This window comes from Chiloscyllium plagiosum, unplaced genomic scaffold (genome assembly GCF_037043375.1).
Source record: "Chiloscyllium plagiosum isolate Xiang-an unplaced genomic scaffold, Cpla_swu_hap1 HiC_scaffold_27, whole genome shotgun sequence".
In the NCBI taxonomy this organism is placed as follows: domain Eukaryota; kingdom Metazoa; phylum Chordata; class Chondrichthyes; order Orectolobiformes; family Hemiscylliidae; genus Chiloscyllium; species Chiloscyllium plagiosum.
The window spans coordinates 76554595-76626683 of NW_028270165.1; positions in this window are offsets into that span (position 1 = coordinate 76554595).

Below are 72089 nucleotides of genomic sequence, written 5' to 3' on the forward strand. Positions count from 1 at the left end.
CAATGAAACAAACTCCATCTGTTAATTCAATGAGTAGAGCTTCTCTCATTAAATCCATGTCTCCAAATTAACGCTTTCATTCAATAAAATAAACTGCATTTATTCATTATGGAATCAAACTGAATTCATGCATTCAACACGTCAGACGTGTTACATTGATGCAATGAAACTAAAAGTAACTCATACATTTTAGGAAGAAACCAGCACTCATTAATTTAGTGATTGAAGCTCTATTCATCCATTCAGTGAATCAAACAGCGCTCTTTCTCTGAAGGAATGAAACTGCACGTATGAATTCAATGAGTAGAGCGTACTACATTAAGTCAATGTCTCTAGCTTAACGCAAGCATTCACTGAGACACGCTGCAGGCATTCATTCCTTGAATTACATTTCAACGATGCATTCAATGAAACAAACGTTTTCCATTGATTCATTGAATTATGCTTAATTCATGCATTTCATGCATCCAAATTCATTCAAAGATCTACTAAAACAAATTGCATTCTTTTATCAACTAATCTACACTCATTCATTCAATGAAACAAATTGCAAGTGTTAATTCAATGAGAACAACTCTCATTCTATCAATGTCTGAAGCTTAACTCATTCGATCAATGAAACAAATTGCATACATTAATTCAATCTAACTTCAAAACGTTTTTCAATGATTCAATCGTTTTTCATTGATTCATTTAAACAAACGTAATTCATATAATCAATGAATCCAAAAACACTCATTTATCTACTGAAACAAACTGCATTCTTTTATTCATTCAATGAATCAAACTGCACTCGTTCATGCAATGAAACAAACTCCATCTCTTAATTCAATGAGTACAGCTTCTCTCATTCTTTCAATGTATCAAGCTGAACTCATTCGTTCAATAAAACAAAATGCATACATTAATTGAATCTAACTTCAAAACTTCTTTCAATGATTCAAACGTATTTCATTGATTCGTTTAAAGAAACGTAATTCATATATTCAATGAATCGAAATTTATTTATTTATCTACTGAAACAAACTGCATGCTTTCATTCATTCAAAAAGTCAAACTGCACTCGTTCATGCAAAGAAACAAACTCCTCATGTTAATTCAATGAGTAGAGCATACTACATAAAGTCAATGTCTTTAGCTTAACGCAAGCATTCAATGAGACAAATTGCAGGCATTCATTCATTGAATTACATTTCAACGAAGCATTCAACGAAACAAACGTATTTCATTGATACATTAAAATAAGCTTAAATCATGCATTTCATGAATCCAAATTCATTCAAATATCTACTGAAATAAATTGCATTCTTTCATCAATTAATCTGCACTCATTCATTCAATTAAACACATTGCAAGTGTTAATTCAATGAGTTCAGCTTCTCTCATTCTTTCAACGTCTCAAGCTTAACTCATTCGTTCAATGAAACAAATTGCATATATTAATTGAATCTAACTTCAAAACTTTTCAATGATCCAAACGTTTTTCATTGATTCATTTAAACAACAGTAATTCGTGCAATCAATGAATCCAAATTCACTTATTTATCTACTGAAACAAACTGCATTCTTTCGTTCATTCAATGAATCAAACTGTTAATTCAATGAGTAGAGCTTCTCTCATTAAATCCATGTCTCCAAATTAACACTTTCATTGAATAAAATAAACTGCATTTATTCATTATGGAATCAAACTGAATTCATGCATTCAATACGTCAGAAGTGTTACATTGATGCAATGAAACTAAAAGTAACTCATACATTTTAGGAAGAAACCAGCACTCATTAATTTAGTGATTGAAGCTCTATTCATCCATTCAGTGAATCAAACAGCGCTCTTTCTCTGAAGGAATGAAACTGCACGTATGAATTCAATGAGTAGAGCGTACTACATTAAGTCAATGTCTCTAGCTTAACGCAAGCATTCAATGAGACACACTGCAGGCATTCATTCCTTGAATTACATTTCAACGATGCATTCAATGAAACAAACGTTTTCCATTGATTCATTGAAAGAAGCTTAATTCATGCATTTCATGCATCCAAATTCATTCAAATATCTACTGAAATAATTTGAATTCTTTCATCAATTAAACTGCACTCATTCATTCAATTAAACAAATTGCAAGTGTTAATTCAATGAGTACAGCTTCTCTCATTTTTTCAACGTCTCAAGCTTAACTCATTCGTTCAATGAAACAAATTGCATATATTAATTGAATCTAACTTCAAAACTTTTCAATGATCCAAACGTTTTTCATTGATTCATTTAAACAATAGTAATTCATACATTCAATGAATCCAAATTCACTTATTTATCTACTGAAACAAACTGCATTCTTTCATTTATTCAATGCAATGAAACAAACTCCATCTGTTACTTCAATGAGTAGAGCTTCTCTCATTAAATCCATGTCTCCAAATTAACGCTTTCATTCAATAAAATAAACTGCATTTACTCATTATGGAATCAAACTGAATTCATGCATTCAATACGTCAGAAGTGTTACATTGATGCAATGAAACTAAAAGTAACTCATACGTTTTATGAAGAAACCAGCACTCATTAATTTAGTGATTGAAGCTCTATTCATCCATTCAGTGAATCAAACAGCGCTCTTTCTCTGAAGGAATGAAACTGCACGTATGAATTCAATGAGTAGAGCGTACTACATTAAGTCAATGTCTCTAGCTTAACGCAAGCATTCACTGAGACACACTGCAGGCATTGATTCCTTGAATTACATTTCAACGATGCATTCAATGAAACAAACGTTTTCCATTGATTCATTGAATTATGCTTAATTCATGCATTTCATGCATCCAAATTCATTCAAAGATCTACTAAAACAAATTGCATTCTTTATCAACTAATCTACACTCATTCATTCAATTAAACAAATTGCAAGTGTTAATTCAATGAGAACAACTCTCATTCTATCAATGTCTGAAGCTTAACTCATTCGATCAATGAAACAAATTGCATACATTAATTCAATCTAACTTCAAAACTTTTTTCAATGATTCAATCGATTTTCATTGATTCATTTAAACAAACGTAATTCATATAATCAATGTATCCAAATTCACTCATTTATCTACTGAAACAAACTGCAATCTTTCATCAATTAAACTGCACTCATTCATTCAATTAAACAAATTGCAAGTGTTAACTCAATGAGAACAACTCTCATTCTATCAATGTCTGAAGCTTAACTCATTCGATCAATGAAACAAATTGCATACATTAATTCAATCTAATTTCAGAACTTTTTTCAACGATTCAAACGTATTTCATTGATTCGTTTAAAGAAACGTAATTCATATATTCAATGAATCGAAATTTACTTATTTATCTACTGAAACAAACTGCATTCTTTCATTCATTCAAAAAATCAAACTGCATTCGTTCATGCAAAGAAACAAACTCCTCCTGTTAATTCAATGAGTAGAGCATACTACATAAAGTCAATGTCTTTAGCTTAACGCAAGCATTCAATGAGACAAATTGCAGGCATTCATTCATTGAATTACATTTCAACGAAGCATTCAACGAAACAAACGTATTTCATTGATACATTAAAATAAGCTTAAATCATGCATTTCATGAATCCAAATTCATTCAAATATCTACTGAACTAAATTGCATTCTTTCATCAATTAATCTGCACTCATTCATTCAATTAAACACATTGCAAGTGTTAATTCAATGAGTTCAGCTTCTCTCATTCTTTCAACGTCTCAAGCTTAACTCATTCGTTCAATGAAACACATTGTATATATTAATTGAATGTAACTTCAAAACTTTTCAATGATCCAAACGTTTTTCATTGATTCATTTAAACAATAGTAATTCATACAATCTATGAATTCAAATTCACTTATTTATCTACTGAAACAAACTGCATTCTTTCATTCATTCAATGAATCAAACTGTTGATTCAATGAGTAGAGCTTCTCTCATTAAATCCATGTCTCCAAATTAACGCTTTCATTCAATAAAATAAACTGCATTTACTCATGATGGAATCAAACTGAATTCATGCATTCAATACGTCACAAGTGTTACATTGATGCAATGAAACTAAAAGTAACTCATACGTTTTATGAAGAAACCAGCACTCATTAATTTAGTGATTGAAGCTCTATTCATCCATTCAGTGAATCAAACAGCGCTCTTTCTCTGAAGGAATGAAACTGCACGTATGAATTCAATGAGTAGAGCGTACTACATTAAGTCAATGTCTCTAGCTTAACGCAAGCATTCACTGAGACACACTGCAGGCATTGATTCCTTGAATTACATTTCAACGATGCATTCAATGAAACAAACGTTTTCCATTGATTCATTGAATTATGCTTAATTCATGCATTTCATGCATCCAAATTCATTCAAAGATCTACTAAAACAAATTGCATTCTTTATCAACTAATCTACACTCATTCATTCAATTAAACAAATTGCAAGTGTTAATTCAATGAGAACAACTCTCATTCTATCAATGTCTGAAGCTTAACTCATTCGATCAATGAAACAAATTGCATACATTAATTCAATCTAACTTCAAAACTTTTTTCAATGATTCAATCGTTTTTCATTGATTCATTTAAACAAACGTAATATATATATAATCAATAAATCCAAATTCACTCATTTATCTACTGAAACAAACTGCATTCTTTTATTCATTCAATGAATCAAACTGCACTCGTTCATGCAATGAAACAAACTCCATCTCTTATTTCAATGAGTACAGCTTCTCTCATTCTTTCAATGTATCAAGCTTAACTCATTCGTTCAATAAAACAAAATGCATACATTTATTGAATCTAACTTCAAAACTTCTTTCAATGATTCAAACGTATTTCATTGATTCGTTTAAAGAAACGTAATTCATATATTCAATGAATCGAAATTTATTTATTTATCTACTGAAACAAACTGCATTCTTTCATTCATTCAAAAAATCAAACTGCACTCATTCATGCAAAGAAACAAACTCCTCCTGCTAATTCAATGAGTAGAGCATACTACATAAAGTCAATGTCTTTAGCTTAACGCAAGCATTCAATGAGACAAATTGCAGGCATTCATTCATTGAATTACATTTCAACGAAGCATTCAACGAAACAAACGTATTTCATTGATACATTAAAATAAGCTTAAATCATGCATTTCATGAATCCAAATTCATTCAAATATCTACTGAAATAAATTGCATTCTTTCATCAATTAATCTGCACTCATTCATTCAATTAAACACATTGCAAGTGTTAATTCAATGAGTTCAGCTTCTCTCATTCTTTCAACGTCTCAAGCTTAACTCATTCGTTCAATGAAACAAATTGCATATATTAATTGAATCTGACTTCAAAACTTTTCAATGATCCAAACGTTTTTCATTGATTCATTTAAACAATAGTAATTCATACAATCAATGAATCCAAATTCACTTATTTATCTACTGAAACAAACTGCATTCTTTCATTCATTCAATGAATCAAACTGTTAATTCAATGAGTAGAGCTTCTCTCATTAAATCCATGTCTCCAAATTAACGCTTTCATTCAATAAAATAAACTGCATTTACTCATGATGGAATCAAACTGAATTCATGCATTCAATACGTCAGAAGTGTTACATTGATGCAATGAAACTAAAAGTAACTCATACATTTTAGGAAGAAACCAGCACTCATTAATTTAGTGATTGAAGCTCTATTCATCCATTCAGTGAATCAAACAGCGCTCTTTCTCTGAAGGAATGAAACTGCACGTATTAATTCAATGAGTAGAGCGTAATACATTAAGTCAATGTCTCTAGCTTAACGCAAGCATTCACTGAGACACACTGCTGGCATTCATTCCTTCAATTACATTTCAACGATGCATTCAATGAAACAAACGTTTTCCATTGATTCATTGAAATAAGCTTAATTCATGCATTTCATGCATCCAAATTCATTCAAATATCTACTGAAATAATTTGCATTCTTTCATCAATTAAACAAATTGCAAGTGTTAATTCAATGAGTACAGCTTCTCTCATTTTTTCAATGTCTCAAGCTTAACTCATTCGTTCAATGAAACAAATTGCATATATTAATTGAATCTAACTTCAAAACTTTTCAATGATCCAAACGTTTTTCATTGATTCATTTAAACAATAGTAATTCATACATTCAATGAATCCAAATTCACTTATTTATCTACTGAAACAAACTGCATTCTTTCATTCATTCAATGCAATGAAACAAACTCCATCTGTTAATTCATTGAGTAGAGCTTCTCTCATTAAATCCATGTCTCCAAATTAACGGTTTCATTAAATAAAATAAACTGCATTTATTCATTATGGAATCAAACTGAATTCATGCTTTCAATACTTCAGACGTGTTACATTGATGCAATGAAACTAAAAGTAACTCATACATTTTAGGAAGAAGCCAGCACTCATTAATTTAGTGATTGAAGCTCTATTCATCCATTCAGTGAATCAAACAGCGCTCTTTCTCTGAAGGAATGAAACTGCACGTATGAATTCAATGAGTAGAGCGTACTACATTAAGTCAATGTCTCTAGCTTAACGCAAGCATTCACTGAGACACACTGCAGGCATTCATTCCTTGAATTACATTTCAACGATGCATTCAATGAAACAAACGTTTTCCATTGATTCATTGAAATATGCTTAAATCATGCATTTCATGCATCCAAATTCATTCAAATATCTACTGAAATAATTTGCATTCTTTCATCAATTAAACTCATTCAATTAAACAAATTGCAAGTGTTAATTCAATGAGTACAGCTTCTCTCATTTTTTCAATGTCTCAAGCTTAACTCATTCGTTCAATGAAACAAATTGCATCTCTTAATTGAATCTAACTTCAAAACTTTTCAATGATCCAAACGTTTTTCATTGATTCATTTAAACAATAGTAATTCATACATTCAATGAATCCAAATACACTTATTTATCTACTGAAACAAATTGACATAGAACATAGAACATAGAAGAATACAGCGCAGTACAGGCCCTTTGGCCCTCGATGTTGCGCCGATCCAAGCCCAACTAATCTATACTAACCCACTATCCTCCATATACCTATCCAATGCCCGCTTAAATGCCCATAAAGAGGGAGAGTCCACCACTGCTGCTGGCAGGGCATTCCATGAACTTACGACTTGCTGAGTGAAGAACCTACCCCTAACTTCAGTCCTCTATCTACCCCCCTTAATTCAAAGCTATGCCCCCTTGTAATACCCGACTCCATACGCGGGAAAAGGTTCACACTGTCAACCCTATCTAACCCCCTAATCTTGTACACCTCAATCAAGTCACCCCTAAACCTTCTTTTCTCTAACGAAAACAGACCCAAGTGTCTCAGTCTTTCCTCATACGATCTTCCTTCCATACCAGGCAACATCCTGGTAAACCTCCTCTGCACCCGTTCCAGTGCCTCCACATCCTTCCTATAGTATGGCGACCAAAACTGCACACAATATTCCAGATGCGGCCGCACCAGAGTCTTATTGCATTCTTTCATTCATTCAATGCAATGAAACAAACTCCATCTGTTAATTCAATGAGTAGAGCTTCTCTCATTAAATCCATGTCTCCAAATTAACGCTTTCATTCAATAAAATAAACTGCATTTATTCATTATGGAATCAAACTGAATTCATGCATTCAATACGTCAGACGTGTTACATTGATGCAATGAAACTAAAAGTAACTCATACATTTTAGGAAGAAACCAGCACTCATTAATTTAGTGATTGAAGCTCTATTCATCCATTCAGTGAATCAAACAGCGCTCTTTCTCTGAAGGAATGAAACTGCACGTATGAATTCAATGAGTAGAGCGTACTACATTAAGTCAATGTATCTAGCTTAACGCAAGCATTCACTGAGACACACTGCAGGCATTCATGACTTGAATTACATTTCAATGATGCATTCAATGAAACAAACGTTTTCCATTGATTCATTGAAATAAGCTTAATTCATGCATTTCATGCATCCAAATTCATTCAAAGATCTACTAAAACAAATTGCATTCTTTTATCAACTAATCTACACTCATTCATTCAATTAAACAAATTGCAAGTGTTAATTCAATGAGAACAACTCTCATTCTATCAATGTCTGAAGCTTAACTCATTCGATCAATGAAACAAATTGCATACATTAATTCAATCTAACTTCAAAACATTTTTCAATGATTCAATCGTTTTTCATTGATTCATTTAAACAAACGTAATTCATATAATCAATGAATCCAAAAACACTCATTTATCTACTGAAACAAACTGCATTCTTTGATTCATTCAATGAATCAAACTGCACTCGTTCATGCAATGAAACAAACTCCATCTCTGAATTCAATGAGTACAGCTTCTCTCATTCTTTCAATGTATCAAGCTTAACTCATTCGTTCAATAAAACAAAATGCATACATTAGTTGAATCTAACTTCAAAACTTCTTTTAATGATGCAAACGTATTTCATTGATTCGTTTAAAGAAACGTAATTCATATATTCAATGCATCGAAATTTATTTATTTATCTACTGAAACAAACTGCATTCTTTCATTCATTCAAAAAATCAAACTGCACTCGTTCATGCAAAGAAACAAACTCCTCCTGTGAATTCAATGAGTAGAGCATACTACATAAAGTCAATATCTTTAGCTTAACGCAAGCATTCAATGAGACAAATTGCAGGCATTCATTCATTGAATTACATTTCAACGAAGCATTCAAAGAAACAAACGTATTTCATTGATACATTAAAATAAGCTGAAATCATGCATTTCATGAATCCAAATTCATTCAAATATCTGCTGAAATAAATTGCATTCTTTCATCAATTAATCTGCACTCATTCATTCAATTAAACACATTGCAAGTGTTAATTCAATGAGTTCAGCTTCTCTCATTCTTTCAACGTCCCAAGCTAAACTCATTCGTTCAATGAAACAAATTGCATATATTAATTGAATGTAACTTCAAAACTGTTCAATGATCCAAACGTTTTTCATTGATTCATTTAAACAATAGTAATTCATACAATCTATGAATCCAAATTCACTTATTTATCTACTGAAACAAACTGCATTCTTTCATTCATGCAATGAATCAAACTGTTAATTCAATGAGTAGAGCTTCTCTCATTAAATCCATGTCTCCAAATTAACGCTTTCATTCAATAAAATAAACTGCATTTACTCATTATGGAATCAAACTGAATTCATGCATTCAATACGTCAGAAGTGTTACATTGATGCAATGAAACGAAAAGTAACTCATACATTTTAGGAAGAAACCAGCACTCATTAATTTAGTGATTGAAGCTCTATTCATCCATTCAGTGAATCAAACAGCGCTCTTTCTCTGAAGGAAAAAAACTGCACGTATGAATTCAATGAGTAGAGCGTACTACATTAAGTCAATGTCTCTAGCTTAACGCAAGCATTCACTGAGACACACTGCAGGCATTCATTCTTTGAATTACATTTCAACGATGCATTCAATGAAACAAACGTTTTCCATTGATTCATTGAAATAAGCTTAATTCATGCATTTCATGCATCCAAATTCATTCAAATATCTACTGAAATAATTTGCATTCTTTCATCAATTAAACTGCACTCATTTATTCAATTAAACACATTGCAAGTGTTAATTCAATGAGTTCAGCTTCTCTCATTCTTTCAACGTCTCAAGCTAAACTCATTCGTTCAATAAAACAAATTGCATATATTAATTGAATCTAACTTCAAAACTTTTCAATGATCCAAACGTTTTCCATTGATTCATTTCAACAATAGTAATTCATACAATCTATGAATCCAAATTCACTTATTTATCTACTGAAACAAATTGCATTATTTCATTAATTCAATGCAATGAAACAAACTCCATCTGTTAATTCAATGAGTAGAGCTTCTCTCATTAAATCCATGTCTCCAAATTAACGCTTTCATTCAATAAAATAAACTGCATTTATTCATTATGGAATCAAACTGAATTCATGCATTCAATACGTCAGATGTGTTACATTGATGCAATGAAACTAAAAGTAACTCATACATTTTAGGAAGAAACCAGCACTCATTAATTTAGTGATTGAAGCTCTATTCATCCATTCAGTGAATCAAACAGCGCTCTTTCACTGAAGGAATGAAACTGCACGTATGAATTCAATGAGATGGGCGTACTACATTAAGTCAACGTCTCTAGCTTAACGCAAGCATTCACTGAGACACACTGCAGGCATTCATTCCTTGAATTACATTTCAACGATGCATTCAATGAAACAAACGTTTTCCATTGATTCATTGAAATAAGCTTAATTCATGCATTTCATGCATCCAAATTCATTCAAAGATCTACTAAAACAAATTGCATTCTTTTATCAACTAATCTACACTCATTCATTCAATTAAACAAATTGCAAGTGTTAATTCAATGAGAACAACTCTCATTCTATCAATGTCTGAAGCTTAACTCATTCGATCAATGAAACAAATTGCATATATTAATTCAATCTAACTTCAAAACTTTTTTCAATGATTCAATCGTATTTCATGGATTCGTTTAAAGAAACGTAATTCATATATTCAATGAATCGAAATTTACTTATTTAGCTACTGAAACAAACTGCATTCTTTCATTCATTCAAAAAATCAAACTGCACTCGTTCATGCAAAGAAACAGACTCCTCCTGTTAATTCAATGAGTAGAGCATACTACATAAAGTCAATGTCTTTCGCTTAACGCAAGCATTCAATGAGACAAATTGCAGGCATTCATTCATTGAATTACATTTCAACGAAGCATTCAACGAAACAAACGTATTTCATTGATACATTAAAATAAGCTTAAATCATGCATTTCATGAATCCAAATTCATTCAAACATCTACTGAAATAAATTGCATTCTTTCATCAATTAATCTGCACTCATTCATTCAATTAAACACATTGCAAGTGTTAATTCAATTAGTTCAGCTTCTCTCATTCTTTCAACGTCTCAAGCTTAACTCATTCGTTCAATGAAACAAATTGCATATATTAATTGAATCTAACTTCAAAACTTTTCAATGATCCAAACGTTTTTCATTGATTCATTTAAACAATAGTAATTCATACATTCAATGAATCCAAATTCACTTATTTATCTACTGAAACAAACTGCATTCTTTCATTCATTCAATGCAATGAAACAAACTCCATCTGTTAATTCAATGAGTAGAGCTTCTCTCATTAAATCCATGTCTCCAAATTAACGCCTTCATTGAATAAAATAAACTGCATTTATTCATTATGGAATCAAACTGAATTCATGCATTCAATACGTCAGACGTGTTACATTGATGCAATGAAACGAAAAGTAGCGAAAATTTTAGGAACAAACCAGCACTCATTAATTTAGTGATTGAAGCTCTATTCATCCATTCAGTGAATCAAACAGCGCTCTTTCTCTGAAGGAATGAAACTGCACGTATGAATTCAAAGAGTAGAGCGTACTACATTAAGTCAATGTCTCTAGCTTAACGCAAGCATTCACTGAGACACACTGCAGGCATTCATTCCTTGAATTACATTTCAACGATGCATTCAATGAAACAAACGTTTTCCATTGATTCATTGAAATAAGCTTAATTCATGCATTCCATGCATCCAAATTCATTCAAAGATCTACTAAAACAAATTGCATTCTTTTATCAACTAATCTACACTCATTCATTCAATTAAACAAATTGCAAGTGTTAATTCAATGAGAACAACTCTCATTCTATCAATGTCTGAAGCTTAACTCATTCGATCAATGAAACAAATTGCATACATTAATTCAATCTAACTTCAAAACTTTTTTCAATGATTCAATCGTTTTTCATTGATTCATTTAATCAAACGTAATTCATATAATCAATGAATCCAAATTCACTCATTTATCTACTGAAACAAACTGCATTCTTTTATTCATTCAATGAATCAAACTGCACTCGTTCATGCAATGAAACAAACTCCATCTCTTAATTCAATGAGTACAGCTTCTCTCATTCTTTCAATGTATCAAGCTTAACTCATTCGTTCAATAAAACAAAATGCATACATTAATTGAATCTAACTTCAAAACTTCTTTCAATGATTCAAACGTATTTCATTGATTCGTTTAAAGAAACGTAATTCATATATTCAATGAATCGAAATTTATTTATTTATCTACTGAAACAAACTGCATTCTTTCATTCATTCAAAAAATCAAACTGCACTCGTTCATGCAAAGAAACAAAGTCCTCCTGTTAATTCAATGAGTAGAGCATACTACATAAAGTCAATGTCTTTAGCTTAACGCAAGCATTCAATGAGACAAATTGCAGGCATTCATTCATTGAATTACATTTCAACGAAGCATTCAACGAAAAAAACGTATTTCATTGATACATTAAAATAAACTTAAATCATGCATTTCATGAATCCAAATTCATTCAAATATCTACTGAAATAAATTGCATTCTTTCATCAATTAATCTGCACTCATTCATTCAATTAAACACATTGCAAGTGTTAATTCAATGAGTTCAGCTTCTCTCATTCTTTCAACGTCTCAAGCTTAACTCATTCGTTCAATGAAACAAATTGCATATATTAATTGAATCTGACTCCAAAACTTTTCAATGATCCAAACGTTTTTCATTGATTCATTTAAACAATAGTAATTCATATATTCAATGAATCCAAATTCACTTATTTATCTACTGAAACAAACTGCATTCTTTCATTCATTCAATGCAATGAAACAAACTCCATCTGTTAATTCAATGAGTAGAGCTTCTCTCATTAAATCCATGTCTCCAAATTAACGCTTTCATTCAATAAAATAAACTGCATTTATTCATTATGGAATCAAACTGAATTCATGCATTCAATACGTCAGACGTGTTACATTGATGCAATGAAACTAAAAGTAACTCATACATTTTAGGAAGAAACCAGCACTCATTAATTTAGTGATTGAAGCTCTATTCATCCATTCAGTGAATCAAACAGCGCTCTTTCTCTGAAGGAATGAAACTGCACGTATGAATTCAATGAGTAGAGCGTACTACATTAAGTCAATGTCTCTAGCTTAACGCAAGCATTCACTGAGACACACTGCAGGCATTGATTCCTTGAATTACATTTCAACGATGCATTCAATGAAACAAACGTTTTCCATTGATTCATTGAAATAAGCTTAATTCATGCATTTCATGCATCCAAATTCATTCAAATATCTACTGAAATAATTTGCATTCTTTCATCAATTAATCTGCACTCATTCATTCAATTAAACAAATTGCAAGTGTTAATTCAATGAGTACAGCTTCTCTCATTTTTTCAATGTCTCAAGCTTAACTCATTCGTTCAATGAAACAAATTGCATATATTAATTGAATCTAACTTCAAAACTTTTCTATGATCCAAACGTTTTTCATTGATTCATTTAAACAATAGTAATTCATACATTCAATGAATCCAAATTCACTTATTTTCTACTGAAACAAACTGCATTCTTTCATTCATTCAATGCAATGAAACAAACTCCATCTGTTAATTCAATGAGTATAGCTTCTCTCATTAAATCCATGTCTCCAAGTTAACGCTTTCATTCAATAAAATAAACTGCATTTATTCATTATGGAATCAAACTGAATTCATGCATTCAATACGTCAGATGTGTTACATTGATGCAATGAAACTAAAAGTAACTCATACATTTTAGGAAGAAACCAGCACTCATTAATTTAGTGATTGAAGCTCTATTCATCCATTCAGTGAATCAAACAGCGCTCTTTCTCTGAAGGAATGAAACTGCACGTATGAATTCAATGAGTAGAGCGTACTACATTAAGTCAATGTCTCTAGCTTAACGCAAGCATTCACTGAGACACACTGCAGGCATTGATTCCTTGAATTACATTTCAACGATGCATTCAATGAAACAAACGTTTTCCATTGATTCATTGAAATAAGCTTAATTCATGCATTTCATGCATGCAAATTCATTCAAATATCTACTGAAATAATTTGCATTCTTTCATCAATTAAACTGCACTCATTCATTCAATTAAACAAATTGCAAGTGTTAATTCAATGAGTACAGCTTCTCACATTTTTTCAATGTCTCAAGCCTAAGTTCAATGAAACAAATTGCATATATTAATTGAATCTAACTTCAAAACTTTTCAATGATCCAAACGTTTTTCATTGATTCATTTAAACAATAGTAATTCATACATTCAGTGAATCCAAATTCACTTATTTATCTACTGAAACAAACTGCATTCTTTCATTCATTCAGTGCAATGAAACAAACTCCATCTGTTAATTCAATGAGTACAGCTTCTCTCATTAAATCCATGTCTCCAAATTAACGCTTTCATTTAATAAAATAACTGCATTTACTCATTATGGAATCAATCTGAATTCATGCATTCAATACGTCAGACGTGTTACATTGATGCAATGAAACTAAAAGTAACTTATACATTTTAGGAAGAAACCAGCACTCATTAATTTAGTGATTTAAGCTCTATTCATCCATTCAGTGAATCAAACAGCGCTCTTTCTCTGAAGGAATGAAACTGCACGTATGAAGTCAATGAGTAGAGCGTACGACATTAAGTCAATGTCTCTAGCTTAACCCAGGCATTCACTGAGACACACTGCATGCATTCATTCCTTGAATTACATTTCAACGATGCATTCAATGAAACAAACGTTTTCCATTGATTCATTGAAATAAGCTTAATTCATGCATTTCATGCATCCAAATTCATTCAAATATCTACTGAAATAATTTGCATTCTTTCATCAATTAAACTGCACTCATTCATTCAATTAAACAAATTGCAAGTGTGAATTCAATGAGTACAGCTTCTCTCATTTTTTCAATGTCTCAAGCTTAACTCATTCGTTCAATGAAACAAATTGCATATATTAATTGAATCTAACTTCAAAACTTTTCAATGATCCAAACGTTTTTCATTGATTCATTTAAACAATAGTAATTCATACATTCAATGAATCCAAATTCACTTATTTATCTACTGAAACAAACTGCATTCTTTCATTCATTCAATGCAATGAAACAAACTCCATCTGTTAATTCAATGAGTACAGCTTCTCTCATTAAATCCATGTCTCCAAATTAACGCTTTCATTCAATAAAATAAACTGCATTTATTCATTATGGAATCAAACTGAATTCATGCATTCAATACGTCATACGTGTTACATTGATGCAATGAAACTAAAAGTAAATCATACATTGTAGGAAGAAACCAGCACTCATTAATTTAGTGATTGAAGCTCTATTCATCCATTCAGTGAATCAAACAGCGCTCTTTCTCTGAAGGAATGAAACTGCACGTATGAATTCAATGAGTAGAGCGTACTACATTAAGTCAATGTCTCCAACTTAACGCAAGCATTCACTGAGACACACTGCAGGCATTCATTCCTTGAATTACATTTCAACGATGCATTCAATGAAACAAACGTTTTCCATTGATTCATTGAAATAAGCCTAATTCATGCATTTCATGCATCCAAATTCATTCAAATATCTACTGAAATAATTTGCATTCTTTCATCAATTAATCTGCACTCATTCATTCAATTAAACAAATTGCAAGTGTTAATTCAATGAGTACAGCTTCTCTCATTTTTTCAATGTCTCAAGCTTAACTCATTCGTTCAATGAAACAAATTGCATATATTAATTGAATCTAACTTCAAAACTTTTCAATGATCCAAACGTTTTTCATTGATTCATTTAAACAATAGTAATTCATACATTCAATGAATCCAAATTCACTTATTTATCTACTGAAACAAACTGCATTCTTTCATTCATTCAATGCAATGAAACAAACTCCATCTGTTAATTCAATGAGTAGAGCTTCTCTCATTAAATCCATGTCTCCAAATTAACGCTTTCATTCAATAAAATAAACTGCATTTATTCATTATGGAATCAAACTGAATTCATGCATTCAATACGTCAGACGTGTTACATTGATGCAATGAAACTAAAAGTAACTCATACATTTTAGGAAGAAACCAGCACTCATTAATTTAGTGATTGAAGCTCTATTCATCCATTCAGTGAATCAAACAGCGCTCTTTCTCTGAAGGAATGAAACTGCACGTATGAATTCAATGAGTAGAGCGTACTACATTAAGTCAATGTCTCTCGCTTAACGCAAGCATTCACTGAGACACACTGCAGGCATTCATTCCTTGAATTACATTTCAACGATGCATTCAATGAAACAAACGTTTTCCATTGATTCATTGAAATAAGCTTAATTCATGCATTTCATGCATCCAAATTCATTCAAATATCTACTGAAATAATTTGCATTCTTTCATCAATTAATCTGCACTCATTCATTCAATTAAACAAATTGCAAGTGTTAATTCAATGAGTACAGCTTCTCTCATTTTTTCAATGTCTCAAGCTTAACTCATTCGTTCAATGAAACAAATTGCATATATTAATTGAATCTAACTTCAAAACTTTTCAATGATCCAAACGTTTTTCATTGATTCATTTAAACAATAGTAATTCATACATTCAATGAATCCAAATTCACTTATTTTCGACTGAAACAAACTGCATTCTTTCATTCATTCAATGCAATGAAACAAACTCCATCTGTTAATTCAATGAGTATAGCTTCTCTCATTAAATCCATGTCTCCAAGTTAACGCTTTCATTCAATAAAATAAACTGCATTTATTCATTATGGAATCAAACTGAATTCATGCATTCAATACGTCAGATGTGTTACATTGATGCAATGAAACTAAAAGTAACTCATACATTTTAGGAAGAAACCAGCACTCATTAATTTAGTGATTGGAGCTCTATTCATCCATTCAGTGAATCAAACAGCGCTCTTTCTCTGAAGGAATGAAACTGCACGTATGAATTCAATGAGTAGAGCGTACTACATTAAGTCAATGTCTCTAGCTTAACGCAAGCATTCACTGAGACACACTGCAGGCATTGATTCCTTGAATTACATTTCAACGATGCATTCAATGAAACAAACGTTTTCCATTGATTCATTGAAATAAGCTTAATTCATGCATTTCATGCATGCAAATTCATTCAAATATCTACTGAAATAATTTGCATTCTTTCATCAATTAAACTGCACTCATTCATTCAATTAAACAAATTGCAAGTGTTAATTCAATGAGTACAGCTTCTCTCATTTTTTCAATGTCTCAAGCTTAACTCATTCGTTCAATGAAACAAATTGCATATATTAATTGAATCTAACTTCAAAACTTTTCAATGATCCAAACGTTTTTCATTGATTCATTTAAACAATAGTAATTCATACATTCAATGAATCCAAATTCACTTATTTATCTACTGAAACAAACTGCATTCTTTCATTCATTCAATGCAATGAAACAAACTCCATCTGTTAATTCAATGAGTACAGCTTCTCTCATTAAATCCATGTCTCCAAATTAACGCTTTCATTCAATAAAATAAACTGCATTTATTCATTATGGAATCAACCTGAATTCATGCATTCAATACGTCAGACGTGTTACATTGATGCAATGAAACTAAAAGTAACTCATACATTTTAGGAAGAAACCAGCACTCATTAATTTAGTGATTGAAGCTCTATTCATCCATTCAGTGAATCAAACAGCGCTCTTTCTCTGAAGGAATGAAACTGCACGTATGAATTCAATGAGTAGAGCGTACTACATTAAGTCAATGTCTCCAACTTAACGCAAGCATTCACTGAGACACACTGCAGGCATTCATTCCTTGAATTACATTTCAACGATGCATTCAATGAAACAAACGTTTTCCATTGATTCATTGAAATAAGCCTAATTCATGCATTTCATGCAACCAAATTCATTCAAATATCTACTGAAATAATTTGCATTCTTTCATCAATTAATCTGCACTCATTCATTCAATTAAACAAATTGCAAGTGTTAATTCAATGAGTACAGCTTCTCTCATTTTTTGAATATCTCAAGCTTAACTCATTCGTTCAATGAAACAAATTGCATATATTAATTGAATCTAACTTCAAAACTTTTCAATGATCCAAACATTTTTCATTGATTCATTTAAACAATAGTAATTCATACATTCAATGAATCCAAATTCACTTATTTTCGAATGAAACAAACTGCATTCTTTCATTCATTCAATGCAATGAAACAAACTCCATCTGTTAATTCAATGAGTATAGCTTCTCTCATTAAATCCATGTCTCCAAGTTAACGCTTTCATTCAATAAAATAAACTGCATTTATTCATTATGGAATCAAACTGAATTCATGCATTCAATACGTCAGATGTGTTACATTGATGCAATGAAACTAAAAGTAACTCATACATTTTAGGAAGAAACCAGCACTCATTAATTTAGTGATTGAAGCTCTATTCATCCATTCAGTGAATCAAACAGCGCTCTTTCTCTGAAGGAATGAAACTGCACGTATGAATTCAATGAGTAGAGCGTACTACATTAAGTCAATGTCTCTAGCTTAACGCAAGCATTCACTGAGACACACTGCAGGCATTGATTCCTTGAATTACATTTCAACGATGCATTCAATGAAACAAACGTTTTCCATTGATTCATTGAAATAAGCTTAATTCATGCATTTCATGCATGCAAATTCATTCAAATATCTACTGAAATAATTTGCATTCTTTCATCAATTAAACTGCACTCATTCATTCAATTAAACAAATTACAAGTGTTAATTCAATGAGTACAGCTTCTCACATTTTTTCAATGTCTCAAGCCTAAGTTCAATGAAACAAATTGCATATATTAATTGAATCTAACTTCAAAACTTTTCAATGATCCAAACGTTTTTCATTGATTCATTTAAACAATAGTAATTCATACATTCAATGAATCCAAATTCACTTATTTATCTACTGAAACAAACTGCATTCTTTCATTCATTCAATGCAATGAAACGAACTCCATCTGTTAATTCAATGAGTACAGCTTCTCTCATTAAATCCATGTCTCCAAATTAACGCTTTCATTTAATAAAATAACTGCATTTACTCATTATGGAATCAATCTGAATTCATGCATTCAATACGTCAGACGTGTTACATTGATGCAATGAAACTAAAAGTAACTCATACATTTTAGGAAGAAACCAGCACTCATTAATTTAGTGATTTAAGCTCTATTCATCCATTCAGTGAATCAAACAGCGCTCTTTCTCTGAAGGAATGAAACTGCACGTATGAAGTCAATGAGTAGAGCGTACGACATTAAGTCAATGTCTCTAGCTTAACCCAGGCATTCACTGAGACACACTGCATGCATTCATTCCTTGAATTACATTTCAACGATGCATTCAATGAAACAAACGTTTTCCATTGATTCATTGAAATAAGCTTAATTCATGCATTTCATGCATCCAAATTCATTCAAATATCTACTGAAATAATTTGCATTCTTTCATCAATTAAACTGCACTCATTCATTCAATTAAACAAATTGCAAGTGTTAATTCAATGAGTACAGCTTCTCTCATTTTTTCAATGTCTCAAGCTTAACTCATTCGTTCAATGAAACAAATTGCATATATTAATTGAATCTAACTTCAAAACTTTTCAATGATCCAAACGTTTTTCATTGATTCATTTAAACAATAGTAATTCATACATTCAATGAATCCAAATTCACTTATTTATCTACTGAAACAAACTGCATTCTTTCATTCATTCAATGCAATGAAACAAACTCCATCTGTTAATTCAATGAGTACAGCTTCTCTCATTAAATCCATGTCTCCAAATTAACGCTTTCATTCAATAAAATAAACTGCATTTATTCATTATGGAATCAAACTGAATTCATGCATTCAATACGTCAGACGTGTTACATTGATGCAATGAAACTAAAAGTAACTCATACATTTTAGGAAGAAACCAGCACTCATTAATTTAGTGATTGAAGCTCTATTCATCCATTCAGTGAATCAAACAGCGCTCTTTCTCTGAAGGAATGAAACTGCACGTATGAATTCAATGAGTAGAGCGTACTACATTAAGTCAATGTCTCCAACTTAACGCAAGCATTCACTGAGACACACTGCAGGCATTCATTCCTTGAATTACATTTCAACGATGCATTCAATGAAACAAACGTTTTCCATTGATTCATTGAAATAAGCCTAATTCATGCATTTCATGCAACCAAATTCATTCAAATATCTACTGAAATAATTTGCATTCTTTCATCAATTAATCTGCACTCATTCATTCAATTAAACAAATTGCAAGTGTTAATTCAATGAGTACAGCTTCTCTCATTTTTTGAATATCTCAAGCTTAACTCATTCGTTCAATGAAACAAATTGCATATATTAATTGAATCTAACTTCAAAACTTTTCAATGATCCAAACATTTTTCATTGATTCATTTAAACAATAGTAATTCATACATTCAATGAATCCAAATTCACTTATTTATCTACTGAAACAAACTGCATTCTTTCATTCATTCAATGCAATGAAACAAACTCCATCTGTTAATTCAATGAGTAGAGCTTCTCTCATTAAATCCATGTCTCCAAATTAACGCTTTCATTCAATAAAATAAACTGCATTTACTCATTATGGAATCAACTGAATTCATGCATTCAATACGTCAGACGTGTTACATTGATGCAATGAAACTAAAAGTAACTCATACATTTTAGGAAGAAACCAGCACTCATTAATTTAGTGATTGAAGCTCTATTCATCCATTCAGTGAATCAAACAGCGCTCTTTCTCTGAAGGAATGAAACTGCACGTATGAATTCAATGAGTAGAGCGTACTACATTAAGTCAATGTCTCTCGCTTAACGCAAGCATTCACTGAGACACACTGCAGGCATTGATTCCTTGAATTACATTTCAACGATGCATTCAATGAAACAAACGTTTTCCATTGATTCATTGAAATAAGCTTAATTCATGCATTTCATGCATCCAAATTCATTCAAATATCTACTGAAATAATTTGCATTCTTTCATCAATTAATCTGCACTCATTCATTCAATTAAACAAATTGCAAGTGTTAATTCAATGAGTACAGCTTCTCTCATTTTTTCAATGTCTCAAGCTTAACTCATTCGTTCAATGAAACAAATTGCATATATTAATTGAATCTAACTTCAAAACTTTTCAATGATCCAAACGTTTTTCATTGATTCATTTAAACAATAGTAATTCATACATTCAATGAATCCAAATTCACTTATTTTCTACTGAAACAAACTGCATTCTTTCATTCATTCAATGCAATGAAACAAACTCCATCTGTTAATTCAATGAGTATAGCTTCTCTCATTAAATCCATGTCTCCAAGTTAACGCTTTCATTCAATAAAATAAACTGCATTTATTCATTATGGAATCAAACTGAATTCATGCATTCAATACGTCAGATGTGTTACATTGATGCAATGAAACTAAAAGTAACTCATACATTTTAGGAAGAAACCAGCACTCATTAATTTAGTGATTGGAGCTCTATTCATCCATTCAGTGAATCAAACAGCGCTCTTTCTCTGAAGGAATGAAACTGCACGTATGAATTCAATGAGTAGAGCGTACTACATTAAGTCAATGTCTCTAGCTTAACGCAAGCATTCACTGAGACACACTGCAGGCATTGATTCCTTGAATTACATTTCAACGATGCATTCAATGAAACAAACGTTTTCCATTGATTCATTGAAATAAGCTTAATTCATGCATTTCATGCATGCAAATTCATTCAAATATCTACTGAAATAATTTGCATTCTTTCATCAATTAAACTGCACTCATTCATTCAATTAAACAAATTGCAAGTGTTAATTCAATGAGTACAGCTTCTCTCATTTTTTCAATGTCTCAAGCTTAACTCATTCGTTCAATGAAACAAATTGCATATATTAATTGAATCTAACTTCAAAACTTTTCAATGATCCAAACGTTTTTCATTGATTCATTTAAACAATAGTAATTCATACATTCAATGAATCCAAATTCACTTATTTATCTACTGAAACAAACTGCATTCTTTCATTCATTCAATGCAATGAAACAAACTCCATCTGTTAATTCAATGAGTACAGCTTCTCTCATTAAATCCATGTCTCCAAATTAACGCTTTCATTCAATAAAATAAACTGCATTTATTCATTATGGAATCAAACTGAATTCATGCATTCAATACGTCAGACGTGTTACATTGATGCAATGAAACTAAAAGTAACTCATACATTTTAGGAAGAAACCAGCACTCATTAATTTAGTGATTGAAGCTCTATTCATCCATTCAGTGAATCAAACAGCGCTCTTTCTCTGAAGGAATGAAACTGCACGTATGAATTCAATGAGTAGAGCGTACTACATTAAGTCAATGTCTCCAACTTAACGCAAGCATTCACTGAGACACACTGCAGGCATTCATTCCTTGAATTACATTTCAACGATGCATTCAATGAAACAAACGTTTTCCATTGATTCATTGAAATAAGCCTAATTCATGCATTTCATGCAACCAAATTCATTCAAATATCTACTGAAATAATTTGCATTCTTTCATCAATTAATCTGCACTCATTCATTCAATTAAACAAATTGCAAGTGTTAATTCAATGAGTACAGCTTCTCTCATTTTTTGAATATCTCAAGCTTAACTCATTCGTTCAATGAAACAAATTGCATATATTAATTGAATCTAACTTCAAAACTTTTCAATGATCCAAACATTTTTCATTGATTCATTTAAACAATAGTAATTCATACATTCAATGAATCCAAATTCACTTATTTTCGAATGAAACAAACTGCATTCTTTCATTCATTCAATGCAATGAAACAAACTCCATCTGTTAATTCAATGAGTATAGCTTCTCTCATTAAATCCATGTCTCCAAGTTAACGCTTTCATTCAATAAAATAAACTGCATTTATTCATTATGGAATCAAACTGAATTCATGCATTCAATACGTCAGATGTGTTACATTGATGCAATGAAACTAAAAGTAACTCATACATTTTAGGAAGAAACCAGCACTCATTAATTTAGTGATTGAAGCTCTATTCATCCATTCAGTGAATCAAACAGCGCTCTTTCTCTGAAGGAATGAAACTGCACGTATGAATTCAATGAGTAGAGCGTACTACATTAAGTCAATGTCTCTAGCTTAACGCAAGCATTCACTGAGACACACTGCAGGCATTGATTCCTTGAATTACATTTCAACGATGCATTCAATGAAACAAACGTTTTCCATTGATTCATTGAAATAAGCTTAATTCATGCATTTCATGCATGCAAATTCATTCAAATATCTACTGAAATAATTTGCATTCTTTCATCAATTAAACTGCACTCATTCATTCAATTAAACAAATTGCAAGTGTTAATTCAATGAGTACAGCTTCTCTCATTTTTTCAATGTCTCAAGCTTAACTCATTCGTTCAATGAAACAAATTGCATATATTAATTGAATCTAACTTCAAAACTTTTCAATGATCCAAACGTTTTTCATTGATTCATTTAAACAATAGTAATTCATACATTCAATGAATCCAAATTCACTTATTTATCTACTGAAACAAACTGCATTCTTTCATTCATTCAATGCAATGAAACAAACTCCATCTGTTAATTCAATGAGTACAGCTTCTCTCATTAAATCCATGTCTCCAAATTAACGCTTTCATTCAATAAAATAAACTGCATTTATTCATTATGGAATCAAACTGAATTCATGCATTCAATACGTCAGACGTGTTACATTGATGCAATGAAACTAAAAGTAACTCATACATTTTAGGAAGAAACCAGCACTCATTAATTTAGTGATTGAAGCTCTATTCATCCATTCAGTGAATCAAACAGCGCTCTTTCTCTGAAGGAATGAAACTGCACGTATGAATTCAATGAGTAGAGCGTACTACATTAAGTCAATGTCTCCAACTTAACGCAAGCATTCACTGAGACACACTGCAGGCATTCATTCCTTGAATTACATTTCAACGATGCATTCAATGAAACAAACGTTTTCCATTGATTCATTGAAATAAGCCTAATTCATGCATTTCATGCATCCAAATTCATTCAAAGATCTACTAAAACAAATTGCATTCTTTTATCAACTAATCTACTCTCATTCATTCAATTAAACAAATTGCAAGTGTTAATTCAATGAGAACAACTCTCATTCTATCAATGTCTGAAGCTTAACTCATTCGATCAATGAAACAAATTGCATACATTAATTCAATCTAACTTCAAAACTTTTTTCAATGATTCAATCGTTTTTCATTGATTCATTGAAACAAACGTAATTCATATAATCAATGAATTCAAATTCACTCATTTATCTACTGAAACAAACTGCATTCTTTCATTCATTCAATGAATCAAACAGCACTCGTTCATGCAATGAAACAAACTCCATCTCTTAATTCAATGAGTACAGCTTCTCTCATTCTTTCAATGTATCAAGCTTAACTCATTCGTTCAATAAAACAAAATGCATACATTAATTGAATCTAACTTCAAAACTTCTTTCAATGATTCAAACGTATTTCATTGATTCGTTTAAAGAAACGTAATTCATATATTCAATGAATCGAAATTTATTTATTTATCTACTGAAACAAACTGCATTCTTTCATTCATTCAAAAAATCAAACTGCACTCGTTCATGCAAAGAAACAAACTCCTCCTGTTAATTCAATGAGTAGAGCATACTACATAAAGTCAATGTCTTTAGCTTAACGCAAGCATTCAATGAGACAAATTGCAGGCATTCATTCATTGAATTACATTTCAACGAAGCATTCAACGAAACAAACGTATTTCATTGATACATTAAAATAAGCTTAAATCATGCATTTCATGAATCCAAATTCATTCAAATATCTACTGAAATAAATTGCATTCTTTCATCAATTAAGCTGCACTCATTCATTCAATTAAACACATTGCAACTGTTAATTCAATGAGTTCAGATTCTCTCATTCTTTCAACGTCTCAAGCTTAACTCATTCGTTCAATGAAACAAATTGCATATATTAATTGAATCTAACTTCAAAACTTTTCAATGATCCAAACGTTTTTCATTGATTCATTTAAACAATAGTAATTCATACAATCAATGAATCCAAATTCACTTATTTATCTACTGAAACAAACTGCATTCTTTCATTCATTCAATGAATCAAACTGTTAATTCAATGAGCAGAGCTTCTCTCATTAAATCCATGTCTCCAAATTAACGCTTTCATTCAATAAAATAAACTGCATTTATTCATCATGGAATCAAACTGAATTCATGCATTCAATACGTCAGAAGTGTTACATTGATGCAATGAAACTAAAAGCAACTCATACATTTTAGGAAGAAACCAGCACTCATTAATTTAGTGATTGAAGCTCTATTCATCTATTCAGTGAATCAAACAGCGCTCTTTCTCTGAAGGAATGAAACTGCACGTATTAATTCAATGAGTAGAGCGTACTACATTAAGTCAATGTCCCTAGCTTAACGCAAGCATTCACTGAGACTCACTGCAGGCATTCATTCCTTGAATTACATTTCAACGATGCATTCAATGAAACAAACGTTTTCCATTGATTCATTGAAATAAGCTTAATTCATGCATTTCATGCATTCAAATTCATTCAATTATCTACTGAAATAATTTGCATTCTTTCATCAATTAAACTGCACTCATTCATTCAATTAAACAAATTGCAAGTGTTAATTCAATGAGTACAGCTTCTCTCATTTTTTCAATGTCTCAAGCTTAACTCATTCGTTCAATGAAACAAATTGCATATATTAATTGAATCTAACTTCAAAACTTTTCAATGATCCAAACGTTTTTCATTGATTCATTTAAACAATAGTAATTCATACATTCAATGAATCCAAATTCACTTATTTATCTACTGAAACAAACTGCATTCTTTCATTCATTCAATGCAATGAAACAAACTCCATCTGTTAATTCAATGAGTAGAGCTTCTCTCATTCAATCCATGTCTCCAAATGAACGCTTTCATTCAATAAAATAAACTGCATTTATTCATTATGGAATCAAACTGAATTCATGCATTCAATACGTCAGACGTTTTACATTGATGCAATGAAACTAAAAGTAACTCATACATTTTAGGAAGAAACCAGCACTCATTAATTTAGTGATTGAAGCTCTATTCATCCATTCAGTGAATCAAACAGCGCTCTTTCTCTGAAGGAATGAAACTGCACGTATGAATTCAATGAGTAGAGCGTACTACATTAAGTCAATGTCTCTAGCTTAACGCAAGCATTCACTGAGACACACTGCAGGCATTGATTCCTTGAATTACATTTCAACGATGCATTCAATGAAACAAACGTTTTCCATTGATTCATTGAAATAAGCTTAATTCATGCATTTCATGCATCCAAATTCATTCAAAGATCTACTGAAACAAATTGCATTCTTTTATCAACTAATCTACACTCATTCATTCAATTAAACAAATTGCAAGTGTTAATTCAATGAGAACAACTCTCATTCTATCAATGTCTGAAGCTTAACTCATTCGATCAATGAAACAAATTGCATACATTAATTCAATCTAACTTCAAAACTTTTTTCAATGATTCAATCGTTTTTCATTGATTCATTTAAACAAACGTAATTCATATAATCAATGAATCCAAATTCACTCGTTTATCTACTGAAACAAACTGCATTCTTTTATTCATTCAATGAATCAAACTGCACTCGTTCATGCAATGAAACAAACTCCATCTCTTAATTCAATGAGTGCAGCTTCTCTCATTCTTTCAATGTATCAAGCTTAACTCATTCGTTCAATAAAACAAAATGCATACATTAATTGAATCTAACTTCAAAACTTCTTTCAATGATTCAAACGTATTTCATTGATTCGTTTAAAGAAACGTAATTCATATATTCAATGAATCGAAATTTATTTATTTATCTACTGAAACAAACTGCATTCTTTCATTCATTCAAAAAATCAAACTGCACTCGTTCATGCAAAGAAACAAACTCCTCCTGTTAATTCAATGAGTAGAGCATACTACATAAAGTCAATGTCTTTAGCTTAACGCAAGCATTCAATGAGACAAATTGCAGGCATTCATTCATTGAATTACATTTCAACGAAGCATTCAACGAAACAAACGTATTTCATTGATACATTAAAATAAGCTTAAATCATGCATTTCATGAATCCAAATTCATTCGGATATCTACTGAAATAATTTGCATCCTTTCATCAATTAATCTGCACTCATTCATTCAATTAAACACATTGCAAGGGTTAATTCAATGAGTTCAGATTCTCTCATTCTTTCAATGTCTCAAGCTTAACTCATTCGTTCAATGAAACAAATTGCATATATTAATTGAATCTAACTTCAAAACTTTTCAATGATCCAAACGTTTTTCATTGATTCATTTAAACAATAGTAATTCATACATTCAATGAATCCAAATTCACTTATTTATCTACTGAATCAAACTGCATTCTTTCATTCATTCAATGCAATGAAACAAACTCCACCTGTTAATTCAATGAGTAGAGCTTCTCTCATTAAATCCATGTATCCAAATTAACGCTTTCATTCAATAAAATAAACTGCATTTATTCATTATGGAATCAAACTGAATTCATGCATTCAATACGTCAGAAGTGTTACATTGATGCAATGAAACTAAAAGTAACTCATACATTTTAGGAAGAAACCAGCACTCATTAATTTAGTGATTGAAGCTCTATTCATCCATTCAGTGAATCAAACAGCGCTCTTTCTCTGAAGGAATGAAACTGCACGTCTGAATTCAATGAGTAGAGTGTAATACATTAAGTCAATGTCTCTAGCTTAACGCAAGCATTCACTGAGACACACTGCAGGCATTCATTCCTTGAATTACATTTCAACGATGCATTTAATGAAACAAACGTTTTCCATTGATTCATTGAAATAAGCTTAATTCATGCATTTCATGCATCCAAATTCATTCAAATATCTACTGAAATAATTTGCATTCTTTCATCAATTAAACTGCACTCATTCATTCAATTAAACAAATTGCAAGTGTTAATTCAATGAGTACAGCTTCTCTCATTTTTTCAACGTCTCAAGCTTAACTCATACGTTCAATGAAACAAATTGCATATATTAATTGAATCTAACTTCAAATCTTTTCAATGATCCAAACGTTTTTCATTGATTCATTTAAACAATAGTAATTCATACATTCAATGAATCCAAATTCACTTATTTATCGACTGAAACAAACTGCATTCTTTCATTCATTCAATGCAATGAAACAAACTCCATCTGTTAATTCAATGAGTAGAGCTTCTCTCATTAAATCCATGTCTCCAATTTAACGCTTTCATTCAATAAAATAAACTGCATTTACTCATTATGGAATCAAACTGAATTCATGCATTCAGTACGTCAGAAGTGTTACATTGATGCAATGAAACTAAAAGTAACTCATACATTTTAGGAAGAAACCAGCACTCATTAATTTAGTGATTGAAGCTCTATTCATCCATTCAGTGAATCAAACAGCGCTCTTTCTCTGAAGGAATGAAACTGCACGTATGAATTCAATGAGTAGAGCGTACTACATTAAGTCAATGTCTCTAGCTTAACGCAAGCATTCACTGAGACACACTGCAGGCATTCATTCCTTGAATTACATTTCAACGATGCATTCAATGAAACAAACGTTTTCCATTGATTCATTGAAATAAGCTTAATTCATGCATTTCATGCATCCAAATTCATTCAAATATCTACTGAAACAAATTGCTTTCTTTCATCAATTAAACTGCACTCATTCATTCAATTAAGCAAATTGCAAGTGTTAATTCAATGAGTACAGCTTCTCTCATTTTTTCAATGTCTCAAGCTTAACTCATTCGTTCAGTGAAACAAATTGCATATATTAATTGAATCTAACTTCAAAACTTTTTTCAATGATCCAAACGTTTTTCATTGATTCATTTAAACAATAGTAATTCATACATTCAATGAATCCAAATTCACTTATTTATCTACTGAAACAAACTGCATTCTTTCATTCATTCAATGAATCAAACTGCACTCGTTCATGCAATGAAACAAACTCCATCTCTTAAATCAATGAGTACAGCTTTCAATGTATCAAGAATGTACAGCTTTCATTCTTTCAATGTATCAAGCTTAACTCATTCGTTCAATAAAACAAAATGCATACATTAATTGAATCTAACTTCAAAACTTCTTTCAATGATTCAAACGTATTTCATTGATTCGTTTAAAGAAACGTAATTCATATATTCAATGAATCGAAATTTATTTATTTATCTACTGAAACAAACTGCATTCTTTCATTCATTCAAAAAATCAAACTGCACTCGTTCATGCAAAGAAACAAACTCCTCCTGTTAATTCAATGAGTAGAGCATACTACATAAAGTCAATGTCTTTAGCTTAACGCAAGCATTCAATGAGACAAATTGCAGGCATTCATTCATTGAATTACATTTCAACGAAGCATTCAATGAAACAAACGTATTTCATTGATACATTAAAATAAGCTTAAATCATGCATTTCATGAATCCAAATTCATTCAAATATCTACTGAAATAAATTGCATTCTTTCATCAATTACTCTGCACTCATTCATTCAATTAAACAAATTGCAAGTGTTAATTCAATGAGATCAGCTTCTCTCATTCTTTCAATGTCTCAAGCTTAACTCATTCGTTCAATGAAACAAATTGCAAATATTAATTGAACCTACCTTCAAAACTTTTCAATGATCCAAACGTTTTTCATTGATTCATTTAAACAATAGTAATTCATACAATCAATGAATCCAAATTCACTTATTTATCTACTGAAACAAACTGCATTCTTTCATTCATTCAATGAATCAAACTGTTAATTCAATGAGTAGAGCTTCTCTCATTAAATCCATGTCTCCAAATTAACGCTTTCATTCAATAAAATAAACTGCATTTACTCATGGAATCAAACTGAATTCATGCATTCAATACTTCAGAAGTGTTACATTGATGCAATGAAACTAAAAGTAACTCATACATTTTAGGAAGAAACCAGCACTCATTAATTTAGTGATTGAAGCTCTATTCATCCATTCAGTGAATCAAACAGCGCTCTTTCTCTGAAGGAATGAAACTGCACGTATGAATTCAATGAGTAGAGCGTACTACATTAAGTCAATGTCTCTAGCTTAACGCAAGCATTCACTGAGACACACTGCAGGCATTCATTCCTTGAATTACATTTCAACGATGCATTCAATGAAACAAACGTTTTCCATTGATTCATTGAAATAAGCTTAATTCATGCATTTCATGCATCCAAATTCATTCAAATATCTGCTGAAATAATTTGCATTCTTTCATCAATTAAACTGCACTCATTCATTCAAGTAAACAAATTGCAAGTGTTAATTCAATGAGTACAGCTTCTCTCATTTTTTCAATGTCTCAAGCTTAACTCATTCGTTCAATGAAACAAATTGCATATATTAATTGAATCTAACTTCAAAACTTTTCAATGATCCAAACGTTTTTCATTGATTCATTTAAACAATAGTAATTCATACATTCAATGCATCCAAATTCACTTATTTATCTACTGAAACAAACTGCATTCTTTCATTCATTCAATGCGATGAAACAAACTCCATCTGTTAATTCAATGAGTAGAGCTTCTCTCATTAAATTCATGTCTCCAAATTAACGCTTTCATTCAATAAAATAAACTGCATTTATTCATTATGGAATCAAACTGAATTCATGCATTCAATACGTCAGACGTGTTACATTGATGCAATGAAACTAAAAGTAACTCATACAGTTTAGGAAGAAACGAGCACTCATTAATTTAGTGATTGAAGCTCTATTCATCCATTCAGTGAATCAAACAGCGCTCTTTCTCTGAAGGAATGAAACTGCACGTATGAATTCAATGAGTAGAGCGTACTACATTAATTCAATGTCTCTAGCTTAACGCAAGCATTCACTGAGACACACTGCAGGCATTCATTCCTTGAATTACATTTCAACGATGCATTCAATGAAACAAACGTTTTCCATTGATTCATTGAAATAAGCTTAATTCATGCATTTCATGCATCCAAATTCATTCAAATATCTACTGAAACAAATTGCATTCTTTCATCAATTAATCTGCACTCATTCATTCAATTAAACAAATTGCAAGTGTTAATTCAATGAGTACAGCTTCTCTCATTTTTTCAATGTCTCAAGCTTAACTCATTCGTTCAATGAAACAAATTGCATATATTAATTGAATCTAACTTCAAAACTTTTCAATGATCCAAACGTTTTTCATTGATTCATTTAAACAATAGTAATTCATACATTCAATGAATCCAAATTCACTTATTTATCTACTGAAACAAACTGCATTCTTTCATTCATTCAATGCAATGAAACAAACTCCATCTGTTAATTCAATGAGTAGAGCTTCTCTCATTAAATCCATGTCTCCAAATTAACGCTTTCATTCAATAAAATAAACTGCATTTATTCATAATGGAATCAAACTGAATTCATGCATTCAATACGTCAGACGTGTTACATTGATGCAATGAAACTAAAAGTAACTCATACATTTTAGGAAGAAACCAGCACTCATTAATTTAGTGATTGAAGCTCTATTCATCCATTCAATTAATCAAACAGCGCTCTTTCTCTGAAGGAATGAAACTGCACGTATGAATTCAATGAGTAGAGCGTACTACATTAAGTCAATGTCTCTAGCTTAACGCAAGCATTCACTGAGACACACTGCAGGCATTCATTCCTTGAATTACATTTCAACGATGCATTCAATGAAACAAACGTTTTCCATTGATTCATTGAAATAAGCTTAATTCATGCATCCAAATTCATTCAAATATCTACTGAAACAAATTGCATTCTTTCATCACTTAAACTGCACTCATTCATTCAAATAAACAATTTGCAAGTGTTAATTCAATGAGTACAGCTTCTCTCATTTTTTCAATGTCTCAAGCTTAACTCATTCTTTCAATGAAACAAATTGCATATATTAATTGAATCTAACTTCAAAACTTTTCAATGATCCAAACGTTTTTCATTGATTCATTTAAACAATAGTAATTCATACATTCAATGAATCCAAATTCACCTATTTATCTACTGAAACAAACTGCATTCTTTCATTCATTCAATGAATCAAACTGCACTCATTCATGCAATGAAACAAACTCCATCTCTTAATTCAATGAGTACAGCTTTCAATGTATCAAGAATGTACAGCTTTCATTCTTTCAATGTATCAAGCTTAACTCATTCGTTCAATAAAAGAAAATGCATACATTAATTGAATATAACTTCAAAACTTCTTTCAATGATTCAAACGTATTTCATTGATTCGTTTAAAGAAACGTAATTCATATGTTCAATGAATCGAAATTTATTTACTTATCTACTGAAACAAACTGCATTCTTTCATTCATTCAAAAATCAAACTGCACTCGTTCATGCAAAGAAACAAACTCCTCCTGTTAATTCAATGAGTAGAGCAGACTACATAAAGTCAACGTCTTTAGCTTAACGCAAGCATTCAATGAGACAAATTGCAGGCATTCATTCATTGAATTACATTTCAACGAAGCATTCAACGAAACAAACGTATTTCATTGATACATTAAAATAAGCTTAAATCATGCATTTCATGAATCTTAATTCATTCAAATATCTACTGAAATAAATTGCATTCTTTCATCAATTAATCTGCACTCATTCATTCAATTAAACACATTGCAAGTGTTAATTCAATGAGATCAGCTTCTCTCATTCTTTCAATGTCTCAAGCTTAACTCATTCGTTCAATGAAACAAATTGCATATATTAATTGAATCTAACTTCAAAACTTTTCAATGATCCAAACGTTTTTCATTGATTCATTTCAACAATAGTAATTCATACAATCAATGAATCCAAATTCACTTATTTATCTACTGAAACAAACTGCATTCTTTCATTCATTCAATGAATCAAACTGTTAATTCAATGAGTAGAGCTTCTCTCATTAAATCCATGTCTCCAAATTAACGTTTTCATTCAATAAAATAAACTGCATTTACTCTTTAAGGAATCAAACTGAATTCATGCATTCAATACGTCAGAAGTGTTACATTGATGCAATGAAACTAAAAGTAACTCATACATTTTAGGAAGAAACCAGCACTCATTAATTTAGTGATTGAAGCTCTATTCATCCATTCAGTGAATCAAACAGCGCTCTTTCTCTGAAGGAATGAAACTGCACGTATGAATTCAATGAGTAGAGCGTACTACATTAAGTCAAAGTCTCTAGCTTAACGCAAGCATTCACTGAGACACACTGCAGGCATTCATTCCTTGAATTACATTTCAACGATGCATTCAATGAAACAAACGTTTTCCATTGATTCATTGAAATAAGCTTAATTCATGCATTTCATGCATCCAAATTCATTCAAATATCTACTGAAATAATTTGCATTCTTTCATCAATTAAACTGCACTCATTCATTCAATTAAACAAATTGCAAGTGTTAATTCAATGAGTACAGCTTCTCTCATTTTTTCAATGTCTCAAGCTTAACTCATTCGTTCAATGAAACAAATTGCATATATTAATTGAATCTAACTTCAAAACTTTTCAATGATTCAAACGTTTTTCATTGATTCATTTAAACAATAGTAATTCATACATTCAATGAATCCAAATTCACTTATTTATCTACTGAAACAAACTGCATTCTTTCATTCATCCAATGCAATGAAACAAACTCCATCTGTTAATTCAATGAGCAGAGCTTCTCTCATTAAATCCATGTCTCCAAATTAACGCTTTCATTCAATAAAATAAACTGCATTTATTCATTATGGAATCAAACTGAATTCATGCATTCAATACGTCAGACATATTACATTGATGCAATGAAACTGAAAGTAACTCATCCAGTTTAGGAAGAAACCAGCACTCATTAATTTAGTGATTGAAACTCTATTCATCCATTCAGTGAATCAAACAGCGCTCTTTCTCTGAAGGAATGAAACTGCACTTTTGAATTCAATGAGTAGAGCGTACTACATAAAGTCAATGTCTCTAGCTTAACGCAAGCATTCACTGAGACACACTGCAGGCATTCTTTCCTTGAATTACATTTCAACGATGCATTCAATGAAACAAACGTTTTCCATTGATTCATTGAAATTATCTTAATTCATGCATTTCATGCATCCAAATTCATTCAAATATCTACTGAAATAATTTGCATTCTTTCATCAATTAAACTGCACTCATTCATTCAATTAAACAAATTGCAATTGTTAATTCAATGAGTACAGCTTCTCTCATTTTTTCAATGTCTCAAGCTTAACTCATTCGTTCAATGAAACAAATTGCATATATTAATTGAATCTAACTTCAAAACTTTTCAATGATCCAAACGTTTTTCATTGATTCATTTAAACAATAGTAATTCATACATTCAATGAATCCAAATTCACGTACTTATCTACTGAAACAAACTGCATTCTTTCATTCATTCAATGCAATGAAACAAACTCCATGTGTTAATTCAATGAGTAGAGCTTCTCTCATTAAATCCATGTCTCCAAATTAACGCTTTCATTCAATAAAATAAACTGCATTTATTCATTATGGAATCAAACTGAATTCATGCATTCAATACGTCAGACGTGTTACATTGATGCAATGAAACTAAAAGTAACTCATACATTTTAGGAAGAAACCAGCACTCATTAATTTAGTGATTGAAGCTCTATTCATCCATTCAGTGAATCAAACAGCGCTCTTTCTCTGAAGGAATGAAACTGCACGTATGAATTCAATGAGTAGAGCGTACTACATTAAGTCAATGTCTCTAGCTTAACGCAAGCATTCACTGAGACACACTGCAGGCATCCATTCCTTGAATTACATTTCAACGATGCATTCAATGAAACAAACGATTTCCATTGATTCATTGAAATAAGCTTAATTCATGCATTTCATGCATCCAAATTCATTAAAATATCTACTGAAATAATTTGCATTCTTTCATCAATTAAACTGCACTCATTCATTCAATTAAACAAATTGCAAGTGTTAATTCAATGAGTACAGCTTCTCTCATTTTTTCAATGTCTCAAGCTTAACTCATTCGTTCAATGAAACAAATTGCATATATTAATTGAATCTAACTTCAAAACTTTTCAATGATCCAAACGTTTTTCATTGATTCATTTGAACAATAGTAATTCATACATTCAATGAATCCAAATTCACGTACTTATCTACTGAAACAAACTGCATTCTTTCATTCATTCAATGCAATGAAACAAACTCCATCTGTTAATTCAATGAGTAGAGCTTCTCTCATTAAATCCATGTCTCCAAATTAACGCTTTCATTCAATAAAATAAACTGCATTTATTCATTATGGAATCAAACTGAATTCATGCATTCAATACGTCAGACGTGTTACATTGATGCAATGAAACTAAAAGTAACTCATACATTTTAGGAAGAAACCAGCACTCATTAATTTAGTGATTGAAGCTCTATTCATCCATTCAGTGAATCAAACAGCGCTCTTTCTCTGAAGGAATGAAACTGCACGTATGAATTCAATGAGTAGAGCGTACTACATTAAGTCAATGTCTCTAGCTTAACGCAAGCATTCACTGAGACACACTGCAGGCATCCATTCCTTGAATTACATTTCAACGATGCATTCAATGAAACAAACGATTTCCATTGATTCATTGAAATAAGCTTAATTCATGCATTTCATGCATCCAAATTCATTAAAATATCTACTGAAATAATTTGCATTCTTTCATCAATTAAACTGCACTCATTCATTCAATTAAACAAATTGCAAGTGTTAATTCAATGAGTACAGCTTCTCTCATTTTTTCAATGTCTCAAGCTTAACTCATTCGTTCAATGAAACAAATTGCATATATTAATTGAATCTAACTTCAAAACTTTTCAATGATCCAAACGTTTTTCATTGATTCATTTAAACAATAGTAATTCATACATTCAATGAATCCAAATTCACTTATTTATCTACTGAAACAAACTGCATTCTTTCATTCATTCAATGCAATGAAACAAACTCCATGTGTTAATTCAATGAGTAGAGCTTCTCTCATTAAATCCATGTCTCCAAATTAACGCTTTCATTCAATAAAATAAACTGCATTTATTCATTATGATATGAAACTGAATTCATGCTTTCAATACGTCAGACGTGTTACATTGATGCAATGAAACTAAAAGTAACTCATACATTTTAGGAAGAAACCAGCACTCATTAATTTAGTGATTGAAGCTCTATTCATCCATTCAGTGAATCAAACAGCGCTCTTTCTCTGAAGGAATGAAACTGCACGTATGAATTCAATGAGTAGAGCGTACTACATTAAGTCAATGTCTCTAGCTTAACGCAAGCATTCACTGAGACACACTGCAGGCATTCATTCCTTGAATTACATTTCAACGATGCATTCAATGAAACAAACGTTTTCCATTGATTCATTGACATAAGCTTAATTCATGCATTTCATGCATCCAAATTCATTCAAATATCTACTGAAACAAATTGCATTCTTTCATCAATTAATCTGCACTCATTCATTCAATTAAACAAATTGCAAGTGTTAATTCAATGAGTACAGCTTCTCTCATTTTTTCAATTTCTCAAGCTTAACTCATTCGTTCAATGAAACAAACTGCATATATTAATTGAATCTAACTTCAAAACTTTTCAATGATCCAAACGTTTTTCATTGATTCATTTAAACAATAGTAATTCATACATTCAATGAAGCCAAATTCACTTATTTGTCTACTGAAACAAACTGCATTCTTTCATTCATTCAATGCAATGAAACAAACTCCATCTGTTAATTCAATGAGTACAGCTTCTCTCATTTTTTCAATGTCTCAAGCTTAACTCATTCGTTCAATGAAACAAATTGCATATATTAATTGAATCTAACTTCAAAACTTTTCAATGATCCAAACGTTTTTCATTGATTCATTTTAACAATAGTAATTCATACATTCAATGAACCCAAATTCACTTATTTATCTACTGAAACAAACTGCATTCTTTCATTCATTCAATGAATCAAACTGCACTCGTTCATGCAATGAAACAAACTCCATCTCTTAATTCAATGAGTACAGCTTTCAATGTATCAAGAATGTATAGCTTTCATTCTTTCAATGTATCAAGCTTAAGTCATTCGTTCAATAAAACAAAATGCATACATTAATTGAATCTAACTTCAAAACTTCTTTCAATGATTCAAACGTATTTCATTGATTCGTTTAAAGAAACGTAATTCATATATTCAATGAATCGAAATTTATTTATTTATCTACTGAAACAAACTGCATTCTTTCATTCATTCAAAAAATCAAACTGCACTCGTTCATGCAAAGAAACAAACTCCTCCTGTTAATTCAATGAGTTGAGCATACTACATAAAGTCAATGTCTTTAGCTTAACGCAAGCATTCAATGAGACAAATTGCAGGCAATCATTCATTGAATTACATTTCAACGAAGCATTCAACGAAACAAACGTATTTCATTGATACATTAAAATAAGCTTAAATCATGCATTTCATGAATCCAAATTCATTCAAATATCTACTGAAATAAATTGCATTGTTTCATCAATTAATCTGCACTCATTCATTCATTTAAACACATTGCAAGTGTTAATTCAATGAGATCAGCTTCTCTCATTCTTTCAATGTCTCAAGCTTAACTCATTCGTTCAATGAAACAAATTGCATATATTACTTGAATCTAACTTCAAAACTTTTCAATGATCCAAACGTTTTTCATTGATTCATTTAAACAATAGTAATTCATACAATCAATGAATCCAAATTCACTTATTTATCGACTGAAACAAACTGCATTCTTTCATTCATTCAATGAATCAAACTGTTAATTCAATGAGTAGAGCTTCTCTCATTAAATCCATGTCTCCAAGTTAACGCTTTCATTCAATAAAATAAACTGCATTTATTCATTATGGAATCAAACTGAATTCATGCATTCAATACGTCAGACGTATTACATTGATGCAATGAAACTGAAAGTAACTCATACAGTTTAGGAAGAAACCAGCACTCATTAATTTAGTGATTGAAGCTCTATTCATCCATTCAGTGAATCAAACAGCGCTCTTTCTCTGAAGGAATGAAACTGCACGTATGAATTCAATGAGTAGAGCGTACTACATTAAGTCAATGTCTCTAGCTTAACGCTAGCATTCACTGAGACACACTGCAGGCATTCATTCCTTGAATTACATTTCAACGATGCATTCAATGAAACAAACGTTTTCCATTGATTCATTGAAATAAGCTTAATTCATGCATTTCATGCATCCAAATTCATTCAAATATCTACTGAAATAAATTGCATTCTTTCATCAATTAAACTGCACTCATTCATTCAATTAAACAAATTGCAAGTGTTAATTCAATGAGTACAGCTTCTCTCATTTTTTCAATGTCTCAAGCTTAACTCATTCGTTCAATGAAACAAATTGCATATATTAATTGAATCTAACTTCAAAACTTTTCAATGATCCAAACGTTTTTCATTGATTCATTTTAACAATAGTAATTCATACATTCAATGAACCCAAATTCACTTATTTATCTACTGAAACAAACTGCATTCTTTCATTCATTCAATGCAATGAAACAAACTCCATCTGTTAATTCAATGAGCAGAGCTTCTCTCATTAAATCCATGTCTCCAAATTAACGCTTTCATTCAATAAAATAAACTGCATTTATTCATTATGGAATCAAACTGAATTCATGCATTCAATACGTCAGACGTATTACATTGATGCAATGAAACTGAAAGTAACTCATACAGTTTAGGAAGAAACCAGCATTCATTAATTTAGTGATTGAAGCTCTATTCATCCATTCAGTGAATCAAACAGCGCTCTTTCTCTGAAGGAATGAAACTGCACGTATGAATTCAATGAGTAGAGCGTACTACATTAAGTCAATGTCTCTAGCTTAACGCAAGCATTCACTGAGACACACTGCAGGCATTCATTCCTTGAATTACATTTCAACGATGCATTCAATGAAACAAACGTTTTCCATTGATTCATTGAAATAAGCTTAATTCATGCATTTCATGCATCCAAATTCATTCAAATATTTACTGAAATAATTTGCATTCTTTCAACAATTAAACTGCACTCATTCATTCAATTAAACAAATTGCAAGTGTTAATTCAATGAGTACAGCTTCTCTCATTTTTTCAATGTCTCAAGCTTAACTCATTCGTTCAATGAAACAAATTTCATATATTAATTGAATCTAACTTCAAAACCTTTAATGATCTAAACGTTTTTCATTGATTCGTTTAAACAATAGTAATTCATACATTCAATGAATCCAAATTCACTTATTTATCTACTGAAACAAACTGCATTCTTTCATTCATTCAATGCAATGAAACAAACTCCATCTGTTAATTCAATGAGTAGAGCTTCTCTCATTAAATCCATGTCTCCAAATTAACGCTTTCATTCAATAAAATAAACTGCATTTATTCATTATGGAATCAAACTGAATTCATGCATTCAATACGTCAGACGTGTTACATTAATGCAACGAAACTAAAAGAAACCAGCACTCATTAATTTAGTGATTGAAGCTCTATTCATCCATTCAGTGAATCAAACAGCGCTCTTTCTCTGAAGGAATGAAACTGCACGTATGAATTCAATGAGTAGAGCGTACTACATTAAGTCAATGTCTCTAGCTTAACGCAAGCATTCACTGAGACACACTGCAGGCATTCATTCCTTGAATTACATTTCAACGATGCATTCAATGAAACAAACGTTTTCCATTGATTCATTGAAATATGCTTAATTCATGCATTTCATGCATCCAAATTCATTAAAATATCTACTGAAATAATTTGCATTCTTTCATCAATTAAACTGCACTCATTCATTCAATTAAACAAATTGCAAGTGTTAATTCAATGAGTACAGCTTCTCTCATTTTTTCAATGTCTCAAGCTTAACTCATTCGTTCAATGAAACAAATTGCATATATTAATTGAATCTAACTTCAAAACTTTTCAATGATCCAAACGTTTTTCATTGATTCATTTGAACAATAGTAATTCATACATTCAATGAATCGAAATTCACGTACTTATCTACTGAAACAAACTGCATTCTTTCATTCATTCAATGCAATGAAACAAACTCCATGTGTTAATTCAATGAGTAGAGCTTCTCTCATTAAATCCATGTCTCCAAATTAACGCTTTCATTCAATAAAATAAACTGCATTTATTCATTATGGAATCAAACTGAATTCATGCATTCAATACGTCAGACGTGTTACATTGATGCAATGAAACTAAAAGTAACTCATACATTTTAGGAAGAAACCAGCACTCATTAATTTAGTGATTGAAGCTCTATTCATCCATTCAGTGAATCAAACAGCGCTCTTTCTCTGAAGGAATGAAACTGCACGTATGAATTCAATGAGTAGAGCGTACTACATTAAGTCAATGTCTCTAGCTTAACGCAAGCATTCACTGAGACACACTGCAGGCATCCATTCCTTGAATTACATTTCAACGATGCATTCAATGAAACAAACGATTTCCATTGATTCATTGAAATAAGCTTAATTCATGCATTTCATGCATCCAAATTCATTCAAATATCTACTGAAACAAATTGCATTCTTTCATCAATTAATCTGCACTCATTCATTCAATTAAACAAATTGCAAGTGTTAATTCAATGAGTACAGCTTCTCTCATTTTTTCAATTTCTCAAGCTTAACTCATTCGTTCAATGAAACAAACTGCATATATTAATTGAATCTAACTTCAAAACTTTTCAATGATCCAAACGTTTTTCATTGATTCATTTAAACAATAGTAATTCATACATTCAATGAAGCCAAATTCACTTATTTGTCTACTAAAACAAACTGCATTCTTTCATTCATTCAATGCAATGAAACAAACTCCATCTGTTAATTCAATGAGTAGAGCTTCTCTCATTAAATCCATGTCTCCAAATTAACGCTTTCATTCAATAAAATAAACTGCATTTATTCATTATGGAATGAAACTGAATTCATGCATTCAATACGTCAGACGTGTTACATTGATGAAATGAAACTAAAAGTAACTCATACATTTTAGGAAGAAACCAGCACTCATTAATTTAGTGATTGAAGCTCTATTCATCCATTCAGTGAATCAAACAGCGCTCTTTCTCTGAAGGAATGAAACTGCACGTATGAATTCAATGAGTAGAGCGTACTACATTAAGTCAATGTCTCTAGCTTAACGCTAGCATTCACTGAGACACACTGCAGGCATTCATTCCTTGAATTACATTTCAACGATGCATTCAATGAAACAAACGTTTTCCATTGATTCATTGAAATAAGCTTAATTCATGCATTTCATGCATCCAAATTCATTCAAATATCTACTGAAATAAATTGCATTCTTTCATCAATTAAACTGCACTCATTCATTCAATTAAACAAATTGCAAGTGTTAATTCAATGAGTACAGCTTCTCTCATTTTTTCAATGTCTCAAGCTTAACTCATTCGTTCAATGAAACAAATTGCATATATTAATTGAATCTAACTTCAAAACTTTTCAATGATCCAAACGTTTTTCATTGATTCATTTTAACAATAGTAATTCATACATTCAATGAACCCAAATTCACTTATTTATCTACTGAAACAAACTGCATTCTTTCATTCATTCAATGAATCAAACTGCACTCGTTCATGCAATGAAACAAACTCCATCTCTTAATTCAATGAGTACAGCTTTCAATGTATCAAGAATGTATAGCTTTCATTCTTTCAATGTATCAAGCTTAAGTCATTCGTTCAATAAAACAAAATGCATACATTAATTGAATCTAACTTCAAAACTTCTTTCAATGATTCAAACGTATTTCATTGATTCGTTTAAAGAAACGTAATTCATATATTCAATGAATCGAAATTTATTTATTTATCTACTGAAACAAACTGCATTCTTTCATTCATTCAAAAAATCAAACTGCACTCGTTCATGCAAAGAAACAAACTCCTCCTGTTAATTCAATGAGTTGAGCATACTACATAAAGTCAATGTCTTTAGCTTAACGCAAGCATTCAATGAGACAAATTGCAGGCAATCATTCATTGAATTACATTTCAACGATGCATTCAATGAAACAAACGTTTTCCATTGATTCATTGAAATAAGCTTAATTCATGCATTTCATGCATCCAAATTCATTCAAATATCTACTGAAATAAATTGCATTCTTTCATCAATTAAACTGCACTCATTCATTCAATTAAACAAATTGCAAGTGTTAATTCAATGAGTACAGCTTCTCTCATTTTTTCAATGTCTCAAGCTTAACTCATTCGTTCAATGAAACAAATTGCATATATTAATTGAATCTAACTTCAAAACTTTTCAATGATCCAAACGTTTTTCATTGATTCATTTTAACAATAGTAATTCATACATTCAATGAACCCAAATTCACTTATTTATCTACTGAAACAAACTGCATTCTTTCATTCATTCAATGCAATGAAACAAACTCCATCTGTTAATTCAATGAGCAGAGCTTCTCTCATTAAATCCATGTCTCCAAATTAACGCTTTCATTCAATAAAATAAACTGCATTTATTCATTATGGAATCAAACTGAATTCATGCATTCAATACGTCAGACGTATTACATTGATGCAATGAAACTGAAAGTAACTCATACAGTTTAGGAAGAAACCAGCATTCATTAATTTAGTGATTGAAGCTCTATTCATCCATTCAGTGAATCAAACAGCGCTCTTTCTCTGAAGGAATGAAACTGCACGTATGAATTCAATGAGTAGAGCGTACTACATTAAGTCAATGTCTCTAGCTTAACGCAAGCATTCACTGAGACACACTGCAGGCATTCATTCCTTGAATTACATTTCAACGATGCATTCAATGAAACAAACGTTTTCCATTGATTCATTGAAATAAGCTTAATTCATGCATTTCATGCATCCAAATTCATTCAAATATTTACTGAAATAATTTGCATTCTTTCATCAATTAAACTGCACTCATTCATTCAATTAAACAAATTGCAAGTGTTAATTCAATGAGTACAGCTTCTCTCATTTTTTCAATGTCTCAAGCTTAACTCATTCGTTCAATGAAACAAATTTCATATATTAATTGAATCTAACTTCAAAACCTTTAATGATCTAAACGTTTTTCATTGATTCGTTTAAACAATAGTAATTCATACATTCAATGAATCCAAATTCACTTATTTATCTACTGAAACAAACTGCATTCTTTCATTCATTCAATGCAATGAAACAAACTCCATCTGTTAATTCAATGAGTAGAGCTTCTCTCATTAAATCCATGTCTCCAAATTAACGCTTTCATTCAATAAAATAAACTGCATTTATTCATTATGGAATCAAACTGAATTCATGCATTCAATACGTCAGACGTGTTACATTAATGCAACGAAACTAAAAGAAACCAGCACTCATTAATTTAGTGATTGAAGCTCTATTCATCCATTCAGTGAATCAAACAGCGCTCTTTCTCTGAAGGAATGAAACTGCACGTATGAATTCAATGAGTAGAGCGTACTACATTAAGTCAATGTCTCTAGCTTAACGCAAGCATTCACTGAGACACACTGCAGGCATTCATTCCTTGAATTACATTTCAACGATGCATTCAATGAAACAAACGTTTTCCATTGATTCATTGAAATATGCTTAATTCATGCATTTCATGCATCCAAATTCATTCAAATATTTACTGAAATAATTTGCATTCTTTCATCAATTAAACTGCACTCATTCATTCAATTAAACAAATTGCAAGTGTTAATTCAATGAGTACAGCTTCTCTCATTTTTTCAATGTCTCAAGCTTAACTCATTCGTTCAATGAAACAAATTGCATATATTAATTGAATCTAACTTCAAAACCTTTAATGATCTAAACGTTTTTCATTGATTCGTTTAAACAATAGTAATTCATACATTCAATGAATCCAAATTCACTTATTTATCGACTGAAACAAACTGCATTCTTTCATTCATTCAATGCAATGAAACAAACTCCATCTGTTAATTCAATGAGTACAGCTTCTCTCATTAAATCCATGTCTCCAAATTAACGCTTTCATTCAATAAAATAAACTGCATTTATTCATTATGGAATCAAACTGAATTCATGCATTCAATACGTCAGACGTGTTACATTAATGCAACGAATCTAAAAGAAACCAGCACTCATTAATTTAGTGATTGAAGCTCTATTCATCCATTCAGTGAATCAAACAGCGCTCTTTCTCTGAAGGAATGAAACTGCACGTATGAATTCAATGAGTAGAGCGTACTACATTAAGTCAATGTCATAGCTTAACGCAAGCATTCACTGAGACACACTGCAGGCATTCATTCCTTGAATTACATTTCAACGATGCATTCAATGAAACAAACGGTTCCATTGATTCATTGAAATAAGATTAATTCATGCATTTCATGCATCCAAATTCATTCAAATATCTACTGAAACAAATTGCATTCTTTCATCAATTAATCTGCACTCATTCATTCAATTAAACAAATTGCAAGTGTTAATTGAATGAGTACAGCTTCTCTCATTTTTTCAATGTCTCAAGCTTAACTCATTCGTTCAATGAAACAAATTGCATATATTAATTGAATCTGACTTCAAAACTTTTCAATGATCCAAACGTTTTTCATTGATTCATTTAAACAATAGTAATTCATACATTCAATGAATCCAAATTCACTTATTTATCTACTGAAACAAACTGCATTCTTTCATTCATTCAATGCAATGAAACAAACTCCATCTGCTAATTCAATGAGTAGAGCTTCTCTCATTAAATCCATGTCTCCAAATTAACGCTTTCATTCAATAAAATAAACTGCATTTATTCATTATGGAATCAAACTGAATTCATGCATTCAATACGTCAGACGTGTTACATTGATGCAATGAAACTAAAAGTAACTCATACATTTTAGAAAGAAACCAGCACTCATTAATTTAGTGATTGAAGCTCTATTCATCCATTCAGTGAATCAAACAGCGCTCTTTCTCTGAAGGAATGAAACTGCACGTATGAATTCAATGAGTAGAGCGTAATACATTAAGTCAATGTCTCTAGCTTAACGCAAGCATTCACTGAGACACACTGCAGGCATTCATTCTTTGAATTACATTTCAACGATGCATTCAATGAAACAAACGTTTTCCATTGATTCATTGAAATAAGCTTAATTCATGCATTTCATGCATCCAAATTAATTCAAATATCTACTGAAATAATTTGCATTCTTTCATCAATTAAACTGCACTCATTCATTCAATTAAACAAATTGCAAGTGTTAATTCAATGAGTACAGCTTCTCTCATTTTTTCAATGTCTCAAGCTTAACTCATTCGTTCAATGAAACAAATTGCATATATTAATTGAATCTAACTTCAAAACTTTTCAATGATCCAAACGTTTTTCATTGATTCATTTAAACAATAGTAATTCATACATTCAATGAATCCAAATTCACTTATTTATCTACTGAAACAAACTGCATTCTTTCATTCATTCAATGCAATGAAACAAACTCCATCTGTTAATTCAATGAGTAGAGCTTCTCTCATTAAATCCATGTCTCCAAATTAACGCTTTCATTCAATAAAATAAACTGCATTTATTCATTATGGAATCAAACTGAATTCATGCATTCAATACGTCAGACGTGTTACATTAATGCAATGAAACTAAAAGAAACCAGCACTCATTAATTTAGTGATTGAAGCTCTATTCATCCATTCAGTGAATCAAACAGCGCTCTTTCTCTGAAGGAATGAAACTGCATGTATGAATTCAATGAGTTGAGCGTACTACATTAAGTCAATGTCATAGCTTAAGGCAAGCATTCAATGAGACACACTGCAGGCATTCATTCCTTGAATTACATTTCAACGATGCATTCAATGAAACAAACGTTTTCCATTGATTCATTGAAATAAACTTAATTCATGCATTTCATGCATCCAAATTCATTCAAATATCTACTGAAACATATTGCATTCTTTCATCAATTAATCTGCACTCATTCATTCAATTAAACAAATTGCAAGTGTTAATTCAATGAGTACAGCTTCTCTCATTTTTTCAATGTCTCAAGCTTAACTCATTCGTTCAATGAAACAAATTGCATGTATTAATTGAATCTAACTTCAAAACTTTTCAATGATCCAAACGTTTTTCATTGATTCATTTAAACAATAGTAATTCATACATTCAATGAATCCAAATTCACTTATTTATCTACTGAAACAAACTGCATTCTTTCATTCATTCAATGCAATGAAACAAACTCCATCTGTTAATTCAATGAGTAGAGCTTCTCTCATTAAATCCATGTCTCCAAATTAACGCTTTCATTCAATAAAATAAACTGCATTTACTCATTATGGAATCAAACTGAATTCATGCATTCAATACGTCAGACGTGTTACATTGATGAAATGAAACTAAAAGTAACTCATACATTTTAGGAAGAAACCAGCACTCATTAATTTAGTGATTGAAGCTCTATTCATCCATTCAGTGAATCAAACAGCGCTCTTCCTCTGAAGGAATGAAACTGCACGTATGAATTCAATGAATAGAGCGTACCACATTAAGTCAATGTCTCTAGCTTAACGCAAGCATTCACTGAGACACACTGCAGGCATTCATTCCTTGAATTACATTTCAACGATGCATTTAATGAAACAAACGTTTTCCATTGATTCATTGAAATAAGCCTAATTCATGCATTTCATGCATCCAAATTAATTCAAATATCTACTGAAATAATTTGCATTCTTTCATCAATTAAACTGCACTCATTCATTCAATTAAACAAATTGCAAGTGTTAATTCAATGAGTACAGCTTCTCTCATTTTTTCAATGTCTCAAGCTTAACTCATTCGTTCAATGAAACAAATTGCATATATTAATTGAATCTAACTTCAAAACTTTTCAATGATCCAAACGTTTTTCATTGATTCATTTAAACAATAGTAATTCATACATTCAATGAATCCAAATTCACTTATTTATCTATTAAAACAAACTGCATTCTTTCATTCATTCAATGCAATGAAACAAACTCCATCTGTTAATTCAATGAGTAGAGCTTCTCTCATTAAATCCATGTCACCAAATTAACGCTTTCATTCAATAAAATAAACTGCATTTATTCATTATTGAATCAAACTGAATTCATGCATTCAATACGTCAGACGTGTTACATTAATGCAATGAAACTAAAAGAAACCAGCACTCATTAATTTAGTGATTGAAGCTCTATTCATCCATTCAGTGAATCAAACAGCGCTCTTTCTCTGAAGGAATGAAACTGCATGTATGAATTCAATGAGTTGAGCGTACTACATTAAGTCAATGTCATAGCTTAAGGCAAGCATTCACTGAGACACACTGCAGGCATTCATTCCTTGAATTACATTTCAACGATGCATTCAATGAAACAAACGTTTTCCATTGATTCATTGAAATAAACTTAATTCATGCATTTCATGCATCCAAATTAATTCAAATATCTACTGAAACATATTGCATTCTTTCATCAATTAATCTGCACTCATTCATTCAATTAAACAAATTGCAAGTGTTAATTCAATGAGTACAGCTTCTCTCATTTTTTCAATGTCTCAAGCTTAACTCATTCGTTCAATGAAACAAATTGCATATATTAATTGAATCTAACTTCAAAACTTTTCAATGATCCAAACGTTTTTCATTGATTCATTTAAACAATAGTAATTCATACATTCAATGAATCCAAATTCACTTATTTATCTACTGAAACAAACTGCATTCTTTCATTCATTCAATGCAATGAAACAAACTCCATCTGTTAATTCAATGAGTAGAGCTTCTCTCATTAAATCCATGTCTCCAAATTAACGCTTTCATTCAATAAAATAAACTGCATTGACTCATTATGGAATCAAACTGAATTCATGCATTCAATACGTCAGACGTGTTACATTGATGAAATGAAACTAAAAGTAACTCATACATTTTAGGAAGAAACCAGCACTCATTAATTTAGTGATTGAAGCTCTATTCATCCATTCAGTGAATCAAACAGCGCTCTTCCTCTGAAGGAATGAAACTGCACGTATGAATTCAATGAATACAGCGTACCACATTAAGTCAATGTCTCTAGCTTAACGCAAGCATTCACTGAGACACACTGCAGGCATTCATTCCTTGAATTACATTTCAACGATGCATTTAATGAAACAAACGTTTTCCATTGATTCTTTGAAATAAGCCTAATTCATGCATTTCATGCATCCAAATTAATTCAAATATCTACTGAAATAATTTGCATTCTTTCATCAATTAAACTGCACTCATTCATTCAATTAAACAAATTGCAAGTGTTAATTCAATGAGTACAGCTTCTCTCATTTTTTCAATGTCTCAAGCTTAACTCATACGTTCAATGAAACAAATTGCATATATTAATTGAATCTAACTTCAAAACTTTTCAATGATCCAAACGTTTTTCATTGATTCATTTAAACAATAGTAATTCATACATTCAATGAATCCAAATTCACTTATTTATCTACTGAAACAAACTGCATTCTTTCATTCATTCAATGCAATGAAACAAACTCCATCTGTTAATTCAATAAGTAGAGCTTCTCTCATTAAATCCATGTCTCCAATTTAACGCTTTCATTCAATAAAATAAACTGTATTTACTCATTATGGAATCAAACTGAATTCATGCATTCAATACGTCAGACATGTTACATTGATGCAATGAAACTAAAAGTAACTCATACATTTTAGGAAGAAACCAGCACTCATTAATTTAGTGATTGAAGCTCTATTCATCCATTCAGTGAATCAAACAGCGCTCTTCCTCTGAAGGAATGAAACTGCACGTATGAATTCAATGAGTAGAGCGTAATACATTAAGTCAATGTCTCTAGCTTAACGCAAGCATTCACTGAGACACACTGCAGGCATTCATTCCTTGAATGACATTTCAACGATGCATTTAATGAAACAAACGTTTTCCATTGATTCATTGAAATAAGCTGAATTCATGCATTTCATGCATCCAAATTAATTCAAATATCTACTGAAATAATTTGCATTCTTTCATCAATTAAACTGCACTCATTCATTCAATTAAACAAATTGCAAGTGTTAATTCAATGAGTACAGCTTCTCTCATTTTTTCAATGTCTCAAGCTTAACTCATACGTTCAATGAAACAAATTGCATATATTAATTGAATCTAACTTCAAAACTTTTCAATGATCCAAACGTTTTTCATTGATTCATTTAAACAATAGTAATTCATACATTCAATGAATCCAAATTCACTTATTTATCTACTGAAACAAACTGCATTCTTTCATTCATTCAATGCAATGAAACAAACTCCATCTGTTAATTCAATGTGTAGAGCTTCTCTCATTAAATCCATGTCTCCAAATTAACGCTTTCATTCAATAAAATAAACTGCATTTACTCATTATTGAATCAAACTGAATTCATGCATTCAATACGTCAGACGTGTTACATTGATGCAATGAAACTAAAAGTAACTCATACATTTTAGGAAAAAACCAGCACTCATTAATTTAGTGATTGAAGCTCTATTCATCCATTCAGTGAATCAAACAGCGCTCTTTCTCTGAAGGAATGAAACTGCACGTATGAATTCAATGAGTAGAGCGTAATACATTAAGTCAATGTCTCTAGCTTAACGCAAGCATTCACTGAGACACACTGCAGGCATTCATTCCTTGATTAACATTTCAACGATGCATTCAATGAAACAAACGTTTTCCATTGATTCTTTGAAATAAGCTTAATTCATGCATTTCATGCATCCAAATTCATTCAAATATCTACTGAAATAATTTGCATTCTTTCATCAATTAAACTGCACTCATTCATTCAATTAAACAAATTGCAAGTGTTAATTCAATGAGTACAGCTTCTCTCATTTTTTCAATGTCTCAAGCTTAACTCATTCGTTCAATGAAACAAATTGCATATATTAATTGAATCTAACTTCAAAACTTTTCAATGATCCAAACGTTTTTCATTGATTCATTTAAACAATAGTAATTCATACATTCAATGAATCCAAATTCACTTATTTATCTACTGAAACAAACTGCATTCTTTCATTCATTCAATGCAATGAAACAAACTCCATCTGTTAATTCAATGTGTAGAGCTTGTCTCATTAAATCCATGTCTCCAAATTAACGCTTTCATTCAATAAAATAAACTGCATTTACTCATTATTGAATCAAACTGAATTCATGCATTCAATACGTCAGACGTGTTACATTGATGCAATGAAACTAAAAGTAACTCATACATTTTAGGAAAAAACCAGCACTCATTAATTTAGTGATTGAAGCTCTATTCATCCATTCAGTGAATCAAACAGCGCTCTTTCTCTGAAGGAATGAAACTGCACGTATGAATTCAATGAGTAGAGCGTAATACATTAAGTCAATGTCTCTAGCTTAACGCAAGCATTCACTGAGACACACTGCAGGCATTCATTCCTTGATTAACATTTCAACGATGCATTCAATGAAACAAACGTTTTCCATTGATTCTTTGAAATAAGCTTAATTCATGCATTTCATGCATCCAAATTCATTCAAATATCTACTGAAATAATTTGCATTCTTTCATCAATTAAACTGCACTCATTCATTCAATTAAACAAATTGCAAGTGTTAATTCAATGAGTACAGCTTCTCTCATTTTTTCAATGTCTCAAGCTTAACTCATTCGTTCAATGAAACAAATTGCATATATTAATTGAATCTAACTTCAAAACTTTTCAATGATCCAAACGTTTTTCATTGATTCATTTAAACAATAGTAATTCATACATTCAATGAATCCAAATTCACTTATTTATCTACTGAAACAAACTGCATTCTTTCATTCATTCAATGCAATGAAACAAACTCTATCAGTTAATTCTATGAGTAGAGCTTCTCTCATTAAATCCATGTCTCCAAATTAACGCTTTCATTCAATAAAATAAACTGCATTTATTCATTATGGAATCAAACTGAATTCATGCATTCAATACGTCAGACGTGTTACATTGATGAAATGAAACTAAAAGTAACTCATACATTTTAGGAAGAAACCAGCACTCATTAATTTAGTGATTGAAGCTCGATTCATCCATTCAGTGAATCAAACAGCGCTCTTTCTCTGAAGGAATGAAACTGCACGTATGAATTCAATGAGTAGAGCGTAATACATTAAGTCAATGTCTCTAGCTTAACGCAAGCATTCACTGAGACACACTGCAGGCATTCATTCCTTGATTAACATTTCAACGATGCATTCAATGAAACAAACGTTTTCCATTGATTCATTGAAATAAGCTTAATTCATGCATTTCATGCATCCAAATTCATTCAAATATCTACTGAAATAATTTGCATTCTTTCATCAATTAAACTGCACTCATTCATTCAATTAAACAAATTGCAAGTGTTAATTCAATGAGTACAGCTTCTCTCATTTTTTCAATGTCTCAAGCTTAACTCATTCGTTCAATGAAACAAATTGCATATATTAATTGAATCTAACTTCAAAACTTTTCAATGATCCAAACGTTTTTCATTGATTCATTTGAACAATAGTAATTCATACATTCAATGAATCCAAATTCACTTATTTATCTACTGAAACAATCTGCATTCTTTCATTCATTCAATGAATCTAACTGCACTCGTTCATGCAATGAAACAAACTCCATGTCTTAATTCAATGAGCAGAGCTTCTCTCATTAAATCCATGTCTCCAAATTAACGCTTTCATTCAATAAAATAAACTGCATTTATTCATTATGGAATCAAACTGAATTCATGCATTCAATACGTCAGACGTATTACATTGATGCAATGAAACTGAAAGTAACTCATACAGTTTAGGAAGAAACCAGCATTCATTAATTTTGTGATTGAAGCTCTATTCATCCATTCAGTGAATCAAACAGCGCTCTTTCTCTGAAGGAATGAAACTGCACGTATGAATTCAATGAGTAGAGCGTACTACATTAAGTCAATGTCTCCAGCTTAACGCAAGCATTCACTGAGACACACTGCAGGCATTCATTCCTTGAATTACGTTTCAACGATGCATTCAATGAAACAAACGTTTTCCATTGATTCATTGAAATAAGCTTAATTCATGCATTTCATGCATCCAAATTCATTCAAATATTTACTGAAATAATTTGAATTCTTTCATGAATTAAACTGCACTCATTCATTCAATTAAACAAATTGCAAGTGTTAATTCAATGAGTACAGCTTCTCTCATTTTTTCAATGTCTCAAGCTTAACTCATTCGTTCAATGAAACAAATTGCATATATTAATTGAATCTAACTTCAAAACTTTTCAATGATCCAAACGTTTTTCATTGATTCATTTAAACAATAGTAATTCATACATTCAATGAATCCAAATTCACTTATTTATCTACTGAAACAAACTGCATTCTTTCATTCATTCAATGCAATGAAACAAACTCCATCTGTTAATTCAATGAGTAGAGCTTCTCTCATTAAATCCATGTCTCCAAATTAACGCTTTCATTCAATAAAATAAACTGCATTTATTCATTATGGAATCAAACTGAATTCATGCATTCAATACGTCAGACGTGTTACATTAATGCAATGAAACTAAAAGAAATCAGCACTCATTAATTTAGTGATTGAAGCTCTATTCATCCTTTCAGTGAATCAAACAGCGCTCTTTCTCTGAAGGAATGAAACTGCACGTATGAATTCAATGAGTTGAGCGTACTACATTAAGTCAATGTCATAGCTTAAGGCAAGCATTCACTGAGACACATTGCAGGCATTCATTCCTTGAATTACATTTCAACGATGCATTCAATGAAACAAACGTTTTCCATTGATTCATTGAAATAAACTTAATTCATGCATTTCATGCATCCAAATTCATTCAAATATCTACTGAAACATATTGCATTCTTTCATCAATTAATCTGCACTCATTCATGCAATTAAACAAATTGCAAGTGTTAATTCAATGAGTACAGCTTCTCTCATTTTTTCAATGTCTCAAGCTTAACTCATTCGTTCAATGAAACAAATTGCATATATTAATTGAATCTAACTTCAAAACTTTTCAATGATCCAAACGTTTTTCATTGATTCATTTAAACAATAGTAATTCATACATTCAATGAATCCAAATTCACTTATTTATCTACTGAAACAAACTGCATTCTTTCATTCATTCAATGCAATGAAACAAACTCCATCTGTTAATTCAATGAGTAGAGCTTCTCTCATTAAATCCATGTCTCCAAATTAACGCTTTCATTCAATAAAATAAACTGCATTTATTCATTATGGAATCAAACTGAATTCATGCATTCAATACGTCAGACGTGTTACATTGATGAAATGAAACTAAAAGTAACTCATACATTTTAGGAAGAAACCAGCACTCATTAATTTAGTGATTGAAGCTCTATTCATCCATTCAGTGAATCAAACAGCGCTCTTTCTCTGAAGGAATGAAACTGCACGTATGAATTCAATGAGTAGAGCGTAATACATTAAGTCAATGTCTCTAGATTAACGCAAGCATTCACTGAGACACACTGCAGGCATTCATTCCTTGAATTACATTTCAACGATGCATTCAATGAAACAAACGTTTTCCATTGATTCATTGAAATAAGCTTAATTCATGCATTTCATGCATCCAAATTCATTCAAATATCTACTGAAACAAATTGCATTCTTTCATCAATTAAACTGCACTCATTCATTCAATTAAACAAATTGCAAGTGTTAATTCAATGAGTACAGCTTCTCTCATTTTTTCAATGTCTCAAGCTTAACTCATACGTTCAATGAAACAAATTGCATATATTAATTGAATCTAACTTCAAAACTTTTCAATGATCCAAACGTTTTTCATTGATTCATTTAAACAATAGTAATTCATACATTCAATGAATCCAAATTCACTTATTTATCTACTGAAACAAACTGCATTCTTTCATTCATTCAATGCAATGAAACAAACTCCATCTGTTAATTCAATGAGTAGAGCTTCTCTCATTAAATCCATGTCTCCAAATTAACGCTTTCATTCAATAAAATAAACTGCATTTATTCATTATGGAATCAAACTGAATTCATGCATTCAATACGTCAGACGTGTTACATTGATGAAATGAAACTAAAAGTAACTCATACATTTTAGGAAGAAACCAGCACTCATTAATTTAGTGATTGAAGCTCTATTCATCCATTCAGTGAATCAAACAGCGCTCTTCCTCTGAAGGAATGAAACTGCACGTAGGAATTCAATGAATAGAGCGTACTACATTAAGTCAATGTCTCTAGCTGAACGCAAGCATTCACTGAGACACACTGCAGGCATTCATTCCTTGAATTACATTTCAACGATGCATTCAATGAAACAAACGTTTTCCATTGATTCATTGAAATAAGCTTAATTCATGCATTTCATGCATCCAAATTCATTCAAATATCTACTGAAACAAATTGCATTCTTTCATCAATTAAACCACACTCATTCATTCAATTAAACAAATTGCAAGTGTTAATTCAATGAGTACAGCTTCTCTCATTTTTTCAATGTCTCAAGCTTAACTCATTCGTTCAATGAAACAAATTGCATATATTAATTGAATCTAACTTCAAAACTTTTCAATGATCCAAACGTTTTTCATTGATTCATTTAAACAATAGTAATTCATACATTCAATGAATCCAAATTCACTTATTTATCTACTGAAACAAACTGCATTCTTTCATTCATTCAATGCAATGAAACAAACTCCATCTGTTAATTCAATGAGTAGAGTTTCTCTCATTAAATCCATGTCTCCAAATTAACGCTTTCATTCAATAAAATAAACTGCATTTACTCATTATAGAATCAAACTGAATTCATGCATTCAATACGTCAGACGTGTTACATTGATGCAATGAAACTAAAAGTAACTCATACATTTTAGGAAGAAACCAGCACTCATTAATTTAGTGATTGAAGCTCTATTCATCCATTCAGTGAATCAAACAGCGCTCTTCCTCTGAAGGAATGAAACTGCACGTATGAATTCAATGAATAGAGCGTACTACATTAAGTCAATGTCTCTAGCTTAAAGCAAGCATTCAATGAGACACACTGCAGGCATTCATTCCTTGAATTACATTTCAACGATGCATTCAATGAAACAAACGTTTTCCATTGATTCATTGAAATAAGCTTAATTCATGCATTTCATGCATCCAAATTCATTCAAATATCTACTGAAACAAATTGCATTCTTTCATCAATTAAACTGCACTCATTCATTCAATTAAACAAATTGCAAGTGTTAATTCAATGAGTACAGCTTCTCTCATTTTTTCAATGTCTCAAGCTTAACTCATTCGTTCAATGAAACAAATTGCATATATTAATTGAATCTAACTTCAAAACTTTTCAATGATCCAAACGTTTTTCATTGATTCATTTAAACAATAGTAATTCATACATTCAATGAAGCCAAATTCACTTATTTATCTACTGAAACAAACTGCATTCTTTCATTCATTCACTGCAATGAAACAAACTCCATCTGTTAATTCAATGAGTAGAGCTTCTCTCATTAAATCCATGTCTCCAAATTAACGCTTTCATTCAATAAAATAAACTGCATTTACTCATTATAGAATCAAACTGAATTCATGCATTCAATACGTCAGACGTGTTACATTGATGCAATGAAACTAAAAGTAACTCATACATTTTAGGAAGAAACCAGCACTCATTAATTTAGTGATTGAAGCTCTATTCATCCATTCAGTGAATCAAACAGCGCTCTTTCTCTGAAGGAATGAAACTGCACGTATGAATTCAATGAGTAGAGCGTAATACATTAAGTCAATGTCTCTAGCTTAACGCAAGCATTCACTGAGACACACTGCAGGCATTCATTCCTTGATTAACATTTCAACGATGCATTCAATGAAACAAACGTTTTCCATATATTCATTGAAATAAGCTTAATTCATGCATTTCATGCATCCAAATTCATTCAAATATCTACTGAAATAATTTGCATTCTTTCATCAATTAAACTGCACTCATTCATTCAATTAAACAAATTGCAAGTGTTAATTCAATGAGTACAGCTTCTCTCATTTTTTCAATGTCTCAAGCTTAACTCATTCGTTCAATGAAACAAATTGCATATATTAATTGAATCTAACTTCAAAACTTTTCAATGATCCAAACGTTTTTCATTGATTCATTTAAACAATAGTAATTCATACATTCAATGAATCCAAATTCACTTATTTATCTACTGAAACAATCTGCATTCTTTCATTCATTCAATGAATCTAACTGCACTCGTTCATGCAATGAAACAAACTCCATGTCTTAATTCAATGAGCAGAGCTTCTCTCATTAAATCCATGTCTCCAAATTAACGCTTTCATTCAATAAAATAAACTGCATTTATTCATTATGGAATCAAAGTGAATTCATGCATTCAATACGTCAGACGTATTACATTGATGCAATGAAACTGAAAGTAACTCATACAGTTTAGGAAGAAACCAGCATTCATTAATTTTGTGATTGAAGCTCTATTCATCCATTCAGTGAATCAAACAGCGCTCTTTCTCTGAAGGAATGAAACTGCACGAATGAATTCAATGAGTAGAGCGTACTACATTAAGTCAATGTCTCCAGCTTAACGCAAGCATTCACTGAGACACACTGCAGGCATTCATTCCTTGAATTACGTTTCAACGATGCATTCAATGAAACAAACGTTTTCCATTGATTCATTGAAATAAGCTTAATTCATGCATTTCATGCATCCAAATTCATTCAAATATTTACTGAAATAATTTGAATTCTTTCATGAATTAAACTGCACTCATTCATTCAATTAAACAAATTGCAAGTGTTAATTCAATGAGTACAGCTTCTCTCATTTTTTCAATGTCTCAAGCTTAACTCATTCGTTCAATGAAACAAATTGCATATATTAATTGAATCTAACTTCAAAACTTTTCAATGATCCAAACGTTTTTCATTGATTCATTTAAACAATAGTAATTCATACATTCAATGAATCCAAATTCACTTATTTATCTACTGAAACAAACTGCATTCTTTCATTCATTCAATGCAATGAAACAAACTCCATCTGTTAATTCAATGAGTAGAGCTTCTCTCATTAAATCCATGTCTCCAAATTAACGCTTTCATTCAATAAAATAAACTGCATTTATTCATTATGGAATCAAACTGAATTCATGCATTCAATACGTCAGACGTGTTACATTAATGCAATGAAACTAAAAGAAATCAGCACTCATTAATTTAGTGATTGAAGCTCTATTCATCCATTCAGTGAATCAAACAGCGCTCTTTCTCTGAAGGAATGAAACTGCACGTATGAATTCAATGAGTTGAGCGTACTACATTAAGTCAATGTCATAGCTTAAGGCAAGCATTCACTGAGACACATTGCAGGCATTCATTCCTTGAATTACATTTCAACGATGCATTCAATGAAACAAACGTTTTCCATTGATTCATTGAAATAAACTTAATTCATGCATTTCATGCATCCAAATTCATTCAAATATCTACTGAAACATATTGCATTCTTTCATCAATTAATCTGCACTCATTCATGCAATTAAACAAATTGCAAGTGTTAATTCAATGAGTACAGCTTCTCTCATTTTTTCAATGTCTCAAGCTTAACTCATTCGTTCAATGAAACAAATTGCATATATTAATTGAATCTAACTTCAAAACTTTTCAATGATCCAAACGTTTTTCATTGATTCATTTAAACAATAGTAATTCATACATTCAATGAATCCAAATTCACTTATTTATCTACTGAAACAAACTGCATTCTTTCATTCATTCAATGCAATGAAACAAACTCCATCTGTTAATTCAATGAGTAGAGCTTCTCTCATTAAATCCATGTCTCCAAATTAACGCTTTCATTCAATAAAATAAACTGCATTTATTCATTATGGAATCAAACTGAATTCATGCATTCAATACGTCAGACGTGTTACATTGATGAAATGAAACTAAAAGTAACTCATACATTTTAGGAAGAAACCAGCACTCATTAATTTAGTGCTTGAAGCTCTATTCATCCATTCAGTGAATCAAACAGCGCTCTTTCTCTGAAGGAATGAAACTGCACGTATGAATTCAATGAGTAGAGCGTAATACATTAAGTCAATGTCTCTAGATTAACGCAAGCATTCACTGAGACACACTGCAGGCATTCATTCCTTGAATTACATTTCAACGATGCATTCAATGAAACAAACGTTTTCCATTGATTCATTGAAATAAGCTTAATTCATGCATTTCATGCATCCAAATTCATTCAAATATCTACTGAAACAAATTGCATTCTTTCATCAATTAAACTGCACTCATTCATTCAATTAAACAAATTGCAAGTGTTAATTCAATGAGTACAGCTTCTCTCATTTTTTCAATGTCTCAAGCTTAACTCATACGTTCAATGAAACAAATTGCATATATTAATTGAATCTAACTTCAAAACTTTTCAATGATCCAAACGTTTTTCATTGATTCATTTAAACAATAGTAATTCATACATTCAATGAATCCAAATTCACTTATTTATCTACTGAAACAAACTGCATTCTTTCATTCATTCAATGCAATGAAACAAACTCCATCTGTTAATTCAATGAGTAGAGCTTCTCTCATTAAATCCATGTCTCCAAATTAACGCTTTCATTCAATAAAATAAACTGCATTTATTCATTATGGAATCAAACTGAATTCATGCATTCAATACGTCAGACGAGTTACATTGATGAAATGAAACTAAAAGTAACTCATACATTTTAGGAAGAAACCAGCACTCATTAATTTAGTGATTGAAGCTCTATTCATCCATTCAGTGAATCAAACAGCGCTCTTCCTCTGAAGGAATGAAACTGCACGTAGGAATTCAATGAATAGAGCGTACTACATTAAGTCAATGTCTCTAGCTGAACGCAAGCATTCACTGAGACACACTGCAGGCATTCATTCCTTGAATTACATTTCAACGATGCATTCAATGAAACAAACGTTTTCCATTGATTCATTGAAATAAGCTTAATTCATGCATTTCATGCATCCAAATTCATTCAAATATCTACTGAAACAAATTGCATTCTTTCATCAATTAAACCACACTCATTCATTCAATTAAACAAATTGCAAGTGTTAATTCAATGAGTACAGCTTCTCTCATTTTTTCAATGTCTCAAGCTTAACTCATTCGTTCAATGAAACAAATTGCATATATTAATTGAATCTAACTTCAAAACTTTTCAATGATCCAAACGTTTTTCATTGATTCATTTAAACAATAGTAATTCATACATTCAATGAATCCAAATTCACTTATTTATCTACTGAAACAAACTGCATTCTTTCATTCATTCAATGCAATGAAACAAACTCCATCTGTTAATTCAATGAGTAGAGTTTCTATCATTAAATCCATGTCTCCAAATTAACGCTTTCATTCAATAAAATAAACTGCATTTACTCATTATAGAATCAAACTGAATTCATGCATTCAATACGTCAGACGTGTTACATTGATGCAATGAAACTAAAAGTAACTCATACATTTTAGGAAGAAACCAGCACTCATTAATTTAGTGATTGAAGCTCTATTCATCCATTCAGTGAATCAAACAGCGCTCTTCCTCTGAAGGAATGAAACTGCACGTATGAATTCAATGAATAGAGCGTACTACATTAAGTCAATGTCTCTAGCTTAAAGCAAGCATTCAATGAGACACACTGCAGGCATTCATTCCTTGAATTACATTTCAACGATGCATTCAATGAAACAAACGTTTTCCATTGATTCATTGAAATAAGCTTAATTCATGCATTTCATGCATCCAAATTCATTCAAATATCTACTGAAACAAATTGCATTCTTTCATCAATTAAACTGCACTCATTCATTCAATTAAACAAATTGCAAGTGTTAATTCAATGAGTACAGCTTCTCTCATTTTTTCAATGTCTCAAGCTTAACTCATTCGTTCAATGAAACAAATTGCATATATTAATTGAATCTAACTTCAAAACTTTTCAATGATCCAAACGTTTTTCATTGATTCATTTAAACAATAGTAATTCATACATTCAATGAAGCCAAATTCACTTATTTATCTACTGAAACAAACTGCATTCTTTCATTCATTCACTGCAATGAAACAAACTCCATCTGTTAATTCAATGAGTAGAGCTTCTCTCATTAAATCCATGTCTCCAAATTAACGCTTTCATTCAATAAAATAAACTGCATTTACTCATTATAGAATCAAACTGAATTCATGCATTCAATACGTCAGACGTGTTACATTGATGCAATGAAACTAAAAGTAACTCATACATTTTAGGAAGAAACCAGCACTCATTAATTTAGTGATTGAAGCTCTATTCATCCATTCAGTGAATCAAACAGCGCTCTTTCTCTGAAGGAATGAAACTGCACGTATGAATTCAATGAGTAGAGCGTAATACATTAAGTCAATGTCTCTAGCTTAACGCAAGCATTCACTGAGACACACTGCAGGCATTCATTCCTTGATTAACATTTCAACGATGCATTCAATGAAACAAACGTTTTCCATATATTCATTGAAATAAGCTTAATTCATGCATTTCATGCATCCAAATTCATTCAAATATCTACTGAAATAATTTGCATTCTTTCATCAATTAAACTGCACTCATTCATTCAATTAAACAAATTGCAAGTGTTAATTCAATGAGTACAGCTTCTCTCATTTTTTCAATGTCTCAAGCTTAACTCATTCGTTCAATGAAACAAATTGCATATATTAATTGAATCTAACTTCAAAACTTTTCAATGATCGAAACGTTTTTCATTGATTCATTTAAACAATAGTAATTCATACATTCAATGAATCCAAATTCACTTATTTATCTACTGAAACAAACTGCATTCTTTCATTCATTCAATGCAATGAAACAAACTCCATCTGTTAATTCAATGAGTAGAGCTTCTCTCATTAAATCCAGGTCTCCAATTTAACGCTTTCATTCAATAAAATAAACTGTATTTACTCATTATGGAATCAAACTGAATTCATGCATTCAATACGTCAGACGTGTTACATTGATGCAATGAAACTAAAAGTAACTCATACATTTTAGGAAGAAACCAGCACTCATTAATTTAGTGATTGAAGCTCTATTCATCCATTCAGTGAATCAAACAGCGCTCTTTCTCTGAAGGAATGAAACTGCACGTATGAATTCAATGAGTAGAGCGTAATACATTAAGTCAATGTCTCTAGCTTAACGCAAGCATTCACTGAGACACACTGCAGGCATTCATTCCTTGAATTACATTTCAACTTTGCATTTAATGAAACAAACGTTTTCCATTGATTCATTGAAATAAGCTTAATTCATGCATTTCATGCATCCAAATTAATTCAAATATCTACTGAAATAATTTGCATTCTTTCATCAATTAAACTGCACTCATTCATTCAATTAAACAAATTGCAAGTGTTAATTCAATGAGTACAGCTTCTCTCATTTTTTCAATGTCTCAAGCTTAACTCATACGTTCAATGAAACAAATTGCATATATTAATTGAATCTAACTTCAAAACTTTTTAATGATCCAAACGTTTTTCATTGATTCATTTAAACAATAGTAATTCATACATTCAATGAATCCAAATTCACTTATTTATCTACTGAAACAAACTGCATTCTTTCATTCATTCAATGCAATGAAACAAACTCCATCTGTTAATTCAATGTGTAGAGCTTCTCTCATTAAATCCATGTCTCCAAATTAACGCTTTCATTCAATAAAATAAACTGCATTTACTCATTATAGAATCAAACTGAATTCATGCATTCAATACGTCAGACGTGTTACATTGATGCAATGAAACTAAAAGTAACTCATACATTTTAGGAAAAAACCAGCACTCATTAATTTAGTGATTGAAGCTCTATTCATCCATTCAGTGAATCAAACAGCGCTCTTTCTCTGAAGGAATGAAACTGCACGTATGAATTCAATGAGTAGAGCGTAATACATTAAGTCAATGTCTCTAGCTTAACGCAAGCATTCACTGAGACACACTGCAGGCATTCATTCCTTGATTAACATTTCAACGATGCATTCACTGAAACAAACGTTTTCCATTGATTCATTGAAATAAGCTTAATTCATGCATTTCATGCATCCAAATTCATTCAAATATCTACTGAAATAATTTGCATTCTTTCATCAATTAAACTGCACTCATTCATTCAATTAAACAAATTGCAAGTGTTAATTCAATGAGTACAGCTTCTCTCATTTTTTCAATGTCTCAAGCTTAACTCATTCGTTCAATGAAACAAATTGCATATATTAATTGAATCTAACTTCAAAACTTTTCAATGATCCAAACGTTTTTCATTGATTCATTTGAACAATAGTAATTTATACATTCAATGAATCCAAATTCACTTATTTATCTACTGAAACAATCTCCATTCTTTCATTCATTCAATGAATCAAACTGCACTCGTTCATGCAATGAAACAAACTCCATCTCTTAATTCAATGAGCAGAGCTTCTCTCATTAAATCCATGTCTCCAAATTAACGCTTTCATTCAATAAAATAAACTGCATTTATTCATTATGGAATCAAACTGAATTCATGCATTCAATACGTCAGACGTGTTACATTGATGCAATGAAACTAAAAGTAACTCATACATTTTAGGAAGAAACCAGCACTCATTAATTTAGTGATTGAAGCTCTATTCATCCATTCAGTGAATCAAACAGCGCTCTTTCTCTGAAGGAATGAAACTGCACGTATGAATTCAATGAGTAGAGCGTAATACATTAAGTCAATGTCTCTAGCTTAACGCAAGCATTCACTGAGACACACTGCAGGCATTCATTCCTTGAATTACATTTCAACGATGCATTCAATGAAACAAACGTTTTCCATTGATTCATTGAAATAAGCTTAATGCATGCATTTCATGCATCCAAATTCATTCAAATATCTACTGAAATAATTTGCATTCTTTCATCAGTTAAACAGCACTCATTCATTCAATTAAACAAATTGCAAGTGTTAATTCAATGAGTACAGCTTCTCTCATTTTTTCAATGTCTCAAGCTTAACTCATACGTTCAATGAAACAAATTGCATATATTAATTGAATCTAACTTCAAAACTTTTCAATGATCCAAACGTTTTTCATTGATTCATTTAAACAATAGTAATTCATACATTCAATGAATCCAAATTCACTTATTTATCTACTGAAACAAACTGCATTCTTTCATTCATTCAATGCAATGAAACAAACTCCATCTGTTAATTCAATGTGTAGAGCTTCTCTCATTAAATCCATGTCTCCAAATTAACGCTTTCATTCAATAAAATAAACTGCATTTACTCATTACAGAATCAAACTGAATTCATGCATTCAATACGTCAGACGTGTTACATTGATGCAATGAAACTAAAAGTAACTCATACATTTTAGGAAAAAACCAGCACTCATTAATTTAGTGATTGAAGCTCTATTCATCCATTCAGTGAATCAAACAGCGCTCTTTCTCTGAAGGAATGAAACTGCACGTATGAATTCAATGAGTAGAGCGTAATACATTAAGTCAATGTCTCTAGCTTAACGCAAGCATTCACTGAGACACACTGCAGGCATTCATTCCTTGATTAACATTTCAACGATGCATTCAATGAAACAAACGTTTTCCATTGATTCATTGAAATAAGCTTAATTCATGCATTTCATGCATCCAAATTCATTCAAATATCTACTGAAATAATTTGCATTCTTTCATCAATTAAACTGCACTCATTCATTCAATTAAACAAATTGCAAGTGTTAATTCAATGAGTACAGCTTCTCTCATTTTTTCAATGTCTCAAGCTTAACTCATTCGTTCAATGAAACAAATTGCATATATTAATTGAATCTAACTTCAAAACTTTTCAATGATCCAAACGGTTTTCATTGATTCATTTGAACAATAGTAATTTATACATTCAATGAATCCAAATTCACTTATTTATCTACTGAAACAATCTGCATTCTTTCATTCATTCAATGAATCAAACTGCACTCGTTCATGCAATGAAACAAACTCCATCTCTTAATTCAATGAGCAGAGCTTCTCTCATTAAATCCATGTCTCCAAATTAACGCTTTCATTCAATAAAATAAACTGCATTTATTCATTATGGAATCAAACTGAATTCATGCATTCAATACGTCAGACGTGTTACATTGATGCAATGAAACTGAAAGTAACTCATACAGTTTAGGAAGAAACCAGCACTCATTAATTTAGTGATTGAAGCTCTATTCATCCATTCAGTGAATCAAACAGCGCTCTTTCTCTGAAGGAATGAAACTGCACGTATGAATTCAATGAGTAGAGCGTAATACATTAAGTCAATGTCTCTAGCTTAACGCAAGCATTCACTGAGACACACTGCAGGCATTCATTCCTTGAATTACATTTCAACGATGCATTCAATGAAACAAACGTTTTCCATTGATTCATTGAAATAAGCTTAATTCATGCATTTCATGCATCCAAATTCATTCAAATATCTACTGAAATAATTTGCATTCTTTCATCAATTAAACTGCACTCATTCATTCAATTAAACAAATTGCAAGTGTTAATTCAATGAGTACAGCTTCTCTCATTTTTTCAATGTCTCAAGCTTAACTCATACGTTCAATGAAACAAATTGCATATATTAATTGAATCTAACTTCAAAACTTTTCAATGATCCAAACGTTTTTCATTGATTCATTTAAACAATAGTAATTCATACATTCAATGAATCCAAATTCACTTATTTATCTACTGAAACAAACTGCATTCTTTCATTCATTCAATGCAATGAAACAAACTCCATCTGTTAATTCAATGTGTAGAGCTTCTCTCATTAAATCCATGTCTCCAAATTAACGCTTTCATTCAATAAAATAAACTGCATTTACTCATTACAGAATCAAACTGAATTCATGCATTCAATACGTCAGACGTGTTACATTGATGCAATGAAACTAAAAGTAACTCATACATTTTAGGAAAAAACCAGCACTCATTAATTTAGTGATTGAAGCTCTATTCATCCATTCAGTGAATCAAACAGCGCTCTTTCTCTGAAGGAATGAAACTGCACGTATGAATTCAATGAGTAGAGCGTACTACAGAAAGTCAATGTCATAGCTTAACGCAAGCATTCACTGAGACACACTGCAGGCATTCATTCCTTGAATTACATTTCAACGATGCATTCAATGAAACAAACGTTTTCCATTGATTCATTGAAATAAGCTTAATTCATGCATTTCATGCATCCAAATTCATTCAAATATCTACTGAAACAAATTGCATTCTTTCATCAATTAATCTGCACTCATTCATTCAATTAAACAAATTGCAAGTGTTAATTCAATGAGTACAGCTTCTCTCATTTTTTCAATGTCTCAAGCTTAACTCATTCGTTCAATGAAACAAATTGCATATATTAATTGAATCTAACTTCAAAACTTTTCAATGATCCAAACGTTTTTCATTGATTCATTTAAACAATAGTAAGTCATACATTCAATGAATCCAAATTCACTTATTTATCTACTGAAACAAACTGCATTCTGTCATTCATTCAATGCAATGAAACAAACTCCATCTGTTAATTCAATGAGTAGAGCTTCTCTCATTAAATCCATGTCTCCAAATTAACGCTTTCATTCAATCAAATAAACTGCATTTATTCATTATGGAATCAAACTGAATTCATGCATTCAATACGTCAGACGTGTTACATTGATGCAATGAAACTAAAAGTAACTCATACATTTTAGGAAGAAACCAGCACTCATTAATTTAGTGATTGAAGCTCTATTCATCCATTCAGTGAATCAAACAGCGCTCTTTCTCTGAAGGAATGAAACTGCACGTATGAATTCAATGAGCAGAGCGTAATACATTAAGTCAATGTCTCTAGCTTAACGCAAGCATTCACTGAGACACACTGCAGGCATTCATTCCTTGAATTACATTTCAACGATGCATTCAATGAAACAAACGTTTTCCATTGATTCATTGAAATAAGCTTAATTCATGCATTTCATGCATCCAAATTCATTCAAATATCTACTGAAATAATTTGCATTCTTTCATCAATTAAACTGCACTCATTCATTCAATTAAACAAATTGCAAGTGTTAATTCAATGAGTACAGCTTCTCTCATTTATTCAATGTCTCAAGCTTAACTCATACGTTCAATGAAACAAATTGCATATATTAATTAAATCTAACTTCAAAACTTTTCAATGATCCAAACGTTTTTCATTGATTCATTTAAACAATAGTAATTCATACATTCAATGAATCCAAATTCACGTATTTATCTACTGAAACAAACTGCATTCTTTCATTCATTCAATGCAATGAAACAAACTCCATCTGTTAATTCAATCAGTAGAGCTTCTCTCATTAAATCCATGTCTCCAAATTAACGCTTTCATTCAATAAAATAAACTGCATTTATTCATTATGGAATCAAACTGAATTCATGCATTCAATACGTCAGACGTGTTACATTGATGCAATGAAACTAAAAGTAACTCATACATTTTAGGAAGAAACCAGCACTCATTAATTTCGTGATTGAAGCTCTATTCATTCATTCAGTGAATCAAACAGCGCTCTTTCTCTGAAGGAATGAAACTGCACGTATGAATTCAATGAGTAGAGCGTAATACATTAAGTCAATGTCTCTAGCTTAACGCAAGCATTCACTGAGACACACTGCAGGCATTCATTCCTTGAATTACATTTCAACGATGCAGTTAATGAAACAAACGTTTTCCATTGATTCATTGAAATAAACTTAATTCATGCATTTCATGCATCCAAATTCATTCAAATATCTACTGAAATAATTTGCATTCTTTCATCAATTAAACTGCACTCATTCATTCAATTAAACAAATTGCAAGTGTTAATTCAATGAGTACAGCTTCTCTCATTTTTTCAATGTCTCAAGCTTAACGCATTCGTTCAATGAAACAAATTGCATATATTAATTGAATCTAACTTCAAAACTTTTCAATGATCCAAACGTTTTTCATTGATTCATTTAAACAATAGTAATTCATACATTCAATGAATCCAAATTCACTTATTTATCTACTGAAACAAACTGCATTCTTTCATTCATTCAATGCAATGAAACAAACTCCATCTGTTAATTCAACGAGTAGAGCTTCTCTCATTAAATCCATGTCTCCAATTTAACGCTTTCATTCAATAAAATAAACTGCATTTACTCATTATGGAATCAAACTGAATTCATGCATTCAATACGTCAGACGTGTTACATTGATGCAATGAAACTAAAAGTAACTCATACATTTTAGGAAGAAACCAGCACTCATTAATTTCGTGATTGAAGCTCTATTCATTCATTCAGTGAATCAAACAGCGCTCTTTCTCTGAAGGAATGAAACTGCACGTATGAATTCAATGAGTAGAGCGTAATACATTAAGTCAATGTCTCTAGCTTAACGCAAGCATTCACTGAGACACACTGCAGGCATTCATTCCTTGATTAACGATGCATTCAATGAAACAAACGTTTTCCATTGATTCATTGAAATAAGCTTAATTCATGCATTTCATGCATCCAAATTCATTCAAATATCTACTGAAATAATTTGCATTCTTTCATCAATTAAACTGCACTCATTCATTCAATTAAACAAATTGCAAGTGTTAATTCAATGAGTACAGCTTCTCTCATTTTTTCAATGTCCCAGCTTAACTCATTCGTTCAATGAAACAAATTGCATATATTAATTGAATCTAACTTCAAAACTTTTCAATGATCCAAACGTTTTTCATTGATTCATTTGAACAATAGTAATTCATACTTTCAATGAATCCAAATTCACTTATTTATCTACTGAAGCAATCTGCATTCTTTCATTCATTCAATGAATCAAACTGCACTCGTACATGCAATGAAACAAACTCCATCTCTTAATTCAATGAGCAGAGCTTCTCTCATTAAATCCATGTCTCCAAATTAACGCTTTCATTCAATAAAATAAACTGCATTTATTCATTATGGAATCAAACTGAATTCATGCATTCAATACGTCAGACGTATTACATTGATGCAATGAAACTGAAAGTAACTCATACAGTTTAGGAAGAAACCAGCATTCATTAATTTAGTGATTGAAGCTCTATTCATCCATTCAGTGAATCAAACAGCGCTCTTTCTCTGAAGGAATTAAACTGCACGTATGAATTCAATGAGTAGAGCGTACTACATTAAGTCAATGTCTCTAGCTTAACGCAAGCATTCACTGAGACACACTGCACGCATTCATTCCTTGAATTACATTTCAACGATGCATTCAATGAAACAAACGTTTTCCATTGATTCATTGAAATAAGCTTAATTCATGCATTTCATGCATCCAAATTCATTCAAATATTTACTGAAATAATTTGCATTCTTTCATCAATAAAACTGCACTCATTCATTCAATTAAACAAATTGCAAGTGTTAATTCAATGAGTACAGCTTCTCTCATTTTTTCAATGTCTCAAGCTTAACTCATTCGTTCAATGAAACAAATTGCATATATTAATTGAATCTAACTTCAAAACTTTTTAATGATCTAAACGTTTTTCATTGATTCGTTTAAACAATAGTAATTCATACATTCAATGAATCCAAATTCACGTATTTATCTACTGAAACAAACTGCATTCTTTCATTCATTCAATGCAATGAAACAAACTCCATCTGTTAATTCAATGAGTAGAGCTTCTCTCATTAAATCCATGTCTCCAAATTAACGCTTTCATTCAATAAAATAAACTGCATTTATTCATTATGGAATCAAACTGAATTCATGCATTCAAAACGTCAGACGTGTTACATTAATGCAATGAAACTAAAAGAAACCAGCACTCATTAATTTAGTGATTGAAGCTCTATTCATCCATTCAGTGAATCAAACAGCGCTCTTTCTCTGAAGGAATGAAACTGCACGTATGAATTCAATGAGTAGAGCGTACTACATTAAGTCAATGTCAGAGCTTAACGCAAGCATTCACTGAGACACACTGCAGGCATTCACTCCTTGAATTACATTTCAACGATGCATTCAATGAAACAAACGTTTTCCATTGATTCATTGAAATAAGCTTAATTCATGCATTTCATGCATCCAAATTCATTCAAATATCTACTGAAACAAATTGCATTCTTTCATCAATTAATCTGCACTCATTCATTCAATTAAACAAATTGCAAGTGTTAATTCAATGAGTACAGCTTCTCTCATTTTTTCAATGTCTCAAGCTTAACTCATTCGTTCAATGAAACAAATTGCATATATTAATTGAATCTAACTTCAAAACTTTTCAATGATCCAAACGTTTTTCATTGATTCATTTAAACAATAGTAAGTCATACATTCAATGAATCCAAATTCACTTATTTATGTACTGAAACAAACTGCATTCTTTCATTCATTCAAAGCAATGAAACAAACTCCATCTGTTAATTCAATGAGTAGAGCTTCTCTCATTAAATCCATGTCTCCAAATTAACGCTTTCATTCAATAAAATAAACTGCATTTATTCATTATGGAATCAAACTGAATTCATGCATTCAATACGTCAGACGTGTTACATTGATGCAATGAAACTAAAAGTAACTCATACATTTTAGGAAGAAACCAGCAATCATTAATTTAGTGATTGAAGCTCTATTCATCCATTCAGTGAATCAAACAGTGCTCTTTCTCTGAAGGAATGAAACTGCACGTATGAATTCAATGAGTAGAGCGTAATACATTAAGTCAATGTCTCTAGCTTAACGCAAGCATTCACTGAGACACACTGCAGGCATTCATTCCTTGAATTACATTTCAACGATGCATTCATTCAATGAAACAAACGTTTTCCATTGATTCATTGAAATAAGCTTAATTCATGCATTTCATGCATCCAAATTCATTCAAATATCTACTGAAATAATTTGCATTCTTTCATCAATTAAACTGCACTCATTCATTCAATTAAACAAATTGCAAGTGTTAATTCAAAGAGTACAGCTTCTCTCTTTTTTTCAATGTCTCAAGCTTAACTCATTCGTTCAATGAAACAAATTGCATATATTATTTGAATCTAACTTCAAAACCTTTCAATGATCCAAACGTTTTTCATTGATTCATTTAAACAATAGTAATTCATACATTCAATGAATCCAAATTCACTTATTTATCTACTGAAACAAACTGCATTCTTTCATTCATTCAATGCAATGAAACAAACTCCATCTGTTAATTCAATCAGTAGAGCTTCTCTCATTAAATCCATGTCTCCAAATTAACGCTTTCATTCAATAAAATAAACTGCATTTATTCATTATGGAATCAAACTGAATTCATGCATTCAATACGTCAGACGTGTTACATTGATGCAATGAAACTAAAAGTAACTCATACATTTTAGGAAGAAACCAGCACTCATTAATTTAGTGATTGAAGCTCTATTCATCCATTCAGTGAATCAAACAGCGCTCTTTCTCTGAAGGAATGAAACTGCACGTATGAATTCAATGAGCAGAGCGTAATACATTAAGTCAATGTCTCCAGCTTAACGCAAGCATTCACTGAGACACACTGCAGGCATTCATTCCTTGAATTACATTTCAACGATGCATTCAATGAAACAAACGTTTTCCATTGATTCATTGAAATAAGCTTAATTCATGCATTTCATGCATCCAAATTCATTCAAATATCTACTGAAATAATTTGCATTCTTTCATCAATTAAACTGCACTCATTCATTCAATTAAACAAATTGCAAGTGTTAATTCAATGAGTACAGCTTCTCTCATTTTTCAATGTCTCAAGCTTAACTCATACGTTCAATGAAACAAATTGCATATTTTAATTGAATCTAACTTCAAAACTTTTCAATGATCCAAACGTTTTTCATTGATTCATTTAATCAATAGTAATTCATACATTCAATGAATCCAAATTCACTTATTTATCTACTGAAACAAACTGCATTCTTTCATTCATTCAATGCAATGAAACAAACTCCATGTGTTAATTCAATCAGTAGAGCTTCTCTCATTAAATCCATGTCTCCAAATTAACGCTTTCATTCAATAAAATAAACTGCATATATTCATTATGGAATCAAACTGAATTCATGCATTCAGTACGTCAGACGGGTTTCATTGATGAAATGAAACTAAAAGTAACTCATACATTTTAGGAAGAAACCAGCACTCATTAATTTAGTGATTGAAGCTCTGTTCATCCATTCAGTGAATCAAACAGCGCTCTTTCTCTGAAGGAATGAAACTGCACGTATGAATTCAATGAGTAGAGCGTAATACATTAAGTCAATGTCTCTAGCTTAATGCAAGCATTCACTGAGACACACTGCAGGCATTCATTCCTTGATTAACATTTCAACG